The sequence below is a fragment of the Arvicanthis niloticus genome, chromosome 3, assembly GCF_011762505.2.
Source record: "Arvicanthis niloticus isolate mArvNil1 chromosome 3, mArvNil1.pat.X, whole genome shotgun sequence".
Taxonomy (NCBI): Eukaryota; Metazoa; Chordata; class Mammalia; order Rodentia; family Muridae; genus Arvicanthis; species Arvicanthis niloticus.
The window spans coordinates 56241961-56313475 of record NC_047660.1 but is presented as its reverse complement, the minus strand read 5'-3'; the positions used below and the strand labels follow the sequence as shown (position 1 = coordinate 56313475).

Here is a 71515-nt window from a genome sequence, read left to right as displayed (position 1 = left end):
AGTGATATTCATTGTATATAATATTCCATCAATACTCAGATATTTAATTAATATATTCATATTCAATGACTGCGGATAAGTATTCATCTGTCAGTATATTCATTTCAGAAGTTCTGCTCCTTTAGAGACCCCTGACTACTGGAGGAAGCTTTTACAGCAGTAGGCTTCCATATGGCTTTTCTTTTTTTAAAGGATTATTTATTTATTTTATGTATGTGAGTACACTGTAGCTGTCTTCAGAGACACCAGAAGAGGGCATCAGATCTTTTTACTAAAGACAAAAGCAGATTTACATACTAAAGAGATGGGCAGGCTTGGTCATTTTTAAATGAAGAATTAAATCTTGGCTAAACGTTGGATATTGTAGGACACACACTACCTTTTGTAAACTACATGCTGTCTCAGGAGTTCTCTCAGAGCTGTTGTCTCCAGGGAGGTTATATGTGTGTGCTATGAATGAATGATCACATGTCCCAGAGTCTCCTCTACTCCAGGGTAGTCACCCAGCACGTCACGTTGACTTCTGCCTTCCACAAGCACAAGCAGAAAGATGCACATGAGTTTCTCAGCTTGAATGTCAGGCACGCATCCTGCCTGCCAGGAAGCAAGCATTGGGGACCGGCCTCTGAGGGTAGCACCCTGGCCCATGAGATGATACCTGGAGGCTCCTGGAGATCTCAGTATCTCCTCTGCCTGGGCACCTCAGGTACCTTTGACCCCTTCCTGTTCATCCCCCTGGATATCAAGGTGGCTTAGAGTGTGAACGAAGCCTTGGAGGATATTAGTGAAGGGGAAGGAGCTTGGGAGGGTAAGGGAGACCACACTACACAGACCTACCATTGTGGCAGTTGTCAGGTGAACATGCAGGCTCCCAAGAGCCTGACTGTGCAAATTACTTTGAAGGTTCTCCTGATGGTGTTGAATCGCCTCTCAGACTTCACAGGTGACAAAGTGGCCAGGGAAGTGAGCTACCTTAAGTCCCTTGACCATGTCTCAGCCTAAAAGAGGATCATTTGTGTATGCCCTCTATGTTGTGATGGTCCATGTCAGTGTGACTTGTCCCAAAGAACTTTACCTCTGTTATGTCAAAGCTGGCAGTGGCCAGTGGTATAAGCTGGCTGATTCAAAGGTCACTAGGTGTGATGCGACTTCTGTCCTAAGGGATCCTGCCCATGTGCTCTTATACATCCAGCAGACTGATCTCAAAAAAGACAGTCTCCATGCCCAGTAGGCAAAGCAGGGGCTCTTGCCAAGTTTGGGAAGGCTGGCAGAGAACACGCAACAGGATCCTGCATGGAAGCTGCAGATGCCCAAGAAAATACAGCAACCAAAAGAAATACCCTAACCAGTGAAAAGTGCTTCAGGGGCTCAGCTGCCCACAGCCTGCGCTGAACCTCAGGATAACTGAACACACTCTACCAGCCGGCACAGTTGTGATTCACCAGTTCAGACACAGTTTATGGTTCAGAGGGACTAGGGGAAGAACTGTTCTGACAAGAAGAATTACCCCTTATTGCAGTCTGCTCTGGGCAGGAAACAAAGAGCTAAGAGGAAGGAGAGTGAGCAAGGGCAGAGGCTTCTAACTGTCAGTCTACCCCGGATACTGCGGACACACGGTGAAATCCAAGGATGCCCTGGGAGCATGCCCACCCTTCAGGAGGTCTCCATTCCTCTGCTGTGTCCTTGTCTGCCATCCCTCCCCGGCCCCCTCCCACCCCTCCCCCACACCCTTCCCACCCACCCCCTCCGGCCCCCAGTTGAGTCCCTGAGAACGACCATTTGGATGTGGAAGAAACTGCCTAATAAAAGTTAAACCCCAGAAAGTTCCTGGATTCTTGGGAGAAGTCTGCAGCGCCCTCTGCTGGAACTCATTGGCTTTGAGCAGGGTAGACAGTAGCTCACTGCCCACAAGCAAAAGCACTTTTATAGATATTTCCTGTAAAAAATTTTCTCTTGGGTTTTCCGTATAACACATATTGTAGGGACTTTTTGATTCATTGCACCTGAGATGCAATTCTTTTGACCAAATAAATTCTGTTACTTGACACTTTATCAGTCTTTCATTTTGTCGCTAATGCAAATTGACATCCAAGTTGTAGTAACACTGGCCTCGTAGATTTTATTTAAGTAGGTATGTTTCTGAGACTTGAATTTCAGTGAGTGAAAATCTTACCTGTTATTAATAATGTATAAGGAGAATACGAGAATCCGAGTTTTACTTTAGAGAATGTCAGCCTTGGAATAGCAGGATGCAGGTGTGACGCTGTGAAACAGAAGAGAGAGAAATGTGCGTGTAAGAGAGGGAAGGAGAAGAGGGGCCGTTAAAGACGCTGTGGAGGGCAGCCCAGAGCCTAAGAGCACGGCTGATCTTCCAAAGGACCCAAGCTTGATTTTTCGGCACCCACACTGTACTTCCCAACCTTCTGTATGTAACTCCAGTTCCGGAGGAATTCCCTCTTCTGGCCTCTGCAAACACTGCATACACATAATGTACACACATAAGAGCAAGCAATGCCCACATACAAATAAGCAAGCAAACAAACACATAAATAAATGATAGCAGGGGCTTGGAGAGACTGCTCAGCAGTTAAGCTCTCTGGTTGTCTTATGGCAGTCCCAGGCTCAGTTTCTAGCAGATTCATGCCTAGTATTCTAGCTCTAGCTGACTACCCACGGTTAGATGAAGTGACATATGTAGTCCTTTACAAACACCCTTCTGATGAACTGGAGAGATGGCTCAGTGGTTAAGAGCACTGGCTGCTCTTCCAGAGGTCCTGAGTTCAATTCCCAGCAACAAATTCCCTTCTGAGCTGAGGCTCTGAGCTAGAACTCAGGTCTTGTTACATTCAGCTAAAGTAAATGAGACCTTGTGGTGGATGGAGCAAGAGGATCAGGAAAGGTACTACTGACAGCCTGTGCTGACAGTGAGACAGGGTTTCTCTGTGTAACAGAACCCTGGCTGGCCTGGACTCAATTTGTAGACCAGGCTGGCCTTGAACTCACAGAGATCCATTTTCCCTGCTTCCCGGGTGCTGTGATTAAAAGTGGGCACCACCACAACTGGCCCAAAATGGTTAGTTCTTGTGTGGGGAAATTGTTCCGCTGGGTAAGTGCAAACAGACAATCTGTAAATGATTGTGCCGTTTGTTCATAGGAGCAAGACAACAAACTGTTAGTTGATGTGCTACCTAGTCATATGTCAACTTGACACAAACTAGAGTTATCTAAAAGGAGGGTGGTGGCTCCTTAAAGCCTGCAGGTCCAGGTGAGAGGAGAGAGAGGTCCTGGTCCCACCGGATCTCTCCTGAGCTGAGCGGGATGGTGAGTTGTTTGTGGCCCAAAGAAACACACCAGGCTCGAGGCAGGAACTCAACTTTAATGTAACAACCTCTTGTTTATATAAACTTGGATCATAAGGAGGAGGAGTTTTGGTGGGGTGAAAGGTGACAGGGCCAATGACAAAGCTGTACAGCTGAGCAGAGGCAGGCCCAAACAGACCCTGTTGAGTCACCCCAGTAGGAAGACAGGTCTCAAACTCAAGCCAGGCTTGGATTTGTCCTTAAGGCCTAAACAGGGGCTAAAATGGGGCCCAACTGCGTGCACACACTGGACGGGAAGGGAATGCACCACACCAGACCAGCCACCCTCTCCGGCTCTGGGGAAAAGGGTTGAGTGGAACACGTAAACAGAGTGACCGGCAGTGAGGACTGACGTGTCCGCGAGGACACCACAGCCACAGCGGGAGGTGCGCCCTATCGGTGTTCAGGTGGGCACTGCGCCCCTGCCGTCCAAACACTGTTACCGCCATATGGATCAGGAGAAGAGACTAGGGGCCCAACAGGAGAGAACCTCAACTGAGAAGATGCCTCTGTAAGATTGACTGTAGGGCATTTTCTTTTTCTTTTTTTTTTTTTTTTTTTTTTTTTTTTTTTTTTCCCACAAGACGCGGGAAACGGGACAAGGCGACAGCGGGACTCTTAATCAATGGGGGAGGGTCCAGCCCATTGTGGATGGTGCCATCCCTAGGCTGTGGTCCTGCGTTCTTTAAGAAAGCAGGCTGAGCAAGCTTCGGGATCAAGCCAGTAAGCAGCAGCCCTCCATGGCCTCTGCATCAGTTCCTGCCTCCTGTTCCCTGCCCTGTGTGGGTTCCTGTCTTGACTTCCTTCAGTGATGAACTGATATGGAAATGTAAGCCGAATAAACCCTTTCCTCCACAACTTGCTTTTGGGTTTTGCTGGTTTTGTTTGTTTCCATTGATTAATGAAGCCGCACTGGGCAGTGGTGGTACACACTTTCAATTCCAGCACTCGGGAGGCAAAAGCAAGTGGATCTCTGTGAGTTTGAGGCTAGCCTGGTCCACAGACTGATTTTCAGACAGCCAAAGATACACAGACAAACCTGTCACAATGCGCCCACCCCACCCTCCAAGAGCATACAACGGAAGCTCTAAGAGTTTCAGTCTCTGCTATTAGCTTTCAGAGGCTCCCCCTCCTGTCGCCCCCCACACACACTGCTTGCTTTCTTTGCTTTCATATGTTTCTGATTAATTCTCATGAACTTAAAGTATTGTTCCAAATGATTTTCTTCTAACCTTGCTCCGGTTCTCCCCTCTGCCCCCTCCCAGCAACACTCTCTCCACTCTGACATGATCTGCAAACTCTGTGTCCTGTCTTTTAATTCAATTTATTGGCTCTGTCTGAGGGTATTTGTCTGTTTTATATTTTTTTCTTCATTGTTGCCAGTTGTTAATCTGTTGAGTTTTTATTACAGTTTTTAATTTGTATTGTTTTTTTTTTTTTTTTTTTTTTTTTTTTTTTTTTTTTTTTTTTTTTTGAGACAGGGTTTCTCTGTATGACCCTGGCTGTCCTGGAACTCACTCTGCAGACTAGAATGGCCCTAAATTCAGAAATCCACCTTCTTCTGTCACCCAAGCACTGAAATTAAAGACATGTACCACAACTACTAGGCCTGGAAACAACATTTTAAAAATGATTTTTTTTTATTTTATAGGTAATTGTATTTAACCTCATGCACATATGTGTACCTCTGGTGCTGTGGAGTCAGAGAGAGTGTTGGGTCCCCTGGAAGTGGATGGAGTTAGAGATGGCTGTACAACAACACGGGTGTGCTGGGAACTGAACTCAGGTCCTCTGGAAGGGAGGGCAGCATTTTTTCTAGCTCAAAGAAAATTTCTTGTATTTAAATCTTTTATTTAAAATTTTAAATGTCATAAAGAAATGGTATCTGGGCATATTTGAAATCAGTATTTATGTTTATTGGCAAGCTGAATAGAACCTTATTAAAGAGCTGCAAGTGTTCGGTGTGAAGGTTCTGCTACGTTAGCCGGCCATGTGAGCTGTTTTATAATTCTTTCTTCATTGTTGCCAGTTGTTAATCTGTTGAATTTTTCTTACAGTTTTTAATTTGTATTGGTTTTTTTGAGACAGGGATTCTCCATGTGGCCCTGTGTTTGCTGTGGTCTCATTTTATCTTACTCTTGAGGGGTTCTTGGTAGTCTGAGAAGATGACTGGAGTTGGAATAGGTATGAGAACCCACCACAACCTGCAACATTTCCATCTTCTCCGGCAAGCACCGATTTCGTCTTCTATCAGTTTGCAAATGTCTCTTCTGCAAACGCCCTGCAGATTGCTACAGTGCATCTCGGACGCACCTAAACCACTTCTAACTGCAGAAAGGAAACCAGAGAAGTGATAGGTCAGGGTGTGAGTGTCAAATCGTGGGCATCCTTACACACAAGGACAGAACGATTCTGGGTGGAGTGCCTCTCTGTGAGGAAAAGGAGCCAGACCAAAGATCCCCCTAGCAGCTCCTGCACAATGACAGTCACACTGACAGTGACTCACAGTCACCCCTCTCCCCTTCTCCCAACAGCTTATTCTCACTTATTCACAGCTTGCTTTTTAGTTTTCTTATAAACACATGAAAAGTCTAGATAAAGCTTCAGAAGTTACTGTGTTAAATATCAGACTAAAACAAGACAAAATAGATGCCCTAAATATTCTGATTTCTTCATTGCCTCGCTCCTTTATACAAAATGTCAAACTTTCCGCGGTTGACTCTCAAAAATTTCCTCTTCATAATACTAGAACAGTCCAGATGCCTTATTTACATGGAGGTTACATTCGATAGAGGGATCTAACAGTACCTAAACCAACCAAACAACAGCAAAAAACCAGCTTAAGCAGTGAAGTGATTCAAAAAGTAGCAAATGTTTTGAACAAAATCATACAGTGATGAATCAGATACACCCTGGAAGATGGAATCAAGAAGGCTGGCAAAGATTGCTTTCTGGGGTCATGAAAACAATAAGAAAATATCCAAGGAAGAGTACTGTGGACACACTCCTGTTGACACTGAGGGCTAATTTTCAGAAAAGACTTGGATGGATGGATGGATGGATGGATGGATGGATGGATGAATGGAACATGTCAGAAAAAGTCATGTAATATTAAAAGTAGGATCCATCTCATACCAGGCTTACAGGCCATGGTAAGGGTGAAGAGTCAGATCTCTGATGTTGTGGTTGCCTTTCTTCATTTCCCCTCATGATGCATACAGCAGCTGTCTTGATATTTACTGTTACCATTTTTACTTACCTTCTTTTCCTCTCTCCCTTTTGATTGGGGCAGAATCAAATTTCCATGGGAAAACATTGTAGGGGTAGTCTGTTGCAGTGGTAGTCTATGCTAAGCTAATAATTCTATTTTATTATTTTTAATTGATTATATATATAATGTTATACAACATGAATTTGTTGTATATGATTATACATATATGTATATGATTAGTTCATATTGTGGCATCACAGTGTTTCCATTGGGTGAGCCTGTCTATGTGACTGAGCAGGTGCCGGCAGTGACTCTAGATTTTGACTTTGATGCAGACTTTGACCACTGGTGCACATGATCACAGTGACTTACTAGGAACTAGTGCATGAGTGACTTCATTATAGTGATGGATTTGGTCATTGGTACATAGGGATGCACAGAGAGGTATTAGTGCATGGCTGCCTGTGAACTTGCTCAATATGCAAATCGTTCAGAATTCTAGGAGTGAGTGGGTTGTAAGAAAGAGAGTGGGTCTTGATACTGGGTCCACTTGGGTATTTGCAACATTGGTGCCCAAAGACACGATCCTGGCTAGGAGAGTTGGTAACTCCAGTCCTGGTGTGAAACAACAGTGTCTACTTCTATGTAGAGATGGCTAAGGTGAGCCTCATCTCTCTGTTTCCATCACCCTGGGAGGAGGGGTTATTGGTTACCCAAATGGCAAAACATTTGAGTGTCCTCTGCAGAGCATGCTGTTTGAGAACCATGAGTATGGTCAATATGGTAACTTCTGTTTTTGTTCATAGGCATCTCTGGTGGTTTTGAATGCTAATCTCACAGACACCCTTTTTGTGTGGATAATTAGATTTTCTTTTCCATTTGCTCCACTGTACTCCTAGACACCCTTAGAGGGCCTTTGAGCCCTCACAGGAGACTTTGGTTAAGCAATCATGTGTGAGTGGGAAGGAAGCCAGTATCTCACTCTCTATTTTGATTGAGTCACTCCTCCAAACTTAGAAAGAAGTAGAAGTTGTGTTTTCTTTCCCTGCATAGTCCTGCACTATCTATTTCAGTGGTTAAGTGTATCTTAGTCATAGACTACTAGTTTTCTGTGTGTGTGCAGTGTGTTGGGGGTGGTATAAGAAAACAATAGGAAGACACCATAAACGATAGAAAGAATGGGCCAGTGTGAAGAATATAAACTACAGATGAAAATGTTGACAAGATAAAATGTTAATGACAAATTATATATTGGTTACAGGAGAATTTGTGAAGAAAGAGGAATATTTAAATTATTTACCCAGAAGGCAGCAGTACTAAACCAAAAGACTGATGTAACTATAACAAATCACAAAAGGAAAGCATAAGGGGACCAATGTTTACAGAGATTTCATAGTAAGTCATGTAGAAGAATAAGCCCAGTAAATTAAGAAGAGTTCTTTAGAAGATACTTTACAAAATGTCAATTAATTATAAACATTAAAAGTCAATATAAGATAGCAATTCTGAAACATAATTGTTTTGTTTTTTGTTTTTCAAGTGGCTTTGTCTCCGTAGCCCTGGGTTTCTTGGAACTCATTATTTAGACCAGGCTGGCCTCAAATTCACAGAGATCCACCTACCTCTGCCTCCTGAGTGTTGGGATTAAAGATGTGCACCACCAGGCTAGGCTGTGAGACATAATGTATAATGAAGTAATTTGTATCACTGTCACAGCAAAGAATTAAGGTATTAAGTGTGTTTGTAAAAAAAAAAAAGTTAATAAAATATCTATTATGATAGAATTGGGTTCTCAGTAATTCCACCTTCCAAGAAAAGAATTAAGTAGGATCTGGAAAGATGGCTCTGCATTCAGAGCACTGGCTACTCTTCCTGACGACCTGGATTAGGTTCCCAGCACCTACACAGTGGCTCACAACCATCTGTAACTCCAGTTCCAAAGGATTCAATGCCCTATTTTGGCCTCCGTGGATACTGCGCCCACATGGTGTTCACACATACATTCAGGCAAAACATCCAGAGGTATAAAATAAAAACAATTAAACTTTTAATAAAATTGAAACATTTTCCCAAGACATCTTCAAGAAAGAAAACCCTAAAGAATATTTATGGAGGAAACAATGTGGCAGAGATGGACTTCAGAGCTAAGTTAAAATTCTGTGTTAATACCACTAAACTGGTTATATTATTGACTGTTCTCCCATATTTGTAGCTCTAGAAAAAGCAGAAATAAATGTGACTCCACTTGGGATATGTGATGGTTTGTATATGCTTGGGCCAGGGAGTGGCACTATTGGAGGTGTGGCCTTGTTGGAGTAGGTGTGTCACTGTGGGTATGGGCTTTAAGACCCTAGCCCTAGCTGCTTGCAATTGAGTATTCTGCTAGCAGTCTTTAGATGAAGATGTAAAACTCTCAGCTCTACAGCACCATGCCTGCCTGGACTCTGCCATTTTCCCTTCTTAATGAAAATGGACTGAATCTCTGACCTGTAAGCCAGCCATAAGTAAATGTTGTACTTATACGACTTGCATTGGTCAGGGTGTCTGTTCACAGCAGTAAAACCCTAACTAAGACAGGATATAAAACATTACAAAAGCAATTGTTCTTTCCCCAAGAAAGAGCACAAGTTGGATAGTGCTTTTAAAATAGATCCTTGGTTTTAAAGCTCACTGTAGAAGCTGGGATCTCAGTGAAAGCTAACTGAGCTTTGCCCAGCTACAGGGGAGAGACTGGTAGATTGTTCGTGTGTAGTTGAGTGAGGAGGTTGTGAGAAGGAAGAAGCAGCTGCCATTGGCAGATATGAGATGAGTGTCCTAAACTTCAAACAAACATCTGAAGGTGGAGTGATGCCTTTTTTTTTTAAGCATCCCCAAGATCTCAATCACATTCTGACTTCCTCCCTCTCTTTCATGACCTTCTGGTGAGTAAGATATGTATGGTAAGCAAGAAAACTACATGTAGCAGGCATGCAGGGGATATTCCAATTTGAGGTCTGAATTGAAAACTATTAAGAACTTAACTGGAGGGACTGGAGAGATGGCTCAGCGGTTAAGAGCACTGACTGTTCTTCCAGAGGTCCTGAGTTCAATTCCCAGCAACCACATGGTGGCTCACAACTGTTTGGAAAGGGATCGAATGCCCTCTTCTGGTGTGTCTGAAGACAACGACAGTGTACTCACATATATAAAATAAATAAATTAAAAAAAAACTTACTTGGAGTCTTAAATCATATCATTCACCCCTGTAAAAGGAACACAGGATCTGGGAAAACAAATCTCTTTCTTTAGTTACAAATATACAAGTAGAGACTAGTAAGGTCTAATAACAGGGAAGAAGCCAAGACACACTTGGGGTATGAGCCACCCAATACCCAAAATGGAATGAGAGAGACAGAAACCTGAACAGAGCTCCTTTGTGGTACAGCAGTGGAAAATCCCTAAAGATAAGTGGAGATCCAAGTAATCCCCCTGGCAGGACAGTCACAGCACTAAGGTGCAGAAACTCCTCATAGAGGAACCTGAGAGACAATCATTAGTTCTATTTTAGACATACTAGTTTTGAAATCAAACATCTAAATGGAATCAGGTATACCATTGGATCCTATACTCCAGTCTAGAGTGCTAATGAAAAAGCCCAACAGAGAATTTAAAGAAATGAGACTCACTAAATCCCTTAAAGTGAATGGGAGTAGAGAAGGGCCAGGAACTGAACCCTGGGGCTCCCCTCCAAGAAGAATCACCAGAAAGGATGAAGAAGAAGTGGCAGACACTGAGGAGGGGTCATTGGTGAGCTAGGCTGAGAAACAAGTGATGCTTCTACCCCAGAACAGAATGGCTGAATATGGGAGATTATGAAGAGGGGAGGGGCTGACATTGGAAAATCAGCCAACAGATAGTTAACAATGAGGAATGGATGGCAGTTGGGCCAACAGCATGGTGATTGTTTATGAGTGTGTGGAGAAAGAGAAAGCTTTTCTGTGAATGACTAAAGGCAAAAGCAATTTCAGTGACAGAGTGGGAGGGTAGGGAGAATGATTGACTGGGATAGATTTAAGAGAGAATAAAAGGGGGTGATTTCAAGACCAAGACTCCAAGTTATGATTTTAAGGTGTTTTTCACAAAATGAAACAGGAAAAGCAAGGAAACGTTCTTTTCTTAAGGTCAGATAAACAATAACATATCTGTATCTTGGTGATGATAACTTAGGAATCTGATTAATGTAAAATCACTGATACAATGAGCTGCAGTAGGAAGATCCCTAAATATACAAGAGGTGGAATACATCACACAGTTGTAATAAATCTTCTAATTTTTGAATCTTAGGAATACCTACTATGGTATCAACTCCATCATTTGTGAAGTAGCTATTTTAAGTGTGATCTAATGTTTCCTTGATCATTAGTACCAAATTACTGTGAAGTGTACAATGTTTTTGTTTTGATACTCTTTTGGTCTTTGTTTCTTGTGTTTATTGGCTCTTTCCCCTTTATTCTCTGGATTTATTATGATTTTTTTCTAAACTCACGTAATCCATGCTCAGTCTACTAATTTTGTACTCATTCACCATTCTTTACACTCATCCTTGTGTTTTCAATTACTGTACATAAACTTGTTATGTATCAAGACATTACAACTTGGTGTCTTTGCTTATTATTTGTCCACAGTTCCTTTTCTCTTCTCATTCTACAGGTTCACTTTGCGATGCATTTTTTCATGTATAACAACTTTCACAAGGTGTGATACCTTGGGTTTTGTTGGTTTATATTTTGACCCATCTCACAAAACCAGTGAGCTAATTTTCTAATTAGAAGATCTATTATAAATGTGTATAATATATTCCATCTCCACTTGTATATTTAGGGATCTTCCTGCTGCAGTTCATTCCCATGCTAACCTCCCCTTGTTTAACAAGGATTCTGACTTGTGTTGGAATATTTGTCTCTTCTCATAAGATATCCAGGTCTTTATGACCCTCATTGAATCACCTCTCCTTGAGGAGTTTCCATCCTCTCTTTTGAGAAAGTAGATGTCCTCATAAATGCTGCTTAAATACTGCTGCAAAATATCCTAGAAGAACTAAGTATGCCCCCCAAGGAATCCAAAGAAAGAATGTAGTATAACGTGACCCCATTTGACATTTGGGTTAAGGGCAATGTATGTCTGGTTTATCCTGATATAACCTTCGTGGAGCTGTAGATATTGGGTTTCTGAAACTGTAAAATTAATCTCTGACCTTCCAGAGAGACTTTTAAACTGAATATGCCCCCCCCCCATAATTATCCACCAACTTACCTCGGGGTAAGAGGCCCAAGAGGAAGAATAGAGTAGAGAGGACCACATACAGTCTCATGATGGAAGGGTCCGTGAAGTGAAGATATAGAGACCTTTGGAGTCTGGACTCTTGGAGGATGGTAGATCCAGAGCTTTTTATAATGGTCCTGAGTCTGTGGTTTGTTCTTGGCTAGTAGAGCCTAACCAATAGAGAATAACTTATTCTCCCACAGGAAATCTTCAGACACACAAGTGGACATCAATGTGGCAATAACGCAACAGAGGAAAGAGCAATAGACCCAAAAAAGCCAATACAATTGATAAGAAAAAGACAAAAGTAAAACAAACAAACAAAACCAAAAAAAAAAAAAAAAAAACCTTAACTTCAAATACCTACTGTAATATAAACCACAGTAATTAAGATGTATCACAAAAGAGTAAATCAATGGATCACAAGAAAAGTCCCAGAATTAGACTTATACAAAAATTGACTAAAACCAAAGGTAACTCAATGGAAAAAAGATAACTTTTGCAACAAATAGTACTATAGCACAACTTGAAACCCATATTTAGAGCTATATATCTAAGGACATATAACTATCACAAAAATTAAGTTAAGATGGATGATATTGCTCAAAGTCTTGAGATTTGGCATTGGCATTTTAAAAGATAAAACTTCAAAAACATGACCTATAAAAAACAGAATTGACAACTTAGATTTCATTAAAATTAAGAACTTTTTTATGTGCAAGGCACACTTAAGATATAAAGAGAAATTGTAAAGTTAGAGTGATGGTAGCCTTTATAAAGTATCTAATTAAGTTCTGGTATCCAAAATATACAAACAGTGCCCACAAATCAATAAGAAAGCAAGAAACACAATTACATCAAAAGAATGAGCAAGCATTTTGCCACAGGTGAGCAGTAAGTAAATGTGCTAAAAAGAAAAGAAAACCCACATTAAAGTAAAATACCATTACAGACAAAATGGCCCAGAACTGTAACACTAACCCTGTTGAATATCCAAAATGGCGTGAAGAAGCAGGAATGTTCACTCATTACTGATAGGACACAAACACAACTTAACCATTGAGCTAAAAAAGATTAGGAAAATTGACCTTTACCATGTTAACCCTTGGAATTTATCTAAACATTTTATACCCATACAAAGCCTGCCCAGGAACTATACTCAATAGCAACTTTTTATAATTCTTCAAAAATTTAAAAGCTAACAAAGTATTTTCTAATAGACAACCCGATACTGGAAGCATTTAGTGTCTAACTAGACATAACTAATAAAAAGAACCACACAATACATTATAGTTAAAATACAGAAAAAATTGTGACAAAGGAGTAAATTTAAAGTTGCAAAGAGGAAAATCCAATTCAGAGATAAAGATAAAATAATCATTTAAAAACCCCCTGATTTCTCGCCAAAAGTTATAAAACTCAAGAGGGCATGGGTTGCTGTGCTTCAGAGACTGCTAGAAAATGACTGCCAAAGTAAACTACTATATCCTGCAAAGCTATCCTTCAAAGCTGAAAAAGAAGTAAAGACTTTCTAAAATAAACATAAAAACTGAGAAATTTATAACCACTAAACTAGCACCACATATAATACTGGAAGAAGTCTAGATGCAAAAGAAAAATAATACAAACACCACCATAAGCACACAAAAAAGAATAATTATCACTAGAAGAATACCCAAGCAATGAGAATTGGGAAGAAGCCACAAATGACTGTAGTAATTTGTAGGAAAACACCAAACCTCCAAGAAGAATGAAGGAAAAAGAACATAACTAAGAAAAAAGAAGAAAAATTGAAAAAAGCAGAAATTAGTACATACCTTTAAACAATAACCTTGAACATAAATGGTCTTGATTCTCTAATTGAAAGATGTAAAGTGGCTGATTTATTTTTCTTCATAAATAAAGTTTCAACAATTTGCTGCCAGCAAGAAACTCTCCTGAGTGATCAAGATATTCTGAGACTGAATATGGAAAGAATGGAACACTGTATCAGATAAACAGATGACAAAAGCAAAAAAAGGGGGAATCATATTCATACAGCAGAATTCAGGGTAAAGTCAGTCTGAAGAGACAAAGGCAGTCATTACATATTGGTAGAACAACTGGCCAAGAAGGTGTGAAGTATGTGTGTCCGCTTATATATCTATAACATCATATGCACAAACGATGTCAGACTACACAACTTCATAAAAGTATAATACTGGGCATAAATCATAAAATGGGCTCAATACAATACTAGTGAGTGATTTTAATGCCCCTCTTTTATTAGTAGATAGATATCAAAACAAAAAATTAGCAACAAAATCCTAAAGTTAAACACTATATTAAAAAGACTTAACAGATACCCACAGAATATTTCATTCAATAGTCTCAAAAAACAAATTCTTTTCAGCAACTCATGAAACCATTTTTTAAAAACAGATCATGTGTTCAACTATGAATCAGATTTGAACAAATACCAAAAAGGACATAATTTCTTGCATTTTATTGGATCATAACTGAGTTAAACCAAAAATAAACAGCAAGAGAAATTTACAGAATGTTCTTAACACATGAGGATTACCATTACACCCTTGAACAGTGTCACTGGAAAAAAATGAGAGAAATTAAGTTTTCGGAGTCTTAGAAAAATGGAAATGTTATATACCACAAACCTGTGAGGTGCAATGAATACAGTCCTCAAAGGAAAGCTTATATGTGTGAATGTTTGAATTTATAAGAAATAAAGAGATCAAATGAGTAACCTATGGTTTTCTTCAGAAAAGAGCCAATAAAAGGGTTCAGCAGATGAAGGTACCTGATGCCAAGCCTGACGATCCAAGTTGAATCTCTGGGTCATGAACAGCGGAAAAAGAGAACAGACAACTTCCAGTTACCCTCTGACTGCCAGACATCACCGTAGCACACTAGAACTTACACACATGTGGGTACATGCACACATGTGTGCATATGCACACACATGCATGCAGGCATACACACACAAAACAAACAAACAAGCAAACATAATAGAAATAATTAATTCAGCAAATATCAGGATACAAATCTAATAGTTTTCACTGCATGTGAATTTGCTGGAAAAGAATCAAGACAACTATCCCATTAGCAATAAGGGCAACACTTTTACCATACCTTGCAAAAAAAACAAAAAAAAAAAAAAACAAAACAAAACCTAACCAAGGAGACAAAATATCAATACAAAGAAAATTATAAAACACTGAACAAAGCAGAAATGTAGACAAATAAAAGAATTGTTAAAATAGAAGACCCATTTCTAAAAAATCACACATAACTTCCTGGGAAGATGGGATCCCCATATGCTGAAGAGTGACACCAAATGCCAGCCTCTCATGTACCAAGGCAACTCTAAGTGGCTCAAAGACCTCAATGTAGCATGTGACACTTCTAAAATAAAAGAAATTATGAATCGATAATCATGATATTGTTACAGGAAAAGACATACTACTGAATAGGACTATGGACTTGCATCACATTCAGAACCTTCGGCATATTAGAGGAATCAATTCCTGAAGTGAAGAAAAAACTTTGAGGCTGTCAAGATGGCTCAGCAAGTAAACGTGCTTGCCACCCAATCCTGACAACCTCAGTTCAATCTCCAGGACCCAGATAGTGGAAGAAAAAAACCCAACTCCTGCAAACAAGTTTTTAATAATAATAATAATAATAATAATAATAATAATAATAATAATAATAGTTTGTCGAGACAGGGTTTCTCTGGGTAGACCTGGCTATCCTGGAACTCACTCTGTCGACCAAGCTGATCTTGAACTCAGAGATTCACCTGCCTTTGTCTCCTGAGTACTGGGATTAAAGACATGCTCCATCACCATATAAGAAATAATATGCAGGATGGACAAAAAAAATGGGCAAAAATCATCCATCAGAGGTTTAATAACAATAACATATCAAAAATGCAAAAAGTAACACAAGAAGAAACAATCCAATCACTAAAAATTAACACAAGAATTGAGCAGACAGTTGTCAAAATAGTTGAATACACCCAATAATTACATGAAGACATGTCCAACATCTTTAGCCATCAGGAAAATGCAAATTGAAACTATGCTGGATTTTCCTTTTACCCCAACCAGAATGGTATCAACAACAAAACCAACAATAAAAAGTCAAAGCAAGGCTGAAGAATGTTCAAAGGTGGGGCAGGGATGAATATTTATAACTATTATTATGAATTTAAATTGGTATAACTGTGATGGCTATCAACATAGGCAGTCCTCAAAAAGCCAAAAATAGAATTACCTTATGATCTTTGGATATATGTCAAGAGGAATCAAAACCAGAACATGCTGTTGATACCCACAGGCACATGTCTATCATACACTCTTTATGCTAGCCAAGGAACTAGCCTAGGTATTTATGATGGTTTGAAATGAAATGCCCCCCAGCTTCTGTCCCACACTTTGTCTCCATATTTGCTCCCATGAGTATTTTGTCACTCCTTCTAAGAAGGACTGAAGCACCCACACTTTGGTAGACATTGATGTGGATGTCAGGTAGTGCATGCTGACAGGAGCCTGATATAGCTGTCTCCTTAGAGGTCTGCCAGAGCCTGACATATAGAGAGGCGGATGCTCACAGCTAATCATTGAACTGATCATGGAGTTCCCAATAGAGAAGTTAGAGAGAAAACTGAAGGAGCTGAAAGGGTTTGTGGCCCCATGAGGAGAGCAACAATACTAACCAGAGAGAGCTCTCAGGGTCTAAACAACCAGCCTGGGAGCACATAGGGAGGGACCCATGGCTCCAGCTGTATATGTAAGGGAGGATGGCCTTGTTGGGCATAGGTGGGAGAGGAGATCCTTGGTCCTGTGAAGCCTGAACGCTCCAGTGTGGGGTAATTCGAAGGTGGGGAGGTGGGAGTGAATGGGTGGGTGAGGGCACATCCTCATAGAAGCAGAAAGGGGGATGGGATGGGGGTTCCTGGGTTGGGGGGAATGGGGAAAGAGGATACCATCTTAAATGTAGATAAAATATCCAATTAAAAAATAGAACTCAAAAAAAAAAAAAGAAAGAAAAGAAAAGAAAAGAAAAGAAAAGTCCCTCCTAGAACTAAGTGTTTAAACACCGTGTCCCCAGATGGTGGCACTGGTTTTGAGGGTTTAGGAAGTACAGTCCTACTTGAATAAGTATTTAACTGGTTGGGCAGTTGGGGAAGACTTTGAGAGTTTTAAAGCCTTGGGATACTTCCCAGCTCACTCTTCCTGCTTCCTGCTTCCTGCTTCCTGCTTCCTGCTTCCTGCTTCCTGCTTCCTGCTTGCAGCTGAAGATGTAAGCACTCGGCTTCTTGCTCTTGCTCTTACTATGGGACTTGTTGCGAGGCCTATCTGCAGTGACATATTTTTATTTCTCTGACTCTTCTTTCTGTAAATTGCTTCTGCTTACTGTGTATTGTCTCACCAATGGAAAAGTAACCAGTACAATGTCTATCAAGGGATGAATGTATAAAGAACATGTAGAAACAGTGGCCATAAAGAAGAAGGAAATCATGTCCCTTAAAGAGGAACGATGGAACTTGAGATGTTTGTGTAGGATGAGATAAGCCAGCCTCAGGAAGATGACCATCCATGTATTCCTTCACATGCCTTCCAAAGAACAAGCTGGAAACTAGAGAGATGGCTCAACTGTTAAGAATACTTGCTACTCTTGCAAAGGACCCTAGGTTGGCTGCCAGAGCTTTTATCAGATGACTCACAATCATCTGTAACTCCAGCTTCCTTCAGGTGATCTGACATCCTTGGACACCCACACGCACATAAGCAGACACACGTACAAAATAATTCATCATCATCATCACCAAGTCATTTAAAGAACAAATACATTTAAATAAGTTTAAGGTAAGACTTAGAGATATAAAAAGGCCTGTTATGACAAAGGAAGGTGTCTGGAGTAATGGGAAAGACGAGCAGGGCAGTGAGGGTGGAGGACGTAACTGCACGGGTTTCTCACTATTATTTTGTACAGCTGAAATGTACCTTGAGAACAAAAGAACAGCAAATAAATAAACAAACAACTAAACTTTACCCAAAGAGAGGTATGGCTTTGCCCTACCTTACTGAAGGGATCCTGGATTTTTTTTTTTTTTTTTTGAGAGAAGTAGCTTTCCTTTTCTGAGGCCTTGATACAAGATAGTCTGTCTTCAGGATAATATTTTGTAACATTCTGTTTGGTTCTCACATCTGGAAGAACCAGAGACTAAGCCTCAAGCGTTTGTTGGAGACTACAGGTCATAAGTGTAGGCAGGGTTGGCTGGAGACCACCAAAATTCAGAATCAGACACCTGAGCTTCCAGCCCACAAGAACACAGCAGCTTCTTGTCCATGATGCTAGACTGGTCATGCATCTCTAAAGATGCTGTTAGGTCTGATGTCCAGATGTTTCCTTAAACAATGTTCCTTCTCTTCATCCTAGTGTTTAAAAATATTATATATATATGTGTGTGTGTGTGTGTGTGTGTGTGTGTGTGTGTGTCTTTACAAGCTCCAAATGTGCTTCAAAAATATTATTATTATTACTTTTTACCCTATTTCATAGGTCTACTCATATATTCTATTATTTGCATCATAGGAATGTGTCGATTTCTTCTAAGTAATGTCTAGGTGGGCCACAGTGGTTTTTCATAAGCATACTTGGTTTTATCCATTGTTTGGTCTTTTGAAAGAGTCAACTGGTTTCACTGGTTTTCTACTTTCTATCCCATAGACTCACATCTTTTCCTTTATTGTCTCCTCTATTTCTCTGCCTCAAGCATGGTTTACTCTTTTCCTCAGTGTTCTTGACGATAACTCAGACCAGAAGGCTGTGCTTCCTTGTTGTCTCACTGGCGTTTGAGGCTATACACACCCTGTTTCACATGGACTCTGCATGTTCTGCTTTGGTTTCATTTATAGTCCATTTGAGAAATTAATTTCCACTATAAATTTCTTTTTTGTTATATTATTTAGAAACATTTTGTTCGGTTTTCAAATATTTGTTACACTCCTTCATTTCCACACCCCCTGTTTCTTTCTAGTTTAATTCCATGCAGACTGAAGGACATCCTGTTGGAAAAGGCCGTCTCATGGAGTTTTCGCCCTCTGATTGACCACATAAGAATGGGTCAGGGACACTTTGTCACTGAGATATGAAGAAACCACACATCCTGTTGTGGGATTATTGCTCTGTGTGGGGGTATCTTTCCGGGTTTCAGAGTCAGCCTGTACTGATTTTGAGGTTAAGAATTGCTAAGATTGCAAAATAGCTCTAATGTCTTCATATGTCATGCTACATCCCTTGACAGATCAGAAGACTCCTCTGCGTGTTCATACTAAGCCATCTCATTGGCCTCCAGAATTTCTAATCAGTCTTAAACATAATAAACTTCTTAGCATAGAGCTAAGTACCTTTTAAACTAACTCTCTCAGTTAACTGTGTGCACAGCTGTGACTAAGAAGCCCCTGATGCTTAGAATCAAGAGATGGAGGTAGTGTTGGTGTTTAAAGAAGGCATTTCTCCCTGCCTATGCCCATACCTCAAGACACTACCTGATCTAGAGACTTAGAATTCAAATCCAGGCCTCCTGTTCTCCGTCTCACACAGTGGCATTTCAGTATTTCCATGGATGACAGACGTCTCCAGAATAAATAACCATGCCTCTCAACACCTTCCTGAAAGCAAAAAGTTCCCAGTTTAGTGTCCGAAGCAAATCTACACACCATATAGTAAGCTGTCCAGGGTGAGCAAAGCACTATGGAAGTTCAAACCAAGAACTGGGTGCACAATTAATCATGTTCAAGTCTAATAATTCTAGGAAATGGTTCCTAGCCAAATATCCAGTCACTTAGTAAGCCAGCAGGCTCCCAGCAGAACCTAACCCACCGTAACTGAATATAGATGGCTGTATGATCACAAACTTTCATCTGTAGCCAAAATGTTTGAAGACCATGTTCCTATTTAACAAGGTTTCCTGGTCAAAACTGTGCATGCAACCGCATCCTTGGTGAATCCAGTGACCAAGAGAACAGACACTTTAGTCTTCCCATGCAGATCAGTCTACAGAACACTGCCATGGACATCCCTAATGAGGTACAGAGGGACACTCGTTGATCAGACAAAGGCATCCCACTGATGACAGCAAGCCACAGGGCAGTCTTCACTGCCTCCTGGATGCAAGGTCTATCCTCAGCTTTGCCACTTTCTTCTTTATGAGTCAAGTTCTATCAGGTACCGATAAACTCTGCAAGTGCTTAGGTAAGAGGAGGATGTCAGACAGGTTGTGGGGAAACAATCCTTAAAGGCTAGCCACTATCACCTATGGCCCCAAAAGGCATTTTCACAAGGATTCACAAGACCTGTGGCCAGCTGTCTTATCCATTTTCCACTACAATTGTAGCTTAGAGAAAATGAAGTCAGGGGTGTTTCAAGTGTTTGCAACTCCTTTTACCCCATCACAAGTGTGAATTTAATTGGATAAAGTTACTAGATATTCCTAGATCTGGATAATTTAAAAACTGGGATAATTCTAGTAAATCTTTATCATCAGAACTCTGTTTACTCAGGAGAGAAGTTACTTATCTTGACCACTGGCCTAAGAGCTCTGTAGGTCCAGGCAGACAGACTGGTGGGACTTGTGGCCTCAGGACCACATGTGGGACAGCAGCCTACAATATCCCTAACCCATCACTGTAAAGTGCCTGCTTCCTTGGCCTCAACCCTGTGCCTGAAGGCTTTATCCCAGGCCCTGGCTTCCCTCTTTTTTTTTTCAGCACCAGGCTGTTAAGGTAAAACGGAGATGTGGGAACAAGAGCATGTATTGAGCATTCAGTATGAACCATTTGCTTGGAGTAAGCTATACAGGCTCCTGGCTTTAGCCTGGCAAAGAAAACAAATCAGGAAACCTCCTAGAATTCCTAACTACATAGAGCCAAGAGATGGTAAGCAGCGCTGTGCTTTAGAGCAGAAGGAATCCATTCTCACCCACTTTGGTGCCTGCAGGACCTTTGGATTGGGAAGAGTCAGAAAGTGGCCTATCATCTCAGTTACCTTGGCTCTGTGCTTTATATGCACAGAGAGACATTGATGAAGAACGTACAGCAGAAAATGCCATGGGAGGTATCATGATCTTGACAAATTGAGTTTCCTTTCTAAATATGTGCAACGAAGGACCGCTTACTGCTAACCAGTTCATAGTGCTTCATGCTGGGGGGAGGGTAGATGGCTCTTAGCACAATCCCAACTCTGCTTCAGTAAATATGATATGGGGAAGAGAAAGGGAAAGACAAAAGTGGGAAGAAAATGGAGATTAAAAAACAAACCAGTTTAGCATTGTAGATACTTATAGTGTGCTGACTCCTTGTTGGACAGCAAATACACAAAGAAAATCACATGCTGGCCTTTGATCCCATAAAGTCATATGCTACTCAACTTTGGTTGTCACATGAGACCCTATCTCAAAATTTTTTTAACTAAAAACAAACAAACTTGAATTTGGAAAAGCTGTTCTGTTTTTTGTGTGTTTGTTTGTGGGTTTATCATTTTGGTTTGGTTGAGTTTGGTTTGGTCTGGTCTGGTTTTGCTTGCTTGCTTGTTTGTTTTGTTTTTGTTCTGAATATGACAGGATTTCTTGTAGCCCTTGAGCTGGCTACTTAGCCAGGGATTGAGCTTCTGATCTGCCTGCCTCCAATTCCCGAGTGCTGGGGTTCCAGCGTGTACTACTGGACGCCTGTGGTGCTGGGGCTCCAACCCTCATGCATGTTCTCTGTGCAAGCACGCTAACAACTGAGCTGCATCCCCACCACTGCCACCCTGATTCATTTTCTCATTGCCATTCGAACAAAACACTGTTTTGTGAAGCCAAGCACAGGAGACAAACACCACATCATGCCACTCTGTGTGCTCCTCTCCGTGATGTAGCCACTCTTCTAAGCTGGCAACTTATTCCAGTGAGTTCTCTCATGAAGCCTTTGAAAGGTGTCTGAACATTGTTTTCATCTGTGACAACATGGGCAGAATCAGGAAACATATGAAGCAAAATCAACCAGGCAGAGAAATGCAAATCCAGTGTGCCCTCACTCACTGGGGAATCGAAAGAGATCTGATAATGGAGAGAGGAGAGTGGACTAGCCATCAGCTGGAGCAGGGATGGGTGATGTGTGAACGTGGAGAAAGGTGCCAATATACACTACTGGTGAGAGGAAGAAGCATGGAAGAGAAACGTCAGCGTGCAATACTTCTATATGGTTTTCTGATTTTTGAGAATGCCATACACATATTAAAATACAATGTATTTTAATCATATTCACCACTACTCCCCCCTTTAACTCCTCCCGGATCCACTTCTCCCTGCCCCTCCCCTTCCTACCAACTCCCAACTTTGTGTATCTTTTTTTGTTATTGCAAGACAGGCCCATAGGTGCAATAGTGTTAAGAACATTATAGGGCTGTCAATAGTTTTGTGCTCTGATTTAAAGCCCACTCCTAAGAAGGAAACTCATGCAGTGCTGTAAATCTGGCTAGAGTCTCATAGTTGGGGAGCGCATATGTTCCAGTAGTAAATCGACTGCAACGATTTGACGAAACTTCCAAGGTATTGATCATATCATCCTCTAAATAAATATGCATCTCTCTACCCATAGATTAGAGAAGCTTTCAAACCTAAACTCACAACTGGTCAACGTGTGGAGAATAACTGACTACAAATAAGACATCTGTCACACACACACACACACACACACACACACACACACACACACACACACACAAAACCACACGCTCAGGAAACATTGAAGAAAAGAAGGAAAGATTCTAAGAGACAGAGGTCAGGGTGAGAGCAGGGCAAAACAATCTCTTTTGGGCATGACAGTAACTGTTCTCATGAATTCACAACATCTGTGATCTGCCTGCATAAGACCTACACCAGATCAAGCCAGTTAGTATTTGAGCACAAAGGGCTCACAAGTCCCCCACACCTGAGAAGCTATGGACAATTTCTGGAGAAGGAAGTGTTGTTGTTTTTTTTTTTTTTTTCAAAGGCATGGCCCTGGTAGGTGGACCATGCTCTAGTGGACAACCTCACACCACCAGCATACAAGGCAGCACAGAGGGAACTCAATGGGTTATGAGAAAAAGATACATAACGTTTAATTATACAGTTCAAAACACTAGGGGAGAAGTGCTTGATCATGTTTGCGGGAAGAAGGTTGCCGGTTATCCTAATTTGACCATTACATGCTGTGTACGTGAGCTGGTTATAACACTGATCTCCACAAGCAGGCATAGCTGTTATATGCCATGTAAAAAAATTTAATCATGAATTGTGTTTTTTTAAAAAAAAAAAAAAAAAGAATTGGCTGACAGCACTGACCACTGGTGGAACTGAGAACACATAGGAAGGAAAAGGAAACCATTAACCATCTGGTTCTCTATTATTAGGTTAATTTGTCACCAAATTTAGAAACACTAAGGTTTGGAAATACTCCCACAGAAGCAGTTTTCTTTCTTTGCGTGTCAGGCTTCGCTAATCAGCAGGGACCACGGGCCCCCAGAAGTGAATAAAAGCCCCGTGCTGACCAGCGCTGACCACCGTCCACATTGCTGGCCACTCAGCCATGAGATTCCATTCCTTCCTATCTGTCCTCTTCCTCTTTGTGATGATGGTGCCAAGAGGTAAGCTGGGAAATGACTTCAGGAGCAGGACTTCTTAGGAGGTCCACTGGGGTGCACACCTGTGCTTTGTCCCCCATAACTCAGCTGTCAGGACACAGACTTGAGTGTCCCAGAGTCCAACACCTTCAAAACTGATGAGGTCCAAATTCAGAAAGGAGTCGAGGACACCCATCAACACAAGATGGGGACCAGGAACACCACTATGGAGAGGAGAGGCCCAATTACAGAGCTAGAGGAAGAGAGGTTCTCGACAGAAGACTCAAGTCAATATACTTGAAAAGAAATTAGCTCCACCAGCCAAAGGAGTGTGAAGATTAATTCATATTGCTGGGGGAATGGAGGAGGTATACAGAGTCTATTGGTGAGAAGTGTACGTAAGTACTAGAAACAAATTTTTAAAATCTCAGGAGCAGAGGATCTATGGAGAAAATAAAGACAGTGGGAAGCTTCAGTGACGGGTCCATGTACAAATCTGGACTGCATCCCTGAGAGCCACGATTCATATGTTTTTTTGTTTGTTTGTTTGTTTGTTTGTTTTTTTGGTTTTTCGAGACAGGGTTTCTCTGTGTAGCCCTGGCTGTCCTGGAACTCACTCTGTAGACCAGGCTGGCCTCGAACTCAGAAATCCGCCTGCCTCTGCCTCCCAAGTGCTGGGATTAAAGGCGTGTGCCACCACCGCCCGGTGATTCATATGTTTGAATGCTAGAATCTAGAATCAAGTGCAAACCACACCATCCCTCTTCTGACTGTTCCATGCAGATCCTGGTGAGAGTTTATAAAATCCTTTCTCCACCACCTTTTGGAAGAAAGGGGGCTTGCTGGGTATAGCTCAGGGAGCAGAGGACTGGACAATAGTAAAAGCACTGCCTACCATCCGCCGGGTGCTCACATTTCGCAAACTACTGTCTGTCCTCACTGAGAGAGTCCTTCTTGGTTCATCTCTGAGATTCTCTTAAGCCAAAGGCTCCCACTTGTGAATTGGAGTCTAATTTATGAGCATCCTCCTTGTCTACCTGGTACCTAGCTGTGCTCTCACAAAGGAGAAGATGCAATCATCCATTCATTTCTCAGTGGTAGTTAGAAAGCTTGGCTGCAGTGGACAGACTGGCAGGAACCTGTGATGTAAAGTATGACACTAATTATTTGAAGTTACACTAGTGGCCATGCCTTTCACATTAGATAACAGAAGCTATGTTACGTGAAGACTATGATTGTGCTAAGATCATCCAGCCATGTGGTTGCAACACTAAACCACGTTTCTCTTCTTCTGGATCCTTGTTAGTTCCACCATCCACACAGACATAAAAATGGCAACTGATTTCTGCCAGACTTTTGCCTCAAGACCTCTTAACTGGATGGGTATTGAGGAAACTATGGAGATCTCTCTCTCTCTCTCTCTCTCTCTCTCTCTCTCTCTCTCTCTCTCCTTTGCCATGTATGACAGCATTGAAGGACCAGGGGTGCTACTAAGGATGTGAAATAAAAAGGTATGTTATTTCACCTACACAAGGACCCAAAATAATCAAACTCAGAATAGATAACCACAATGGTGGTTATCAGATCCTGGAGGTGAGGGGAAGAAGGACCAGAGAGTTCGATATAAAAATTCAGTTAAACCATTTGATGAATAAATTTTATAGATGAATTCTAAAGTTTCAAGTCTATATCTCTTAAAAAATGTTAAGAGGTTGGGCTTTATGGTAAGGCTTCTTATGATAAAGAGAGTAATGAGAGGCTATTTAGGATGAGGAGAGAGCTAGCCTCCTGCAGAGTTCACAGGGAACTCAGAGAGAGGCTTGCATTGCAAGTCAGGATCCTGATCCTTCCAGAACAAGCAAGTTCAGCCTTCCTTTGCTCCTCCCAAATGGGTTACACTGTGAGGATGGAGTAAATCAAAGTCCTGCAGGTCCTCAGTGGAAGGAAGCACTTCACATGGCTGGGCCTCTTGTGAGCCCAGAATGTCAAGACAGAAAGATATCAAAGAATCTTACATATATTGCATCTTTTTATTGTCTGAGAATTTAATGTACATATATAATGTGTTTTGGTCAAACCCACCCCCAATCCCTCTTTCCAATCTTCTATTCCCACACTTTTTTTTCTCTACTAACTTCATGAGCTTTGTTTTAAAATCACTGAGTCCACTTCTACTGAGGACCATAAGCAGAAGCCTGTTGTTTCTGTAACACCCGTTGTCATCACCAGTGGAAGTAATGAACCTTCCTGGTGTTGGAAAGGCACTGACATGTGGCCTTACCTATGCTCTCCTCAACAGCCAAACGAACTAAGAAAACATGTGGACATACTTGAAAACTTGCAGCTCTGAGAAGTCTCTCCAAGGATATAGACGCAAAAGGCATGGAGTAGCTCAATAAGCATGTTTCTTACACAGCTCAGGGGTGGGGTGGGGTGGAGATGACTTGGAAGCAGAAGAATGGACTGATTTTCTTCCAAGTTGGAGATGAGAGCATCTGCATCTGATGAGGATGCTGTGTGAGCATGGGATAAGTCCTGCTGTTGAAACTCCTTCTGGGTAGATATATTGATGCTTCAGTCCAAGGTGACTCACTAGAAGGGAGACTGGACAAGACATTGCTTGTCCACTGAAGTTCCAGACACCTTCTCCATCATGGTAACAGTAAACACTTCCACACCCTCAAAGTGTGCTGCCAGAATGAGGACCACATCTCTGAAACCCCATAAGTTAGCATGCTCACTCCAAGGTGTATCTAATCCCAAATGCTTAACCCCTCTCCCTGTTGGAAGAGAGAGAGAGAGAGAGAGAGAGAGAGAGAGAGAGAGAGAGAGAGAGACTATTTCTGTGTAAGCACTTGATCTCTCTGTGTAGATAATATTGTGTGTCCCATTCCAGAGCCATTTTCTAGGATTGTGGCTTTGTGCACATTTACAGTACTTTGAAAGTGAATTAACAGTGTTGTTTAATTTCTTCTCATGCAGAAAAGGCAGGCGTTGTCCCGGGCGAAAAGCAGTGCCTTGTGTTGAAAGGGATATGCAAAGACATAGCGTGCACAGCCATAGATGATACTATTGGTGTATGTAACGACGAGAAGAAATGTTGTAGGAGATGGTGGGTGTTTGAACCCTACCCAACACCCGTTCCCAAAGGGAAGTCTCCTTAGACAGAGGAACATGCTAAGCTTTCAAACTCCAGAAAACATGGACAAGCTTTGCAGACTTCTGCTCACCTACACTTACCTTCTCCCTTGTCTGGAAATAAATATCCTGAGTTCGTACTTCCTGGTCGCTGCAAGCCTTTTAAAAATCTACCAGAAGTTAGTAAAAAGAACTGAGAGGGGGACCCCTGACTGCTTCAGAATGTACTGGAACACCTCTCTTCAAGGTCCTCCTTTACTGTTTTTAAAACGGGGTTTGAGAAATTATTTAAGATTTATTATAGCAATACTTTCATCTCTAAATTTAATAATAGTAATAGTAATAATAACAATAACAATTAGAAGAAAATATATCCTGAAAATATTTAAGCAAAATGAGCGTCCAATAAAAAGATCAAAGTAAAACTTTAAACATGTAAAATAGTGAATATGAAGTACATAACATTTGCTTGTCCACACTGGAATATAAACACTTTCTTTCATTTGCTTCTGAAAGCATAGCATTTTCATGAGCTGAGAATGAAGCTCAGAAACAGAGCACTTGACTAACCCTGGCTCAAAACACTAAAAATAAATATAATTTTTACTAAGCTCTACTTGGAGCATATGGGTAAAAGTCTATCAGTTGTGAGAACTTACTGACAGTGCACCTGATAGTTAGGCTATGATCTCTACTCTCACTCCCAAACACAACTTCAAATGGCATAATCTAAATTCTTAAAATCTAAAACAATTACATTTCTTTAATGTCTATCTCAAAAGATAAAAAAAAAAATCCTGAAGTATAATTCTGGAAGAAAATAACTTTAAATTTTTCTTACACCTCTTAACATAAAAGAGTAATTTATCTGTGCAATTTTAAAACATGACAGAACATCTTTTAGACTAGAATATACAATAACACACATGGTTTTGCATAATAATAATGGTTGCACAGGTATAACAATTATGAACAAACCAGATATATCATAAATATGCCAAAGTGAGATATATAAATTCATACCACTCGATTAGTGAGTGTGTGCTCCTCTCTTTATGACAATTAAAAAAAAATCAAAACAGACACATGAAATTTATTAACAAAATCAGCCAAAAGATACAATGAATCTTCACCAAGAGCCAAACCCTTTTAGTCTTCCACAAGTGAAGATGTACAAAAAAATGGCGTGTCTTCATTCACTGACAAAGTCTCAACATTTCTGTGCATATGCACAACACTGAAACATAAGGACACTCTTGGACACCCTTTTATAGTCTGTACACTCACTGCTTTGGGTACATGAAAATCTGGGCTGGTTGGTTTTTGTCAACCTGACACAAATCTAGTCACATCTGGGAAGAATCTGGTTGAGAAAATACCTTTGTAAAACTGGCCTGTAGGCAAGCCTGTGGGGCATTTTCTTAATGATTGGGGTAGGAGGGTCCAGATCACTGTGGATGGTGCCACCCCTGAAATGGGGTCCTGGGTTAAATAAGAAAGCAGGCTGAGTAAGCCTGTAAGTAGTGTTCCTCCATTGCTTCTGCTCCAGTTCCTGGACTGAGTGCCTACCCTAGCTTCCCTCAGACTACAAGCTGTAAGCTGAAATAAAGCCTTTCTTCCCCAGGCTGCTCTTGGACTAAGTTAACTAAGGCAAAATCCATTCCTCTTGTTTCCAGATATGGACCCAAATTTGACAAAAAAATCATCCTATTGACCCAATAGCATCTTTTAGCTGTGTCTTCTTACCTTATGGATCACGTGATTATTTCTAAGTAGACAACTTTCTGGTTTCTTCAGGCAAAAAGAACTTTGCTTCACTGAAATCTCTTATAGTCTCATCAGCTGGAGGGATGCCAATACAGGCAGAGAGGGTTGTTGTAGGTGTGTGTGTGTGTGTGTGTGTGTGTGTGTGTATGTATGTGTGTGTGCTGTGTACTCTAGTGGGTGGGTGCCTGCAGAGGCAAAAAGAGGGCATCAGATTCCCTAAAGCCAAAGTTAAAATCAGTTGTGAGCTGCCTGACCTGGGTCTTGGGAACCAAACTTGAGTTCTTGGTAGAGGAACAGCAAGAGGTCTGAGCCACTGAGCTGCTCTCCAGCTCCTCCTTACCAAATGTCTAGAGAGAAATGAAAATCTGAAACCAACACTCAAAGAACAAATCTCTCTAAAGACAATCTAAAGCCCAAAGACATCAAAACCCAAACAAATTAATGCCTGGAGTGAAATGATCTTTCCCACACTGGAATCCAAAGTTTTCTGATTAAATAACTGAGAGCTTGAGCATTAGTTTTTGATTCTTCATCACAGGGATCCTTCCGTGAGTTGGGAAGCTTTAGTTCATTCAGTGTGGAGTCTCCTGTGGGCTTCACATTCCATCAGAGCACAGGGAATGGAAACTGAGAAACCGACAAAGCCCAGGAGATGACTTAGTGGTTAAAGTGTCCACCACACTAACACAAAGACCTTAGGTTAGATCCCCAAAGCCCTGTCTAAAAGCCTAGCATGGAGCCATGTGAATGTAAACCCAGTCTTGGGATAGGAGGCAAACAGGAGTATCCTTGAAGCTCATTGGCTACAGCCTAGTCAAACTGATATGCTTCAGTCTCAGTGAGAGATGGTCTCAAAACATGTGAAGGGAGGGCCAACAAGGCAAGACCTCCACTCACGCATACACACACACAACAACAACCCACCACACACACACACACACACAATAATATTAACTAAATTTTTTAATAAAAAGAAACAGCAAGATCAAAAGAAGGCAAAATAGAAGCTACAGTGCTGTCTTCTCTACAAAGAAGCAGCAAAGGAGTGAGCAATGACATTGTGGTATGAGTGGCCATGAAACTCAACAAGGAGAGGATATTAACCCCTTAAGACATGTGTGGCCCTTTGAAAGAAAATGGCCCCCATAGGTCCAAAGGGAGGTGTGTCCTTGGAGTAGTTGTGGCTTCGTTTGAGAAGGTGCATGAGTAGGTGATGGGCTTCAAGGTCTCAAAAGCTCAAGGCAGTTCACTTCCTGCTGCCTGCAGATCTGGATGTAGAACTCTCAGCTCCTTCTCCAGCACCATGTCTGCCTGGACACTGCCATGCTTCCCACCGTGATGATAACGGACTGCTGGGAGCCAACTTTTAGCAGAAAGTGGCTAGATTATCTTTGCAGCCATCTGGAACCATATACCCTGATAAGAGATTTGGTTTTCAATAGCCTACAACAGCTGAAGCACACTCTGATATCCCACATATTTTGTTTTGCTGTTTATTGCCCCCAGCTGCAAGGCGCACGTGGTAGCCAAGCCTGCAAGGCATGCAGTTCACGTGCTGTCCACGTGCTATCTACGCCATACATGCCTATAAGGTGCACGTGGTATCCAAGCCTGCAAGGTGCACGGTGCACGTGCTATCCACGCTATAAACACCTGTAAGGCTTACATCATATCAACACCTGCAAGGCACGTGGTAGCCACGCTCCTACAAGGCATGTGGCAAAAGCGTATAAATACCTCAGAATTCCCTTCAATAAACGAGACTTGAGACTTGAGACTTGATCAGAACCTCTGTCTTGTCTCCATTCTTCGCGTCTCTTCCCCTGCAGCCCCACTCTCTCTCTTGACCAGAGCACTTATCCCCAAAGCGTTGAAGCAGAGTACAGGTCTCAACAATGGACTGAACCTCTGAAGCTGTAAGCCAGCCCCAATTAAATCTTTGCCTTTATAAGAGTTGCCATGGTCATGGTGTCTCTTCACAGCAACAGACCACTGCCTAAGACAACATGGAGACCTGGAATGCTTGCCATAGAGTCCTGACCAGGGGACTTCCCACAGCAGAAGAAAAGAGAAACAGCATATCCAGGGTGTAGTGAGAATTGGTTTCTTTAAATACACAGAAATGTTAGGTGAATGTGTTTTCGTTTCAATTCCAGATGTGCAGTATGGGGCTGCTAACTATGATTTGTCTCGTGCTCTAGAAGGGGCATGATTTTGCCAGCTGAAGACAGTTTACATTTGGAATTCTGAGGACTCTTGAGAGGGTTTAAACATGAGAGCCCTAAGAGGGCCTGCAGCAGTGGATGCTCCCCATGTTGCTGCTGCAGTTTGTTTGTTTGTTTCTGTTTGCTGATTGCTGCATGGAGATATGCTGACAAAGAAGATAAAATTTGCCCCAAGGAGCTCCTTGCCCCTAATCAGCAGGAAGTGGTCTGATGAGATTATGACCCTTTCCCCTCTAACCTTCTTTCTCTCCTACCTAGTATTGGGGATTGAAAGGGGTATGGATGGTGTAGGAAGGTAGGAAAAAGAACCCAGTAAAGTAGCCAAAAGTCTGGCTACCTGGAAGAGACTCCATTCTTTTGAAAATAATGAATCCTAGCTCCAGGATTTCGCCACACTCTTCATAGGCTAAATTAGAAGGCCTAGAATCCTCACAGTAGCTCTGCCTCAGGAAAAGAGCTTCCTGCTGCCTGCAGATCTGGATGTAGAACTCTCAGCTCCTTCTCCAGCACCATGTCTGCTGCACGCTGCCATACTTCTCACCATAATGACAATGGACTGAACCTCTGAAACTGTAAATAAGCCCCCATTAAATGTTTGCCTTTGTAAGAGTTGCCTTGCCCTACCCCTGCTTGGCTGAGACACCACAACATTGCCTACAGCAGTCACTGTGAGGACCCGTTTCAGTGTGTGAGCATCTTTGGAATTCCACCACACTTGCCCCCAAGTCTGTAGCCTCATAAACCTGTATACACCCACAAAGCAGAACCCAAGACAACGTAGTGCCCGACAATACAGTGGCAGGTGTTCAGCACAGTGGGATGTTGTGTTCCCCCCAAACCTGAGGAACCAAGAGGTTTGACCCCCGTGATGGGAAACTGAGCTCCTTCCCCTCCTGTTTCCCACTGCTGCCTTCCAGTGCCAACGACTTTTGAGAGTGTGCCTTCCTTACCGCACCAGTAAAAAGCATAGAAATACTAAAGGGAAGGGCTGCAAAGAGATATCCCATGAAAGTAGAAAAAAGATGTAATCATGTGTGCTACACTCCAAAACTGAGAGGGGGAGGATAGGAGATGAAGGGATATCACCAATGATTATAAGAAATAAGCAAACCTTCACTCGTGCTGTTGTGAGTAACCCCCAATAAATTCATTGGTTCACCAAGCAAAAATTGAGGGAAACCATCTTGTTGGTTTAATGTCCATGCCCCGAGCCCAGTGCACACCAAGAGTCTCCTTTCATCCCTCCATATAAGTGAAGTGTATCTGCAACATTAGGATCCATATGATAAGAAAATACTGACCAGAAATTGATGGATATATGTAGCAATGAGTATTATAAATCCTGGTGTGGGGTTTCTACCCGCCTTAGACCATTTATGTTCCCAGTTGAAAGAAACACAGCCTTTATATTTTTAAATATGCCTTAGGCAGCACAATAGCTGAGCAACTGCCACGTTTTTTGGAATCTACCTTCCTACTGATAACGCCATTATTACTTACTGTGTTTCATTTAGGTTGCTTTTACCTCCCATTATGCAGCCCTCTGGGCCACATGGTCTTGGCCCTTAGCCCATGGCTGCTCTCCTTTCTTCTATTCTGTACATACTTCTTCTATTCCATGGCTTCTCTCTCCTTTTTCCTTCTCCCTTATGTCCCAGAAACTTCCACCCACCTGTCTCTTCTGCCCAACTATTGGCTGTTGGCATCTTTATTCACCAATCAGAATTATCTTGGGTCCCAGGGGCTAAGTGCTGGACTCCAAGACCCAAGACCTGGATCCGGCACTTAGCATTACAATAGACAGTAAAAGACAAACCCTCAACAGATATATAACAAAAACCCCTTAAGTAACTTTATAACATTTAAATAGTGAAAGTATAAACACAAAATAAGAACAAATAAAGATACTACAGAATACCCACGAAGTCCATTCTGTAGCAGTGTGTTTATACCACTCTGAAAGGAGAATAGGCATGATCCAAATATGATGTATGCACGTTGGAATGGTTACACTGAAGCATAAGTTGTATAACTGATATGCATTGTTTGCTTTGGCAGCACATATACTAAAATTGGACTTGTGCAGAGATTATCATGAATAAAAAACTAGAAATAGATCTGTCTTAGTTACCATTCCATCACTATGGTGAAACATCATGACCAAGGCAACTTGTAAAAGGAAGCTTTCAATCAGAGGCTTGCAAATGGTTTCAGAGTGTTCATAGAGACAGGTAGGCAGGCATGGTGCAGAAACAGTAGCTGAGGGTTCACTTCTGATCCACAGAAGGCAGAGTGGAGGAAGGAAGAGAGAGAAGGGGGAGGGTGAGGGGGAGGGGGAGGGGGAGGGGGGAGGGGGGAGGGGGAGGGGGAGGGGGAGGGGGAGGGGGAGGGGGAGGGAGAGAGGGAGGAGAGGGAGAGGGAGAGGGAGAGGGAGAGGGAGAGGGAGAGGGAGAGGGAGAGGGAGAGGGAGAGGGAGAGGGAGAGGGAGAGGGAGAGGGAGAGGGAGAGGGAGAGGGAGAGGGAGAGGGAGAGGGAGAGGGAGAGGGAGAGGGAGAGGGAGAGGGAGGTGAGCAAGACTAGGCCAGTGGGCCAGCCTGGTGTGTGTCACCCCCCAGTGACATATCTCCTCCAGCAAGACCACACCTCCTAATCCTATCTAAACAGTTCCACTAACTGGAACCAGGCATTTAAACATATGGACCTATGGAGGCCATTCTCACTCAAACTACTACAAGATCCTGAGAGACCAAAATATAAATAATCCAAAAGTAGTAAGGATTTTTAAATTATAGAGTGACATAATATACATATTATTTTGTTATAAATCTTATTGGTTTCCTGGTTTTCAAATAAAAAACATACTATTTAAAGGAAGTGAGGAAAGGAACAGGGATGGGGATTGGGTGTGGGGAGAGGGGTTTGGGAGAGGGCTGGTAGAGAGAGTGGAATTGGTGGGGGACATCTCTGGGACTAGTCGGAGACCTGGATTGGGGGAGGCTCCCTGGCGTCTATGGTGGTGACCCTAGCTGAGACTCCTAGCAGTGGGGGATATGGAGACTGAAGTGGCCACTTCCTGTAGCTAGGCAGGACTTCCAGTGAAGTGAGGGGACATCAATCCACCCACCAAACTTTCCACTCAAAATTTGTCCTACCTACAAGATACATAGGTAGAGGGAATGGCTCAACTTGAGACCCATCCCATGAGAGAGAACCAACCCCTGACACTATTAATGATACTCTGCTCTGCTTGCAGACAGGAACCTAGCATAACTGACTCCTGAGAGGCTTCATCCATGCTTAGATGTGTTGCCTCTTGCTATTCCAGGGTGGGCAGGGGCTTCCCCTTCTCTGAGGAGGAGAAGGGGAGGGGGTGAAGGGTGAGGGATTTGTGAGGGTGGGACTGGCAATAGAGGAAGGAGGGCTGCAACCCAGTTGTAAAGTGAATAAGTAAATTAATTAATGGAAAAAATAGAGTGCAAAAGAAACTCCGGAGTAGGCTAGATTTGCTGATACACACCTTTAATGCCAGCTCTGAGGGGGTAGAAAGCAGGCGAATCCCTGTGAGTTCCAAGCCAATCAGGGCTATGTAGTGAGACAGTGTCTCAGAAATAAAATAAACAGTGTATAGGCACAAGTTCACATATGTATGTCAGGTTATACAGATAAGAATTACTAGTATTTTTTTTAATTACTAGGACTTTAACAGTACTCAATGTGAGGGCAAGGTAAGCTATGAAAGCCTTTGGGGTAAGAAGTGAAAACAGTAACCCAGAGCACAGAGACATTTATTTTCCTAAAGCAAAGTGGAGACAGGGGGACTTAGGGTCAGGGAATGGGTAGGAATAAATAATTTTATGTTTTCTTTTTAAATATGAGGTTTTGAGGGTGTCATAACTAAAAGAAACTGATGTGAATTTTTCATACTGTTGAGTAGAAGGGGGTGTTAATTATGTATTGCCTAACTAGTGCCTTTCTGGCAAGCTACAATCAATAAAACCTATGATTCCTGGGCCAAATGTACTATCTGATAGTAAATTATCTTCTTCCCCCTTCTGCTATTAACAATGTGTGCCCGATGGCTGATGTCTCTTTGACCTTTGAGGAAAGGCTCTAGCAATCCTATCTGCCCTCACAGAGGCCCCAGGCGATCTGGCAATACCCAGGTGTTCACCAGCCTATAGCCTGAGTAGAACAGAGCTAGTCCTTTGATGTTCGTGACGGCAGTTGGCAGCAGGGCTTCACACAGTGTACCTACGCATCCAGGCAGCACCACCTGGGTCCAGATCTACCACGCAGGAAAACACGTGTCAGTTGAAAATGTTTCAAAGTCACTAAAATCCCTGCTTTCAGTGTTTCATAAAGGACTTCGATTTCTCCTCATAAATTGTATATTGTTATACAATACATATAAATATGTTATTGCCAGGTAAAAACAAAGCAAAACAAAACAAAACAAAACAAAACCCCAACAGATTACAGAGGCGAAACAACAATCAATGAATTCTTGACTCCTGATCAAAGATGGTAAAAACCCAAGCCAGACTGCCCTGAGTAGATGCAAGAGTTATCAACAAGTAGCACCCCCAAGGGCCATCACAGAGGTTACCCTTGAGTTTCCAGAATGTTGGAAAAGTGGGGGCCCAGGTACCTCTGTTTCAGTAACTTAGAGGAGGGCAGACCTGAACCTGGGCTTAAAGACAGACACAGCACATCCTAGAGCATCCTTCCCCTCACTTGTCCTCTTCTTCTAGAATATGTGCATCCTCTTTCAGGACCTCCAGTCATATCCCTAGGTCTCTGTTCATCCATCATCCTGACAATGACGTTTTCAAAGTCTCAACCATTGGATGAACCTGCAGAGATAATGTAACTACATGTTCCATCCACTGAAACCCCCAAACAGGAGGAGCACCCTAGGAAGTGTTGGCAGAAAAAGAATTCCCATTTTAGTGACAGAAAGTTCACAACTTGTAATGAGTCCATCTGGAAAGCTATGGAGATCACTGGGCTGGAGAGACACGTAACAGTAGAGCATTTGAGTTCATTCCCCAGCATCCACCTCAAACTGTTCACAATCCCATGTAACTCCAATTCCAGGGGAACTATCGCCCTCTTCTGGCATCTTCAGGCACCTACACTCATGTGCACATTCCCGTACAGAGGCACATACACTTTAAAAAACATTAAAGTTAATAGAGATTACTATCAAGGATATAGACATACCTCATAGTTTCTAAAGTTGGGGCACCTTTGCCTTCTGAAAATTGTCCCTAGGCCCCTCAGACTACTCTGGTAGCCACTATGTTTGTCTCATCAGAACCCAGTAGGTAAGACATTTACTCAGTCAGAAACTTGCTCGTGTTGCTTCTGTGCCGTGTGACTCTCTGTGCTTTATAACATCTTAATTCTTCCTATGTAACTTTACAGCTGGGAAGTGTGAACAACTGGTGTTCACTAAGAGTTAGTTGACCTCGTTCGGTTATTCAAATGATAGTTGAAGCTCTCCCCCCACCACACATACACACATACATCTCACTAGCCTATGTATAGTTTTGAACCCGAATGTCTATTCTCCAAAACACTGACAGATCAGCATGATGTCACAAGGATTCCTCTTCCCATTACCAGAGAATGAGGGGAATGCTTTCCCTCTGTAAGTGAGGCCTTAACTGGCATAGCTCCAGAAACCATGAGACGACACAGGTTGCTAGTTGCATGTCTCCTCACCTCCTCAGTATTGCTGCTTCCCTCCCTGCTCTGTGTTTACCATCTGAGCATACCCCCAGCCAGCATTTCATAAATGTGCTTAAAGCGAATGACGGTCATGTCCATTGCATGCCGCCTCCTGGTTCAAAGCCTCATTGGAACACAGAAATGTTCTTGCTATTGAAAGGTTCAATAACCATGAGGCAACTTACCACTCCTGGGCCAAAATCACAGAGAGGCTCTCCTCATTCCACCCTCTGGTTTTCATTAGCCTCTCTCCTCTGCTATGAGGGTCCTGCTCTCAATCCTGGGGGTCCTCACCTTGTTATCCACAGTTCCTCTTGGTAAGACAAAAGCTTTTCATTCCAGGGGTATGAAAATAGAGGTGGAGGAGATACAAGGTATGTAAGAAATTTGAGCAGTTGAGAAAAGGAAGCTGGGGGAGAAGGTGGAGAGGGGAGATGAGGCACATCCTCCGCCATTGTCCCGGGGTCACAGGATGCCACCAGCAGGAGGCAAAGGCTTGTCTTATGTTTCTTTAAAGTTGGTTGAAATTCTCATGGTTTTACTTAATCTGTGTGGGAATTATATAAGGTAGGAATGAAGGCTCCACCTGAGTTCATTTTTAATGTTTAGTAGCACTTATTAATTACACATAATAATGGGATTCATTGTGACACTTTCATACATGTACTTGACGTATTTTGGTTATATTCAATCCTTCGTCTTGTCCCCATCTCAAAGCCCTTTTCCTCTTGCCAGCCAGCCTCCTCCTACCTCTGCTTGCATGGGTTGTTTTGTTTGGGGGGATTGTTTTGGTTTGTTAGTTTGTTAGTTTGATATGGTGGATTCCCTTGGGTTTGGGGTTTTTGTTTTCCATAACAATATAATTACATCATTTCCCCCTTCCCTTTTCTCCCTCAAGCCCTCCCAAATACTTCTCCTTGCTCTCTTTCAAATTCATAGCTTTTTTAAAAAAATTAATTGTTGTTGCATGTGTATTAGATTAGGAATGTATAAATATATATACATATATATTGGTAAGTATAACCTGTTCAGTCAGTATAATGTTACCCGTACGTCTCCTCTCAGGGCTGACCATTTGGTATTGGATAACCAGCCGTGTGCTCTTCCCCAGGGAAGACTGTTTTTCCCACTCAGCACTCCTTGGTTGCCAGTAGTTCTGTGTATACAGATCTCTCCTGGGCCTTCTCCCCTACACAGTAGCATGCCTGTTATTGTTGTCCTTGCTCAACTCATGTTTAGGAAGTCATGTTAGTGAGACTTTGTAGGGGTAGTGTCTGACATTACTAAGAGACACAATTTCATAGCGAAATCCCTGCTCTTCTGACTTTAGAATCTTTCCATCCTGTCTTCCATTATGTTTCCTGAGCCTTAGGTGCAGGAGTGTTTTCTAGATTTATTCCTTGGAACTAGGCTCCACAACTGTGTCCTGATTGGTTGTGGGTTTCTATAGTGGTCTCTGTTTATGTCCTTTTTTTTGGTTTTTGGCCTTTCTTTCTTCCTTCCTTGTGTGTGTGTGTGTGTGTGTGTGTGTGTGTGGGTGTGTGTGTGTGTTTCAATGAGTCCCATTAGAGTTGTTTACAGAAGCATGTGAAGCATGTGCCAGAGTTCATTTGTAGGAACATGGGGAAATTACCAGTGGTTATACTAATGAAGAAAATGTTTCTCCCTTCCCCATCAACTATTAGCTGAGTATAAATACTCAGGAAGGGGTGTGGCCCAGTAGCCCCACTCTCCCATGACGGAATGTTGATGGGCCCCCATAGGAATCTTGCAGGTCATCGTGTCAGACCCAGAATTCAGTGTCTCTCTCTCTCTCTCTCTCTCTCTCTCTCTCTCTCTCTCTCTCTCTCTCTCTCACACACACACACACACACACACACACACACACACACACACACAATCCTTGCACCCTTCCACAATGATTCCTGGGCCCTGGGCAGAAGGGGGTCTACTGATACAGCTGTCCCTTTTACAGATGGGTATTCCTCTGTCATTTACCCCCTGCAAAGTGACCATCTCTGCAGTCACTGATGTCAGCCCAGTGCAGAGAGAGAAGCTTCTCTGCTAGGCTCTGACAGCAGTGCTGATCTATGGGCCTAAGCAGCTACTTAGAGGGTATTGATGAGTCTGTCATGTCCATTAGCAAAAAAGCAGCAGCCTTCTACTAAGGCCAACAACCTCCCCAGCCGCTGGCTTTTGACCAGGTTTGCAGCACCACACGTGTTCACTGGACCAATCTTCCTGTGAATGAGGATCAAATTCCATTTGAAAGCGGTTGTTTATTTGTGTGGCAGACGTGCTGCCATTGCTCCAGGGGGCTTTGTCTGTACTGTTGTACACAGAGCCTATGGCTGAGTGAGACTGTTGGTGACAACCCTCCCTGGAAGCCTGCACTGTGAGGGCGAGCCAGCAGGAGGAAGCGTCATCACTGTTCCAGTCTGGTGTTCTACTTACTGTGATGAAGGCACATGGCATCGTCAGGGTCTTACCATTGAGTTCTGGTGGACAATTACCAACAGCTTCACCTTAGTTATTAGTCAAATGCTAAACAATCAATTTAACCTTCCAAATTTAAGTTTAAAAACCTACTAGTATTATATAACAAATACCTATACCTGGAATTTCACTATTGTCTGTTGATTTGCCTTTTTGAATGCACACTAGCTACAATTAAAGATTTCCCTGACCACTGGTGCAGCTTTATATTTTTATTGAGTGATTATTTACTCTTTTCAAGTTTGCCCTTAAGTAGTTTCAGTGTGTTTGTAAGTTATGCAGCCATTGCCCCCTCTACATTCCACAGACATTCACTTCCTTCTCCCTCTCCTGATGCCCTGGAAGTCTTTCCCACTCTGAACCTTATATAGACACAGCAATACAACCTACAACCCTCTGGTCTGGCTTCTTCCACTCGGAACAATGTTTCCAAGTTCGTCTCTGCCTCAGTTCATCATTCTTTCTGTTACTGAAAAATGTTGCACTGAACTGAAGAACTCAGTGGTTGAGAGCACTGGTTTGACTCCCGGCATCTACATGGTGACTCACAACCCTCTGTCACTTCTGTATAACATGTAGCACATTCTAAGTGATGGCAGATAGAGAGAAAGGTATTTGTCTCTGTGTCAGCAAGGAAGGTTCCCAAACTAATCCCTGGGGAGTTAGGGACAGTGCTGCTGGCTTAGCCTGGTCATATTTACATGTAGGGCATCTTGAAGAACAGACAGACAAAGCAGGGCTGTAGCAGCAAGAATAAATGAATGCACGCTCCCTGTGCATGTGTCACCTACTTTGGTCATTTTGCTCCAGACTTCATGTAAATGAAACTGTGTTTATGTGGTTTTTTTTTTTTTTTTTTTTTTTTTTGAGTTTTCAAAATCTTACTTCACATTACATTCATGAAATGCATCTGTGTAGTCTCTATGAAGCTGTGGACAGCTGGGCTACAGTGATAAGTACCTGGCTGTTGGGAGCCAACTTTTAGCAGAAAGCGGCTATCAGCTTTGCAGCCATCTTGAGCCATATACCCTGACAAGAGACTTGTTTTACATCAGCCTACAACAGCTTGAGCACACTCTGATAAACATCTTGGTTTAGATACCTTGGGTATGTGAGATTAAAGGTGTGTGATTTAAGAGTGTGACTTAGAGATCAGATTTAGAGACAAGACCTACGGGCATGACTTAAAGGCGTGACCTAAAGGCATAGCTTAGAAGTGAGACATATAAAAGGCAGAGACAGACAGAAGAAATGAGGAGTACAACTAGGAACTAGGAACTAGGAACTCAAGACTTGGGACTTGGACTAGGAAGAGAGACTGAAGAGTAAACGGGACTGAATCACACTCTGTCTGGTCTCCATTCTTCGAGTCCGTCCTCACTCTCTCTCACTAGACCCTGACCCGAAGACCGGAGTGGCAGCTTGAGCCACCAAGCATAGAGTGGAGAGGGCCGCAACATTTTTGGCCGCCTAAAGTGGGGCAGCTCGGGCCTCAACACCTGGCCATTCAAGCCTACATAGTGAGATTCTGTTTCAAACTCCAAAGAAGGAAGCATTCAATGCTTTCTTTCTGGTCTGCATGGTTTTGTTTAACATGATGATCTCTTCATTTACTTTCCTGCAAACGACATCTTCCCAGCCTTCTTCATACCTTGATCCACTTTTTTTAACCGCTCATCTGTGGGTGAGCACATAGACTGATCCCATGACGTAGCAGCTATGAGTGCACTTGAAATAATTTTGCTTCAAGAATTAATCTGGTTTTTTTTTCCACCATAGGTAGAAATGTATAATAAATAATGCTGTTCCTTCTCAGTGGCTGCGCCATTTACCTACCCTTTCCAGAGGAAATCGTCGTTTGTCTGTGTTCATCTTTGTGTTTTCTCTCACATTCATTTCTAATGTTGTCTTTCTTACATTCTGAGAATGTTTCCTATCCTTTTATTAAATCATGAACACTTTTAAACAACAAAATGATAAGTAAAGGGGGCCAGGGAGATAGCTCAAAGGTTAGGTGCCCTAGCTGCTCTTGCACAGAACCTGACTTCAATTCTCAGAACCTACATGTCAGATCACAATCATCTGTAACTGCAGTTCCAGGGTACCTGACACCTTCTTCTGGCCTCTGTGGGCATCAGGCATGCACATGGTGAACAAACATGCATGCAGGCAAAACATTCATACACATCAAGTAAAGCTTTTAAAATTAAATTAGAACTAAAAATAAAAAAAAAAAACAAAAGAGCTGGAGAGGTGACTCAGCACTTAAGACACTGTTTTTGCAAAGATTCTGAGTCTGAGCCACAGCACCCATGTCAGGTGGCTCACAACCATCTGTAACTCCAGCTCCAGGGGATCCAATATCCTCTTCTGGACTTCATGGGCATCCACACAAATGTGGCAGACAAACAGACACACACACACATACACAATTTTTTTCATTAATTTATTCACTTTATATCCTGAGGGCAGCCCCCCTCTCTCCTCTTCTCCTAGTCCCATCCTCACAAGCTCCTTCCCCCACTACCTCCTCCTCTTCTCCTCAGAAAAAGGGAGGCCTCCCATGGGTACCAGCCTGCCCTAAGACGTCAAGTCACAGCAGGCTCCAAAGGCAGGCAACAGAGGCAGAGACAGCTTTTGCTCCAGATGTTAGAGGACTCACATGAAGACCAAGCTGCCATATACAAATTTTTAAAGTAGTAAAAAGTAATCCCTTAAAAAATAATAACCAACCCCTATCCCCGAAAACAAACAAACAAACAAGAAATGATGGCAATACAGTGAAATGTATTTGTCTTCTCTTTTCAAAGCCAGAAGCTTCCTTGAGAATCAGGACTGTTTCTCAGAGTTCCGCCACTGCAGGATGAAGTGCAATGCCGATGAATACGCCATCAGATACTGTGAGGACTGGACCATCTGCTGTCGGGTGAAGAAGAAGGAAGCCAAGAAGAGGAGGATGTGGTGACACGACTCCAGGGAAAGGCCCCAAAAGTATATACAAATTCCTCGTCTACCTACTAATAAATGTTATGATAAATAAAAGGGATTTCATGACAATTTCATGCTTACATGGTCACATGCACATAAATACATGTCTTATCACACCGTGAGTCTGTTTTCATGTATATAACTTTCAGCAGATTGTGTTTTCAACTAAAAGCTCCATATATACAAGTTTGGCCTTGGCAATGCTAAATCAAATCAGAGGGTTATTAAGAGGAGGAGAAATAAACGAATATTGGGAGGAAGAAGGGCTCAGCAGGAGGGGGTGAGAAGATAAAGGAGCAGCATGACTCTGACCAACACCAGCGTGTATGATCCACATGCATGAAATTGTCAACGAATACATTTTAAATTCTTGGGTAAATTATTCACCATTTAGATGTTCTTATCTGTCAGATGAGATAAGAACACGCCTGTAATGAGATATCATGATGATTACATAAATTAGAATGTGTTACCTGATCTTTCTATACTCGAATAGGACCTTCTTGCTCTAAAGGCTTCTGTTAAGGAGTTCCATGTTATCTAATACCTTAGTAAGAGTAGGAACCTCTCTCTCCTTCAGTTTTCAATGTGTTAACTATAATGTATCATAGAGAATTTCTTTTCTAGTCTTGTCTACTTGGTGTTCTATAGGCCTCTACCTGAATAAGCATCTCAGTATGGATTTGGGAAATTTTTTTCTATGATGTCACTGAGGATATTTTCTGTGCCTTTATTGTGGTATTCGTCTTCTCCTATGCCCACAATTTGGAAGCTAGGTCTTTTCATGATGTCCCAGAATTTTCTCCCTGTCTTCTCTCTTGTACTGACCAAGTGAGTGATCTCACACCTCCGCTTTGTCTTAAAGCCTCAACTCTCTGAATCTGACACAATCAATTCCACTGCTGGGGTTTTCCACTGAGGTTTTTTTTTTTTTTTTTATTGGTTTGTTGTTTTCCAGTTCCAGCATCAATTCCATTTAGGGTTTTTTTTTGTTTGTTTGTTTTGTTTTGTTTTTTTTTCATTTCATCCATCTCCTTGGTTTTTATCTTCTTTTAATTGTAATTTTTAAAAATCTTTTGCCTGGATGTTCTTCTGGGTCATTTTCATTAGGGCACATCACTATGGGATTTGTGTTTTTCTGGAGGTAATAAATTCTGTGTGTAGTGTGTATGTGTGGTGTGTATGTATGTGGTGTGTGTGTGTGTCTGTGTGTGTCTGTTTGTGTCTGTGTCTCTATGTGTGTGGTGGTGTTTTTATTTCTGCATTGGGATTTGTGCATCTAGAATTAGTTTGTTGGTTCAGTTTTTCTTTATTTTGTTCCAATCACCTTTCTTCTTTCAGCAGAAGTGTTTGTAATGTTCAGGGTTAAGATGATGACTTCTGTGCTTATCTGGTATTAGAGATACAGCTTCTCTCCCAGCTCTTGTTTCTCTGTCACCACTGGGTGACTTTAGCCACTCAATTAAGGAGCCTGGAACACGTTTCCCCTGACAGTGTGAACTGGTCCTGGGTCTCAACACTAGATAGGCCAACTGTGGTGTCACAGTTAGGTAGCTGTCAGGGCTCTGGGACTCTGAGCTATGTGTGGTGGCTACTGAGTCTCTGGCAGCAAACAGACTGGGATCAGTCATAACAGAACTTGATCCATTAAAGAATACAAGTATCATCCAGAAGTGGTGAATTATGCTTCTAATCCCAGCACTCAGGAAGTAGAGCTAGATGGATTTCTGTTAATTTGAGGCAAGTTCCAGGCCAGCCAAGGCTAGACAGTGAAAGGAAGAGAAGAAAGAGGAGGAGGGGGGAAGGAAGAAGAGGGGGAAGGAGAAAAAGGAGAAGGAGGAAGAAGAGAAGGAGGAGGAGAAGAAGGAAGGGGGAGAGAAAGGAGAGGAGGAAGGGAAAAGGAGGAGAAGGAAGAGGGAGGAAGAAGAGAAGGAAGAGAAAGAGGACGAGGAACAATGACCTATTTGGATCTATAGAACACTTTGGTAATATGAACCTTCTAACAATATTAATTCTGTGGCTCCTTCCTTTCTTCTGATGTGCCCTTAAATTTATTTTTCAATTCTCACAGCTTCATTGTGTAGGTCTCTAACATCTCTGTGCTAGGCTGGTACGTATAGGGAGAGGGAGTTAAACTTGTGTCTTTCCTGTGGTTGCTTAGTCTGTACTAAATGAGAAAAGCTGATGCCCACCAGAGATGTTCTTTATGGCAGTAGTATTTCTTTGCATATCAGGGGCATCTGTTGGCCACACTTGGATTTTCATCCTGTAGGTTGGGCAGGTTCTCTCGCCTTCTGAAGATTTTCCAGACTCATCTGTAGGGGTGGCTGTGTTAGCTAAGGGATGTCCAAGCTTATCGGCTGTGTGGAAAACAGCCACAGCACTGAGACCTATACAGAAAGAACTTCTGTCTTCACACTTTCAAGAACTCTTGCATAATAATCACCCTGGAGGAAGGATGCTGCTCAGGGCGTCATGTACCCCAAGACAAGCTCAGAGCCCTCGGGCTTCGCAGCAGTGAACAGCAGATAGGTTGGTTCAGAATTTTAACTACATAGTGACCTCAGGCTGCAACTCCATGGTAACTCTCAGTTGATGAGACCTTTTCTTGGCCACTATGGGCAGAGCTATCTCTCCTAGACTAAGCGAGGTGCCTGCCTCTTGCAGCCCTCTTGCTCACCACAGCTGCCTCACTGAACTGCCCTTCTCCCAGAAATATGCCCCACTGAATCAAGTCTCCTGAGTCCCCCATCAAGTCCTGTGGTTACTGTACAATTATCTCATAAGGCAGACACCCCTTAGCTTTTCTGTCCACTGCGGACCCATCTACCAGATGAGTTGTTGTTTCACCAAAACCCCCAATTGGCTCCAAGGCTTTTCGAGGCTGTGGCTGAGGACAGAACTACATGACTTTCAATTGGCTCTACCCTTCGGAAGTGGTCTCTGTTTCCCCTCCTTCTGCTAGAAAACTACCTGGATGAAGCTGTTTGGCTTGCATCTCTGTGTCCTGCATAGTTTTCTCTGTTCATTTCCAGGACCTGCCATCCCTTTCCTGGCTGTCAGAAGCACTTCCTCCATCTCTGTCTTAGTAATGCAGGCTTTTGTCTTGTTCTGTCCCTCCCTTTCTCCAGCTCACACAGAGACAGCCTCTAGGTCACCATCTTATCCAAAAGTTCATTTTCATTAATGGCTCTCCACAGTTGCCTCGTGGATGTAGACTGCCTTTATCCATTCCTCATTGGTGAACGTCGAGGGAGGTCTGTGGGTCAGTGTTGTGGCTTTAGTGGATGGTTCTGCAAGAAGACAAGGATGTGTGGCTATCTATGTGTGCTGCTGACTTAGATTCCTTCAGGCACAGACCCAGGAGGGAGCCAGCGGAATCCCATGGTCATTCCACATATAGCATTTTTCCCAACCTCTGGCCCGATTTCCATAGCAGTTGCATGAGTTTACTCTCACTAGCAGTGTATAAAAGTTTCTTTCTTTTTCAACTTTGCCAGCAGTTGTTGTTTGATTTCCTTCTTTCTCCTTTAAAAAGAATCTTTTTTCCCTATTGAACTGACATAGTATCATGCATTTTTTTTTATAAAAAAATGTTTAAAAAATTGTGGAAGGATTGTCATCAAAATGTTATTAAGATCTCTTGATTTCTATTTTCCTGAATCCTCTAGTTTTCACAAATATTATTAATTTTTATAATAAATGTTTTTAAGTCTCAAGAAAATTCTTTTCACATTCTCCTTTTCCATAGCTTTTATCAGCTCACAGCTTTCAGTTAGAATCGTGGCCAACTGCTAACACATGCCCTGGGTTTTCCCTCAAACCAGCATAGAGTCATCTTTGTTAAAGGTATTTCCAATTAACCAGAGTTAAAGGGTGACGTCTGGTAAGTGCCGGTTTCAGACAAAAATTCTGCATAGAAAACTGTCTACAACTAAGTCTTACATTAGAAAGTGGACACTGGTAAATGGATCGAACTAGAAAATATCATCCTGAGTGAGGTGACCCAGTCACAAAAGAGCACACATGGTATTCACTCACTGATAAGTGGACATTAGCCCAAAAGCTTGAAATAGCCAAGATTCAACTCACAGACCACATGAAGCTCATGAAGAAGGAAGACCAAGTGTGGGTGCTTCAGTCCTTCTTAGAAGGAGTCACAAAATACTCAAGGGAGCAAATATGGAGACAAAGTGTGGGACAGAAACTGAAGGAGGGGTTGTCTGAAGACCATTCCACCTGTATATCCATCCCATGTGCAGTCACCAAAGGTAAACACTGATGTGGGGTGGGTATCAGGAAGTGCATGCTGACAAGAGCCTGATATAGCTGTCTCCTTAGAGGTCTGCCAGAGTCTGACATATTCAGAGGCGGATGCTCACAGCTAACCATTGATCTGATTAAGGGGTTCCCAATGGAGGAGTTAGAGAGAAGACTGAAGGAGCTGAAAGGGTTTGTGGCCCCATGAGGAGAGCAACAATACCAACCAACCAGAGCTCCCCAAGGTCTAAACCACCAGCCTGGGAGCACATAGGGAGGGATTCATGACTCCAGCTGTATATGTAGGGGAGGATGGCCTTGTCAGCATAGGTGGGAGAGGAGATCCTTGGTCCCATGAAGGCTGGACACCAAGTGTGGGGGAATTCGAGAGTGGGGAGGTGGGAGTGGGGGGTAGGTGGGGGTGCATCCTCATAGAAGCAGGAGGAGAGAGGAGGGGATGGGGGTTCCTGGGTGGTGGTGGTGGGAATGGGGTAAGGGGATAAAATCTGAAATGTAAATATAACATCCAATAAAAAATAGAAAAAAAAGAAGGTGGACACTGTGTACTTAGACAAGCCACACTTTTTACCTTCCAATTCCTGGGTTATAAGAATTATCCAAGTCATTCTTTAATTACTTAAAATGTTGTCACTATTTCTATATCCAGTGAAAATTCAGCTTTTAGTTTTAACATTTAACTGGGTGAAAATAAGAATACGCTCCAGTTGCTGGGCAGTGGTGGTGCACACCTTTAATCCTAGCACTTCGGAGGCAGAGGCAGGCGGATTTCTGAGTTCAAGGTCAGCCTGGTCTACAGAGTGAGTTCCAGGACAGCCAAGGCTATACAGAGAAACCCTGTCTCAAAAAACAAAAACAAAAACAAACAAAAAAACAAAACAAAAAAAGAATAAGCTTCAGTTTAGAATGTGCTATCTAAAAAATCCAGTTTCTGTCTCATAAATAAATAAATAAATAAATAAATAAATAATAGTTCTTCTGCAGTCTCTGTTTAAAATAAATATAATGTTCATATAGCCATGACAGCCCATGAAGAGAGTGTATTCTTTTATTGATTTTTCACTCATTTGTGTTTCAACTTTTATTAGTAAAATTGAAAACATTTTATTCCTTAATCATAAAAACCTGCTCTGTACATTGTTTCCATGTTCTCCAAATCTCCACTCATACCAAGCATCACACAAACAAACATCACTGATTCTAAGACTGGAACCATCACAGGTAGCGGGGAGCTAATTAGCATAATTCAACAAGTGAATCATAGATATACACGATTTACTTGACACTTTTCATAAACATTGTAGCATTTTCTTTTCAGAAACAATCATGTAGGGCACAGTCACAATATACCAGAATTTGCTATTCACAGTTTAATCAGCTTTCAAACTCTAAGTGATGACCAGTCAGTCTGAAGAAGCATTCCATAACCTGTTTCAGAATGGAGTCCAAACCCTCTGACTCTTTACATGCTCCAACACACCATCTGTAATTAGGTTCAATTTGGCGAGTATTCAATTGTGGAGAATGCCAAGAAGAAACAATTTAAGTAAAATCCACCTTACTGGGCGGGAAGAAAAGCAGCTCTGTGGAAGCTAGGAGGGGTTCTGGTGATGCATAGTTTGTGATGACCCTGACAAGAATTACAGAATAAGCAGTAAGCTTCAGGTTGTCCAGATTGCGTTAGCAGTCATGTGAGAAAGTTCTGAAATGTTTACCTTTAAGTCTAAAACCCTAGGTACTTGCTCAAACAATTCTTCCTAAAACTACAACAGACCTATGTCATGAACTCGTGTGTGTGTGTGTGTGTGTGTGTGTGTGTGTGTGTGTAAGTGTTAACTAATGGAAATAAAGTATAAAAACTCAACCCTTTAGGATTCTGGCTGTATTCCAAAGACTTAAATCTTTTTACTTCAATTACCCTTTTAATTCACCAAAGTTGTACAAACCCCAAAAGGTCTATTAAGAACATATATATCATGTTAATGAGAAGCATTACATTTTCTTAAATTAACTCCTGGGGGGGGTAGATAAAAACCAATGGTACAGGACACAGCATGGGACACCAGAAATGGGGACTCTGTAAGATGTTTACAAACGCTGTAGCTTCACACAGAATTGTGGCAGTAATTAAGACTTTAAAATATATATATACAAAAAAAAAAACCCTTAAACACAAAGTAGCATCATGGGACCAAAATTCATTTTAATAATTTTTATTATAAGTATATTTTAAAATCATAAATGGTGTTTGTAATCCCAAGCCAAACACATAATCTTCCCCTCATAATCTGACAAGCCATTCTAGAGCATACTTTTCAAACACTGTCTTCTTCGCTGCTTTTCAGGTTTCTGGGGCCCCAAACTAAATGTGTTTGACTCTTACTGGTAAGCACTTTCTGAACACTGTCCATCGAACACAAAGAATGGTTTACATTTAGACATGAGCTGTGTGGGAAAACCATTAAATCCCTGTTAAAAATTCACTTGTTTTTAAAATACTAGGCCCAGCACTGTTCTCTATGACACAATAATGTTCATGAGACACAGGACATAAATGATCAAGTTAAATTATTTTCACATATTTGGGTGACACGGGCCTGCACCCTACTTCATCTTATCTATGCAAAGTTGTTATTAAAATTTACTGGCGGGGGAGGGGGATCCCAGGTGTTACTTGAAAGAGAACCAGGCTACGTTAGAGGGAAGAGCTGCCATGGTAACGTCTCTCAAATGTTCATTTTAAATAAAAAGTAGTGGAAATATTTTGGAGTACTATGGAGTATTTTACTCTTTGTGCCAACAAAGGCATCAAACATCGTTTTAGAAAATTTCCATCTTTGAGATGATCATTGTTTAGTTTGTGACTGCTTAATTCAACATTTAAAAGTTTTATTTTATCTTTATGTACTTCGGTATTTTGCAATTTCTTTTTCAAATGATCTTCACAACCCAGAGCATAGACACCAAAGCGGTACTAGCAAGTCATGTTGCTTACTATAACAAAGCAATGAAAATGGCCAGAAATCTGATGAGAGAAGTTCTGAACGTAAGCAAGCTTTCAACATGTGAGTACAGAATTCCACTCTGCTGAATCTCCCTCAAAATGAGAATAATCCCATTTAAATCATTTGAAAAAGAAATTGCACAGAAGATCATTTGTGCACACCTAGTTTTGTATGATATTACAAAAATTAAGCCCCCCTACTCTGAAAGGATCCATTTATATATGGGTAGATGAGTTATTCAGTCTTCAAAAAGAAATCTAAATGACCAGTACAGTTCTGAAAAGTGTTCAGTCTTTTCATCTGTTAGGAAAATAGAAAATCAAAACTACATTCCAGGGACCGGAGAGATGGTTCATCCACTGCCTGCAGTTCTCTTGCAGAGGACCTGAGTTAGGTTCTCAGCATTCTCAGTGTCTCATAGTGGTAATTCTGGTTCTATAGGGTCCACCTCCCTCTTCTGGCTTCCACAGGCTCCTTTATGTGCGTGGTGCATATAAACACACGCAAGCACATAACAAACACACACACACACACACACACACACACACACACACGTTCCTTAAAATTATAAAAAAGCATCTCTAGATCCCATTTCACTTGTGGCTATCATTCATCAGTCGCACAGCAGTGTGGGTGGGGCCGCGGGGACAGGTCACATCTGTGTGCGTGGGCCCTGGGAGAAAGCAGCACCCGATTCGTAGGATGATTGCCCTGCAGCAGGCGCTGGCCACTACACGCACTGCTCTGCCTGCTCTGAGTGGCCGGCTCGGGGTTGCGCGTGTGCTCTGGCACCTGGAGCTGGAGCTGGTGGTTCCCCTTGCATCTGGCCAACCGTGGAAACCCTCGACCCTGTCCGCACCCTCATCCGCATCCGCACTGACACCAGTATCTGGACAGGGGCCCCACGCCAGCAGCGGTGCGCACACCGGGTTGCACTGGCGCGTGGACTGCGGGACACTGCACAAGCTGCGGGTGCTCACGGGCAGGGGCTTGCTGATCACCGAGCTGGAGCACAGCTTCCCTGAAGTTGCGAGCATCGTGGTGTGGTGCATGGCCTTGGGGATCTTCTATGTTAGCTTCTATGATCACGAAGCATAGAAGGTGTTTTCAAGAGAAATAATTTCAGATTGATGGAGGAAATTTCAAAACGACAACAGGAACTTTGGGGCTTAGATTGTTCCAGATACTCAGCAGAGTTGGCAGAGAGCAACGACAAAGAGGATCTAGTTTTTAACTGCGGGATGGTAGTGCAGGTGCTGTGTCCAGAAGACTGTAAAGGAATTTTATGAGAGCTTCCCAGGACGTTTGCCACTTGGTGGCGCAGCAACAACGGAGATCTATGGATCTGAATGTGTGAGCTTGCTTCGTTCCCACAGCATCCCTCATCCAGATTTAGTACCGGAAGTTTGGTTCTGTGGACAGCACATTAGGCTCTCTCCCGTGGCAAATCAGACTGGCTGAGAACATCTTCTTACCTTCTCACCTGAGCTGAGCATCCATTAAGAGGACTTCGTTCTTTGGCGGTATGCAGCGAGTGAGCCGCGTCTGGAAAAGTAATGGTCCCTGTTGATTCGATTTGATTCAGGCTTTAGGATCCATGTGACACGGATGTTTACAAAGTACCTACAAAACTCTGTGCACACCTAATTCATATTTCTTATAATTTATCAGCGGAGACAAAAAGTGTCTTACTCGGGAGTGTACATTTGTGTTTGGAAAGAAACAGGAGGAAGGCAGTAGAGAATGGAGCAGGAAAAGGAACTGAACCTTCAGATTTAAAAGGCTCAGCCTCTATCATTTTCCTGATTTCGTGGGAGTGATTGAAGCTGGCTTGTTTGAAGAGGATTGGGGGTAATTTTTGTTCAGGTTATCCTAGTGACCAAACTTTAATTTTTAAGAATAACATACTGACTTACTTCTTGAAAGAGGACCAGGCTACTTTAGAGGGAAGAGCTGCCATGGTAACGTCTCTCAAATGTACTTTACCTCCTGGGACAATTCCATTCCTCCTTTAGAGTAGATTTCTATCTGACCGTTAGCAGTTTCTTTCCTTTGCCTAGTGTTGACAAATGCCTCTCCCTTAGTGAGCTTTTCCGAATAGTTTGTAAAGTTTGTAGCCCAAGGGCAGATGGTTCTAGACCCTTTATAGTAAGCCACTAGAAAGACGCTGGCGGGTGGACAAGGGTGTGGTGTGTTCCTAAGGATGCTCTTTCAGTTACTGCTGTCCAACGTTCTTATTGTTTAACCAAGGCAACGTTCTAATCTCTGACCATTTTACCCCTAGGCTTCCAAGTAAAACTTTAGTATTTAAAGTAATTGGGCTGAAAGTCACTTGAACCACATAAAAGGCCTGACTTTGTGTTGGGTCAGTAGTCTTTCATAGAAGCTTACCAGCTCTACGTGCTGACTCTAAAACTGGTTCACTCTTACTTAATACACCTTCATTTTTAGTCCTGAATCCTCATTTAGAGTTCTAGCAAGGAAAGATTTGGTGCAAACTCATTGGTATTTTTTTTCTTTCCAGCTTTAAATGTCTTCCTAGTCTACTTTTAGAAGCTGGGTCTCAGACATAGTTAAACATAGAAGATACTCACATTAACTTATTAGTTTTCATTGCTGTGGCAAAATCCCTGAGGAGGAGGCCCCTTAACAGAGGAAATGCTTATCTTGGCTCACACTTAAGAGATGTCAGTCCTCAGTCACGTATATCCTTGCTCCTGGGGTAGGATGACCAGGCAGAACACTGGCGCAGGGAGCATGTAACAGCAAACTTGCCAACCTTGGAGTAAGGAGATGTTTGCAAGGAGGAAGTCTGGGGCAGCATGAAGTCCTTGGTGCATGCTCAGTCAGAAGTAGCTCCCTTCAACTGGGGCCCAGCTCCAAAGTTTCCTTCACTTGCCCAAACCTTATCAACTCAGGAGCGTGTGTCGAACTGATTCACTGATGATGTCAAAGTCCCCACCATCTAATTACTCCTCTAAAACTGTTGTATTGAAGACCAAGCTGGCAACAGATGAGCCTTTTGGAGAACATTTCAGATTTTAGCCCTGCCCACTCCCCACAAAAGTACTGAAAAACAGAAAACAAAAAAGCAAAAGCAAAAAGAACCCATGGGGGCATGATTTCCAAAGGTAGAGAAATCACAGGGGCAACAATTAAACATTAGTAACTGTCACTACACGTTATGAAAGATGTGAGTGGCATAAATAGAGCCAGGAAGACGGCTCAGTGGATAAGGAGCTTGTGCCAAACATGACAACATGGCTTCTGTTTCTTCACATGGTGAACAGAGAGAACCAGGGGCTGGAGAGGCAGCTCGCTCCATTGCTAAGAGCTCTTGCTGTTCTTTTAAAGGACCTGAGCTCAATTCCCAGCACCCACACCAGATGATTTACAACTGCCTGGAACTGTAGCTTTAGGAGATCCTGTGCTGCCCTGCGTGTGCATGCATGCACACACACACATACACACATATAACACATACACACACACACACACATATATATATACATGCACATACATAAACCCACAAGTACACATACACAAATAAAAAAACAAAATAAAATAAATCCTTTAAAAAAGAAAGAAAGGAAGAAAGGAGAGAGCCAGCTCTCACAAGTTGTCCTATGACCTCCACATGTGTACAACGGTGCATATGTGCACTCATGTGAGTAATATAAATGTAATAAAATAAATGCTGTTATTATAATAAATAATGTAATAAATACTGTTGAGTTTTGTATGTTGACTTATTATTTGGTAACCTTGCTGAGATTACTTCTTTTCTATTCGGTTTTTCGAGACAGGGGTTCTCTGTGTATATTTAATTTCATACATGTAAAATTAGAAGGTAATAAAAATTTGAAAGTGATGTAAGTGATAGATATGAGGAAATGTCTTTCTTACTGTCTAATCCTTTGTGGAAATACTGTATTTATCAGCAAATTATTTACATATCAAAGAACTAAACAACAAATGTCATCTCTCCAGTTTACTCTGATGTCTATCCTTCCTGGTTCTTTTCAACATCAATTACAGATGGGCACGTGATAGATGACATGTAGGTGACGCTCCATATCGGTCAGTGTATAGTGCATGTGCCACTCGTAAGCGACATACAAACTTTGTTTAACAGAAATAAGTATATAAATGACTCAGGATAAGAAATCTTAGAAGCTAGGTGAAGAAGGCAGCTTCCTCAATGAAATTAAAACAAAACAAAACAAAACAAACAAACCAAAAAAAAAAAAAAAACCCTGACAGCTAACATTAGACTTAATGGCGAAACACTGGCTGTGTTGCCATAGACTCAAACAGAAGGCAAAGAGGGGAATCTCTCCAGAGATGGCTCAGAGCTTCAGCGTACTGACTGCTTTTCCAGAGCCCAGAACCCACATGGCGACTCACAGCTATCTAAAACTTGAGTTCCAGGAAATCTCATGGCCTCTTTTAGCATCACAGACATACATGTAGACAAAATAAACTCACACACATACAGATAATAAAAAGGAAAAAAATTAAAGCAAGAAAAAAAATACCTATTTTCAAAACTCTTACTCAGTGTCCTGCCAGGAGTAGGGGCAGGGAGGGGGCATTTCTAATCAGTGTGGTGAGGAGGAAACATCAAATCGTGTTGTAGTTTTCAACTAATCTCTACTCAAGTCTTCCCAGAGGTGGCAGCATGTTCCTCATTCTGGGTTTCCAAATGACACACACACACACACACACACACACACACACACACACACACACCCTTATATTTTAATATGCCTTAAACAGCTCAATGGCTGGGCCACTTCCAAACCTCTACATGGTTGATGTACTTTTCAATAATCCCAACTTATCACTTACTAAAATCTATACTCCATCTTTACTGCCCCAGACCCAGACCAGTAGTCCTCATGGTCCACGGGCCCTGATTCTTACCTGATTACTATGTTCTCTCTTTTGTACCTCTAAGGCTGGTCTTTACTCCTTTTTTTTTTAATGGTGGCTCTATCTTCCCTCCTGCTCCTTCTTCAGTCCCTTGTCCAGGAATCCGAAAGTCTCGGCTCTGTCTCCCTGCCCACCCATTGACTGCTGGCAACCAATCAAAATCAACCAGGGGCAGGGTCCCTCAGTGTCTTATATGTAGACATGTGCATTTTTGTGTAATTTGGGGGACCAAAGTAACATAATATAAGTAGTATTAAACTAAATCTACAATAAAATCCCACAAATTAAATACAAAAAAGCATCTCTTGTCTAAGGGTGTGATTAGCTACATAAACTATCTCAAGGCATCTATTAAAAACTACTATGGGAACTAAAAAGTGAGTTCATGCCTGGCAGTGGTGGGGCACACCTTTATTCACTTGGGAGGCATCACATCACTTGGGAGGCAGAGGTAGATGGATCTCTGAGTTTGAGGCCAGCCTGGTCTACAGAGCTAGATCCAAGATTGCCAGTGCTACATAGAGAAACCCTGTGTTGAAAAAACCAACGGTATTTCTAGGAAACATCTATTGATAGTAGCACTAGCTATTTTAACATAGACAGAGAGATCATAAGGCTTACAAGCTTAGAAAATTATGGGACTCACAAAGCCGTCACAAAGTCCATCTCAAAGGTTATATACACAGTGAAGATTCCAGGAGATGCTTCAGTGTCCCTCCCTACGGGTTTGCAGGAAGTTACAGGGATGCAGCTTTCTTGAGTCATCACCCATATTGGAATGAGCTTCTTGGTGATGCACCTGCCTAAGGGCCTGCCCCTAACCCTGTAAGAAACTCCAATAAACTCATTGGCTCGTCAGTCTTGGACAGAATCATCTCTTGGTTGTGCCATTGGTGCTCTGTCTGGGGCAAACAGACATCGACTTTCATATCCCTAAAAAAATGTCTCACAGCACAGGTGGAGCCTGAACACAGACAGACAAAACCAGAGATGGAGGAAGGAGGAGCACTTGCATGGTCCCTGCCAGGGTTGATAAGGCTGTGTCTCAGGCTGGTCTGTTTGGAGGTGAAGCAATCATGAGGGCAAGCTCAATTTGGCTGCCGGCACTGAAGGTTGTGACTTGTTGCCAAAGCAGCGGTTGTATGATCTCTGTTATGAGACATGCAACCAATGTCAAGTCGTCTGCACAGGAAGCATCTCAGGGTGCCATGGAGACACATAACTTATTATGGTGCAGAGAAAGAGGAGTCTGACATTCTCCCTGTTCCACCTTTTGCTTTATTGGAACACTCAGCAGAACAGAGAATGCTCTCTATATGCAGAGTGGCTGGATATATTAAGAGTCTCTGTATACAGACTCTTAATCAATAGAGTCCACCACACAGATACATAGATGTGAAATCTATGGGTCAGTAAGTACACAGGGGCCTTGATACTGGCCAAAGATGGGGAACTGATACTCTGCATCTGAGTTATTTGGATGGAAGAAGGCTTTTAAACAGAAGAGAGAGCTCCTCACCAGCCTGGCCTGTGAAATCACAGGGCATGGCGGCAGGTGGAATCAGTCTGAGGATTGCAGAAATATAGAAATGGAGTGATATAGCTACTTTCCCTTCCTTATGACAAAAGCTGGGTAGTGTGAGCTGATGTGAAAGCACGCCTCCCACCAGCCATTCGGGACACTTGGTTAGTGCTGGCCGTGAACAGGACAAATGGACATGGCTGAGAAGGCTGGGCAGGAGAAGGCAGCGTTCAAGTTCCAAGGTTACTTGACCTGGCAGAAAATGAAGTGCAAGTTAACTCATGGCAGCCTTGGGAGTGATGCAGGACTTTAGTAACTTCGCTAAGGCTCACGATGGGATATGACTACCATGAGACATGACAGACTGTGAAACATTAAACTGATTTGGACTGGCACAGAAATTGGGTTTTAAGGTGCTGAAGAATTTAAGATGAAATGGGGGCAGGGTTTTAAGGTGCTGAAGAATTTAAGATGATGGAGCCTGCATGGGTTTCAAAAGCAAATGTGACAAGATTTGTATTGAGTCCGAGTTCCCAAGGAAAACTTTTGAAAGAAAAACCAAGTGCCAAGCTAGTGAGTCTCTGAAAGGCTTTAAAGCCTGGGCAATGATTTACCAGGAGGAATAAAAGAGAGAGTGAATGACATGGTAGAACAAGTTTTTTTTTTTTTTTAAATTAAGCTTAACCTAGATTTAAAGAGTTGTTTTCCACAGAGAATATGTGATATAAAATTTTCCTCTGCCAAAAACATGTATACTTGGGGGCCCTGTTGTTTACACACAGTCCTGGACCCTTATGCAGCTGGGCAGAGCTAGAGAGTCAACAGTCCTGCAACCAGCCTGTCAGAATCTAGAGGTGACCCCAGTAACAGACAGGGCTATTGAGAGCACAGCCATGAGGATTCTTAGGGGAAGTTACTGCATGTTGTTCCTCCAGTGTGCACCAACCAACAGGAATTTGGTCTCAGGTTTACGCCATTGGCTCCTTGGTCTCAGACCTTTGGACTTAGGCTGAGTTAGAGTTCCCAGCTTGTGAGTGGAAGGTGCCTGAACGTCTCAGCTTCTAGAATCACATGACTTAAGTTTGCCAAATAAACACACAAGCAGATTATCAGAATGCTTAATTGTTAGGGAACCACGAAGGTCACAATGAATTAACACTGCATATACTAGTAAGGCTATTTTTTTTTTTTTTTAATGAAAATACCAAGTATTGGTAAGAATGAGAACCGATGAACACTCTTCTGTCTGCTGGTGAAAATGCAAAATAGTGTAGTTTGGGAAATAAGATTAAATATATAGTCTTTTTTTTTTAATCTTAATAACCTTACTCCTAGTCTGTAGCATGTAATTATTAAAAAACAATCCACGCTAAAGCCAGCTACTTGCCAGCAGCAATGGTCTCTCTGCCCTCATGGCTATCCCCAAGCAGCAGTCTGCCCAGTTTCCCCAGGTTCGCTGCTGCCAAACCACTCCTATCTTCCCTGTTGGCCCCAGAGGCCAGCCTGCCAAGACTTGTAGCTGCTGGCTCTAAACCCCTTAGCCCCATTAAATGAAAACTCCAGAGGTTTGTAATTTATCAACCAGATTTATAACAGTAGATCCTCAACCCCCCAAATGCCCACACAAAGAACTCAAAACTCAACTGATATAAATACAAGCTGCACACCTAGACGGGGCAAATGTACCCTATATTACTCTATTGTCCTATGATATTCATAGCTACTTGTGGCTCTTTCAGGCCACGTGGATCAGGTTCATCTTCTTTCCATCCTTCTACCTTCTCTCTGTCCCCTCTCTAAAACTTTTAGCCCCGCTTTCTTTATCCATTGCCCAATCACAGGCTCCAGCCTTCTATTTCACTTGACCTCACCTACGTACAGACAGCAATCTACATTTTCCTCTTTTTGTCCGATTAAAAGGCTCTTTTCTCTCAGATATAAATTGAGCACAACTATTACCGTTCTGTAATTTATAAAGTATAAGATACACCTAACACCCAGTCCATCATTTTTGTCAAATAAAGCACTCTGTCATCTATCCTAACTTTAAAAGGCTTATAATTTTACATCTGACTTATGTCCTAGTTTTAGATTGTATATCATCTGAAAAACATCCATTCAAGTCTATATCATCTTTCTCAGTGCTAAACAGCTTGGGTTGGCTATGAGACTGCAACCAGTCTTCAACACCGCCAGAAAATCGAGACTGACTAATATTACCTGAAAATATAAGGAGCACAAAACATAGCTTCTAATACTTAGCCAATTTATTGAGACTGCTGATCACTTGGACAGTCCCACATTCCTCAAAACATTGGAGCATCAGTCTTCAGCCTTCTGGCCCAGGATCATCTGACAGACCTTTGTAATGTAGAATTTTGAAGGGCTAATTACGCTGTCTTGGCAAAGATTATCAGTCTACTATTCTGCATAGTGTGTCCTTTTTTCTGGACAGTATTTTGTCTGCAGATGAATTGAGGCAATTCTTGCCTAGTGGCTGTCTTACCACAACTGGAGCAACTCCACTGATGCTCAGTTTCTTCTTTGAATCCAAGAAAAGGGGGTGCTGTCAGGAGCAGATAGGTCTCTAGTCAAATGACCTTTAATAATGAAATGGCCATAAACATCATATTCTGTAGACTTCTAATGCCTTTGAAGACTATCTATCTACACAAAGCATCTCTGAACTGTTAGGCCTTGACTATTCTCAGTCATTTTTAATTGAAATATCTTGAAAACACCCTAACATTTAACTCAGAGTCATGAATTTGCTATCTGGCCCTTAACTCATATGCTTACTCATCTAAGATCAGTTTGTAATGGCAGTTAGAGAAGGACTGGGTCTAAGCTTTGAATACCTAAATGTGTTATATAGGCACAATGCCTATATGAGAGCAACAATATTAATCTCAATTTTTATATCAATAAAGAAATTTATACCAATGAAAACTTTAAATTTGTATCAGTTAAATTCTGTACCAATGTAAGAGATTATAACTTCAACTTTGTATCAATGATAAAGATTTCTACTAATGAAGGATATACTTATGCAATGTTTTAATGTATATTGTCTCCAACCTGGAGATAGAAAAATATAGATATAGATAGATGCTCAGAAACATCTTTATATCTGCCCCAAATTCACAAGTCACATGATTTTTATCTGTTAAACAGATGAACATTTTAAGTTGGTTTTCTTTGTTACAAAGAAGTAGTCCCCATGGGTCTAGTCTGGTATGCAAACAGATTGGAGGTGGCCACTCACCCCACCAGCTAAGTGACAAAAGTCTACTGTTCCTCTTAGAAGCACAGAGACTGAGACCATGAGAAATGAGCACAATTTTATTTTTTTAATTTTTTATTGGATATTTTATTTATTTGCATTTCAAATGTCATAACCTTTCCCCATTTCCCCTCCCAAGAGCCCCCTATCCCATCCCCCCTCCTCCTTTTTGCTTTTATACCATTTTAATTAAATGCAAGTATTAAGGTCTGTTCTAGGTTGAGGGACTAGCAATACAATAGATGCAAATAGTCAAGGAACAAGCAAGACAAACACAAATGGCAAAGAACAAGCAAGGCAATAAACAAAAGTCTGTGAACACTCCCATGATCACTGTTTCTAAGGGCTTATCAGGATGACCAAAATATCTGAGCCTAATATCCTAGCCCAAAGTCACTTTCATGTCTGAAGCCTACTTCCTTGTTCTAGCCTAAAATTTAGATTCCTGTCTGAAATTACTTCTTTAGTCTAGCCTAATGTCAGATTTCTACCTGAAGCCTACTTCCTTATCCTTGGTCAATGTCATATTCCTGCCAAGCAGCCCATTTCCTTGTCCTTGGCCCATGTCAGATTCTTGCCAAGCAGCCCCAAGGGCTTTCTGCCTCTTTCCCTTTTTTATTTTATTAACAAGACAGAGCCTGTCTGTCTTAGGTCATTCTGACAAGAATGTCTTCCTTACCCATTATAGAATATGCATTATCAAAAGCAGTGTACTTCTGTCTTAGGTTGGTAAGGCTCTGTGCAGAATCTTACCTGTCCTTGGCTTGCCAGGCTGTTAATTTAATAGCTTTAAAAATGGGTGTCCATTTTCAGATTCAAGCTATGTACTTTGGTTGCCATCATGTTGATGTTATTAAAGACATGCTTTAACACAATAGGCAGGAATAAAAATATTCCCAGGACAAAAAGGGTTAGCATGATCAAGCTATATATGCCATTCTTGAAGCTTGGCCAAAATAGAAATACTGACCTCAGGCCATGAGCAATTTTATCAGCAGTATCTGCCACATCAACACTCATCAAAGCAGCATTCTTGAAATTCATAAGCTCACTATATAAAGTTAAAACATCCAGAGATGTGTTAGAATTATGTCAAATATACTGCAAGTATCTTTAAACTTTTTCCTAATTATAATGACTACCACTGTAAATTTTAGAACTAACATGAATCCAATGATATTTGGTATGACACTCAAGATGGCTCCTTACTCTTAAATTCTGAACCTCCTTCCAACAATTTGAATAGGATAAAGAACATCAATCCGTTCTTCCAAATGCCTATCTAAATCCTCTTGTATATTCAACACATTAGTAACATTTTTTGCTAAATGATTAACAAAAGTAGCTGTCTTAACTTCTTGTGTTAAAGCAACTGCAGAAGCAGTGGTATTAGCAATTAATGTAATTAAAGCTGTTATATTAAAAAAAAAAAAACCCTGTTATACCAGCAATAATCAAGCCACTACCCTCTTGCTTCTGCTTAAAGCCTGACTCATTTCTTCCAGTACTTGCAAGCTATTTTTAGATGACCAAGGTTCTGTGATACTCAGGGCAATAAAACAAAAGCTCCATAACTGACATGCTGGATTTCAAAACACTAACACACTTAGAAGGTGTACAATCAATGCAACTTACATTAAATACTGTAGAAGAAACAAAAGTAATTTTAACTTGACAGTTAAAAGAGCCTTAACAAGTGTTGATCACAATTTTTTTAAAGATGCAAATGAGCACTTCCTGTGGCTCTTCCCCAAGCTCAGCACAGGAAGAATGGACATGATACCAAAGTCCCACCTTCTACCTGGAAGTGGTTTGTCTGCTCATTCCCAGACAATGCCTACAGATCAGAGTTCTAACTGGCCTGGATGAGATTGACAGCAAAACACCTATCTCAAAAAACCCCCTCAGACAGAACTCCAATGAAGGGATTAAAAAAATACCACAAAGCACCAAAACAGAAACTTCATAATGGAATAATACAGTAACTGAGTTGAAATCTTCAATGAGGAAGTATTGTATTGTGAATTGTTGTCTGTTTTTCTGCCCTCTCAAAAGGGGCTCCTGTACTCAGGTGAGGTAAGGTGAAATCTTAATTAGTCAGTTAAGACTAGAGCCTGTGATTGGCCAATGGAAGGGAAGGCAGAGCTGAAAGTTTTAGAGAGGGGACAGAGAGACAGAGAGATGGAGACAGAGACAGGAGAGACAAGATGGAACCTGTAGGAGAGGTTGATGAACTGGAACCATGTGGTACAAGGTGCCATAAATAACTGGGGATTTCACAGGTAGACAATTGAATAATGTAGGGCACAATTGTCCAATCCAGGTGTGCAGCTTGTATCTATATCAATTCAGTTTTGAGTTTTATATGGCCATTTTGAGGGTTGAAGATTTTCTGTTATAAATCTGACTGGTAAATTACAAGCCTCTGGAGTTTTTGTTTTATGGGGGTAGGGGATTAGAGCCAGTGGGCAGATGGCTTGGGATAATTGGGGTGGTTCAGCAGCCGACTAGCTGAGGGAAGATGGGAGCAGGTGAAACCACTGTTGCCAACGCATAGCTGGACTTAGCATGGGTTTATTTTTTATAATTACACGCTACAAGGAAGTATAACATCAGACAAGGTCAAGAAAAAGAAAAGATCAGCTTGGAGACATATCCCCGGCAATCAGCCAAACTGAAAATAGAAAAAGAAAGTGAATAAAAAAAGGTAAAAATGAATTATTATAAGATGTACATACAGTACAGTCAGGCAGATATTGTGTTGAGAATACAAGAAGAACCAGGAAGAGTCAGAAAGCTTATACCAAAAAAAAAAAAAAAAAGTGCAAGTTCTTCCTAATAAGAACTTTATTTTAAAAGTATATTTATTTTATTTTAAAAATATTTATTTTAAAAGTATATATATGATCCTTGCATCTAAGAATTCAAGTATACAAAACAAAAAAATGGGTAATCTGAAAGGAGAAGTTGATGGCAGGGCAATATTAGTAGAACGATTTCAATGTCCACTTTTCACAATGGATAGAAAATCCAGAAGCCAGGTGTGGTGATGCATGCCAGTGATCACTGGGGAGATGGACCCAAGGCTTTATACGTGCTAGGCAAGCGCTCTACAAACTGAGCTGCATCCCCAGCCCAATAAAAACAGTTAAGTGATGTAGTCACACTCACCAGTAGAAAAGCCCCTGTGTCTTATAAACTGCAACATACACACTACTTCAATTTAAGTATTTTTCAAATGAATTTTATTTTTACTATTTTCTCCATCAAATCGTGAACAAGCACATCATGAATAAAGATACATAGGCAAGTGTTCTAACCTCCAGCTGTGCCCCAGTCACAAGCAAAGATATATGACCATTTGGTAAACATCTATTAATCAGAAGTGAAATACAAATTCAGTTACCATGTATCATTAGTATACATACCCCAGAGGGGGTAAGGGATAGAAAACACTAGCCAGGATCCAGAATATTTAGTAACAACATAGAGAATGGAAATTGGTGCAAGCAATCTGAAAGACAGAGGTGAGATTTCTGGGTCCGCAAAGACATGTGGATCTACTAAAACCAAATGTGACCTAAAAAAAAAAAAAAAAGAAAGAAAAAAGAAAAAAGAAATATTTGTCACAACACTATAAAAGCCCCAAACTGGAAACTATAGACACAATCATTTAACTACACGAGAATAGTCACAGTCATGTCCGCTGACATAATGCTGCACACTGCAGTGCAGGTACATGGTACAGTGGAATGCATTTCAGAGTAGAAGTCTGACCTGGAGAAATACCAGCCTGGGCTGGTACGGCCTGAGCTCTGTCTACAGCCCCATAAAAGCCTCTCTCTCTCTCTCTCTCTCTCTCTCTCTCTCTCTCTCTCTCTCTCTCTCTCTCTCTGTGTGTGTGTGTGTATGTGTGTCGCAGGAGATTTAGTCTTTATTTTTTAACTTTTTTATTGATTATTTTATTTATTTACATTTCAAATGTTATCCCCATTCCCGGTTTCCCCTCTAAAACCTTCTATCTCACCCCCTCCCCCCTGATTCTATGAGGGTGCTCCCCCACCCACCCACTCACTTCTGCCTTACTGCCCTGGCATTCCCCTATGCTGGGGTATCAAGCCTTCACAGGACCAAGGGCCTCCCCTGCCATTGATGCCAGATAAGTCCATCCTCTGCTACATTTGCAGCTGGAGCCATGGGTCTCTCCATGTGTATTCTTTAGTTGGTAGTTTAGTCCCTGGGTGCAGATGCTTGCAGCCAATCATCGGACTGAGCACGGGGACCCCAATGGAGGAGTTAGGAGAAGGACTGAAGGAGCTGAAGGGATTTGCAACTCCATAGGAAGAACAACAATGTCAACCAACCAGACCCCCCAGAGCTCCCAGGGACAAGAGCACATCTTAAAGAAGTAGCTGCTAGATGACCTCATCGGTATAAGGTTGAAAATGGGTTCTGGGACTTTGCCTGTAGATGCATCTTAGGAAATGTCCCTTATGGGGTAAAGAGAAAAATACTGATGACAAGGTATTTAAAGTATTTCCTAAAGGAAGGAAAGCAAGAAGCACACTATACAGGAACACTGGCAGAAGTCATCATTTTAATAGGACAGATGGCACAACGGCAGCAAATTTGCTTGCTGTGTGTTCACCAGCGCCGTAGCACCACTCTGGGGCAAAGGAGTCAAGAGGATGCAAGGTGCAGTGTCCATTGAGTGTCTCAGAATCCCTGAGGAACCAGCAGGAGGCCCCTGGATACTCACAGCTACTTCACAAAGAGAATGGGCATCTCCTTTTTTTGTAAGCAGCACAGAAATTCAGTACCACAAAAAATGTGATAAATTTCATTTTCTTTACACTCGGTCCTGCAAAAGCCCTTTAGCTTCCAGCACAGATCGTAAATCCGTCTGATGTACATATTCATTCCACTTCTAACTGCAGACAGAGGAAAAGAACGTTAATATACAGTTATTGTCCTTCAGTGTGACATGGCCAAGGATAAGTTAGACTCCCAGCACTTCATACATTTTGATAAGAAACTCTACATAAACAAGTACATTCATCCTATTTTATGGCTACATGTTCTTTCTAGTTGCTTTGGCCTCATTTTCCAGGGACTATATTAGGAGCCATTAGCTCCCATGATCCAAACTTACATGCGCCACCGATCATTTTTATGCACATGACAACATAGTTTATTCAGCTTACAGCCATTTTCAACATGGAAAGGTCAGACAGTGAAGAAGTCCCAGTGGTCTACAGGCTCTATACCAGGAAACACGAGCATCTCCCAAAGTAGCTTTTGATTGTCAAAACTTGAGTCCAAAGAAAGGAAGACCAATAGCCTAGAATTCAGAAGCCCTTGGTTCCAGCCCTATATTTCCAATAACCTTCAGGATGACTTTTTGTTATGTGCCCCATTGCCTGTCCTAGCTTAATTACAAGGGACTCAGAGGTGTCCTGTGGGACAATGGGTAAGAAACAATTGGAAGTATCAGAAACTCATGCCTAAAACTAGCGACATTGACACCTAAGTGCCTCTGGAAGCCAAGAAAAAATAGGCAGGTGGTATGGGGGACAGTTTATGGGAAAGGGTATAGCCCTGGGTCATCTTACTCTCCTGTGGTAAGCCTTGGTGTCTCACCTAGCTGCCAGCATAGAAGCATGGGTTGAGCTTTGATCTGCAGAATCAATGCGTGCAAATAATCAATATTGTAAGATCAAATTCTACTAGCAAGCAAACTTGCCTGTTGTGTGCTCACTAGCCCTGTAGCACCTCTCTGGGGACAAAAAAATCAAGAGGAGACACTGTGGAATATCCAGAGATCCTACCACACACAAGAGCAGCAACTATCTCAATGTGTTTCCCGATGTCTGTCTTTTAAATGTTTTACACTTGGTCCTTAAGTGGCAGCTTGTGAATTAGGTTTGAGGTAGGAAGAAGGCACTTTCTGAACATCTGCAGAAACTTACAAGCCAAACTGTTTTGTTCTGAAAGCCCCCACTTCAGTTGTTAAATGGAGTCCTCTCCATATTCATACGTTGTTTGCTTCTATCCAGAGCATAGAAAGTCTGGCTATTCATTCTGAGGCCCCTACAAGATCTCACTGTTACAAAGTCATTTAAAACAGGCTGATAGCTAGCTCAGTTTTTAGATTCTTCTCACCCTAACATTTGCCTTGACTTCTAAATAAATGAAAAGGGTGTGTGGACAGCTAGGCATGAGGGGTAAGCTCCTAGAGCTTTCAGCAAACAGCTTTCCTTCCACCCCACCTCCTATCTGTGCTCTAAGAGTCCTGTCATTCCACCCTGCCCTGTTTCTGCCAACATCAGTCCAGCTTACTCACAGGCTTCATGGATGCTCAAGAGTCAAATTTAGAACCAGTTTCTTCTCAGAAGAAAGCCATCTCATGTTAGTGTCCCCAGCATCTTCTTCATTCCCTACAGCCCACACTTTCCATCTCTGCCATGTCCCTCCCTGTGTCTGCTTCTCTTCTCTCAGCACCACCTTGGTCTGCGTCTTACAGAACCTCATAACCTAATTCCATAAGGAAAAGAATTCATTTTACCTGGTGGAACATAGGAGAGCAAGATAAAGAACACAAGGATAAACTGTAGGCTCCCCATAGTCAAACCAGTGAGCAAAGAGTCATCTGAGATGCAAAGAAGAGCCTCTCTCTGTGTAGCTTTTTAGATATAAGGACTTACGTGGGTAGTGAACCTTTGGGGACAAGAACATCTGCTTGCTTCACTGAGCAGCCCAACAAATGCAAGATCTAACTTTGAAAGCAATATCTCATCCCTAACACCTGCTTGCTGCCAGCTGCTTGTGAACTAGCAACCCAGTTCACACCATCCATAGTCTTGTTCTAAGCCCTCCTGGAATTCAGTATCAATGTTGTTGTATCTTCAGAGTGCACCCATGGAACAGATGCCTAGTGTGTTTAAAAGCTGTATGTTTAGCACATGTCATTGGTAGTGTTGGTGGTGGTTATTTTCACTCTTATGCATTCAAAACTTGGACAGGAATTCTCTGCATTTGAAAAACAAGTCCTCTGCATCGTAACTGGAGTAAATATCGTTCCCAAGTTCCTGCAAATCACCAACACCAACAGTACAATATGTGCACATGGGTCTTTCTGACTCCTCACATGTGAAAGTTGAAGACTGGCCTAACATGATTCTGATTTGGCTGAAAGCTTTTTAGGAAATGAGAGCTCCCCAAAGAGTGCAGGATAACCCCCATAATACCACCAGCACCCAACACAATTCCAGAGAACACCCTGAGCTATGGTCTTCTACAAACCATGGCATGTGCTTAGGCATGTGCTGGGTGGGCAGTGGGGGGAGGGTCTGCACAGGAAGCTTGCTAAACCTCTTCACTGATGCACTCATATCTTCATAGTCATATTCCCACCAGCATCGTTTAAACCATCCATCAAAAGTGTTAATAGTCCTGACACAATTCTACTTTATGAAATGTTTGAGACATAAGAGTCGGTATCCTTAATTACTTAGCAGCTTACTTAAATTTTTATCAGAGGAAAATAGATCAATGTGATAGTAGCTGCCTACTGTGACATGGTGGTAACACATAGTAGGACCATACAATTATGGCTGTTAGTGTATGGAGTTAAACACTGGATTAGAACTTGTCAAACTCCTGAAATTTGGCATTTGCACTTAGGTTCCTTCTTTCTTCCTTCCTTCCTTCCTTCCTTCCTTTCTTTCTTTCTTTCTTTCTTTCTCTTTCTTTTTAAAATTGCCTTTTTTTTTCCCCAAGATGGTCTTTCTCCATGTAGCTCTAGCTGTCCTGAAACTTTCAAGATAGACCAGGATTGGAATTAAAGGCTTATGCCATTACTCCGAGCTTTGGGCTTAAATTCTTGATCTTTAAAATCAGTGGTTGAATTTGTCTTTTGTTAAGTAATCCTGAGCTCTGGTGGAAGGCTGTGGGCTGGCCAGTATCAAGCCAGTCCCTGCAACCCACCCTTCAGGTCCTCTGTACACCCAAGGATCCAAAATGACCCCCATGGATTTATTTCAGAAGTCTATTATTACAGACCTGGGCTCTAGATACAATCTGTAGATCTGGACACCAAGGCTGCATACCTGCTGACCCAAATAGCAGATGTGCCTGTGTGAGAGAACCAGGGGCAGGGACACTTACATGCCATGCCAGTTTGTGTGGTGAAGCCCGCTCAGACAAAACTAGTGTTCAAAGATAAGAACAAGATGTGCTTCACATCTGCAGATGCCAACGGCACACAAGCCAACAAGCGTGATAAGCCAAGGAACCACAACACCACAGGAACTCAAGCACCAGCAGACAGTTAATCTTCTGAGACAAACAGAAAACATAAGGAGAAGGCAATCAAGATGTACCACCACCACAAATAAATAAACAGATAAATGACAGACAGACAAACAGACAGACAGACAGACCACAAAGGAAGACTTTAAAGATTCAGGAAATAATTACCAAAATGTAGTGGTTTTCTCCCAAGTTTGATAAGGTTCTTGTGTCAGATTTCTCTTCTTTCTCTTCTCTTCTCTTCTCTTCTCTTCTCTTCTCTTCTCTTCTCTTCTCTTCTTTTCTTTTCCCGATATTCACTTAGCTTCACTAGCTTACTGCTGTACATAATTTGCTTAGGGTAATTGTTCAGATCTCATATGGAGCAATTCATGGAAAGGCTCTGAACGAGAGTGATACAAATCAGAGAAGTCTTATCTCTGTCTCTCTCATGAAGGAGACCTAGAAGGAAGTTGAAACTCCTGCCATATTAACTGAGAAAACATCCTGGACTGAACAATCTGCATTCCACTGCACTTTGTGATCAGAAGCTACTGGACCTGGAGAGGAGAGCTCCTGTCTCTAAGACGATACACAATGTGGAAATGTACTCTGGCCACCAGATAAACCTCAGGATTAACTGGAACAGTGCAAAGATCAGAATTCAGGACTCTATCAGTTTGGGGAACCATTACCAGAGTAGAGGGTTGAGAAGCCACAGAGAGGGGGACAGCAGCATACAAGTGATCTGATCAGGGCCATTGGAAAATGGGGGCTCTTTAGGGAGGAGGGGGGTAAATAAAGACTATGTTGGGGTTTTTTGTTTGGTTGGTTGGTTGGTTGGTTGGTTTGGTTTTTGTGAGACACAATTTCACGGCGTAGCCCTGGCTGACCGGAACTCACTCTCTAGACCAAGCTGGCTTCAAATGCAGAGATCCTAAGACTCTGCCTCCCAAGTGCTAGGATTAAAGGCATGGGCTGCCACCACCCAGCTGGGGTTTTTGTTTGTTTGTTTTGTTGGGTTTTTTTTAAGCACACTCTCTTCATGCCTTTCCCAGTAAAGTTATGAGCATAAAAATATCCCGTGTTTCTATCTCCCCTACCCCTCTTCCTGCAACCAGAAACAGAAAACCGTTTAAATCCTTTAATGCCTGGTTCTCATCAGAAGTTTGTGTTGTGCCTTTATAAACCAATCCTATAGATCTGGATTATATCAATCTACTCCTGGATGTGCTTTAGGGAAGAGATAGAGTGTGGATTAGGGCAAATAATGTAATTCATCCTCTGGAACCCAGTCACTCGCTCCAAATATTGGCGTTACCAGCGATCCCGGCACACCGTAACTCAAATATTATTGTTCTTAATAACAGTTCCATAGGGAACACGACCTCCTGGAGCCCTGCTTCCATGTAAGGCAAGCCAGCAGTGGTGTTGCCCTAAGAGCTGATGTAATGCTGGGGAAGAAAGCAAAAGACTCTAGCTTCATGAACTGCAGCCTTCTCCCTAAACCCATCCAACACGGAAGTGCTCTGGAGACATGCGCAGACAGGAAACCGACCTCACCACTTCCCCCATCGTATACTCCGTCTTCATCAAGGGAAATTTCACAGTAGCCTTCTATACTTGGCTGTAACAACCCCAAACACAGAAAGTGATCTATCTATCTATCTATCTATCTATCTATCTATCTATCTATCTATCTATCTACCTATCTGCCTTGTGTCTGAATAATGTTCTATATAGCCAGCTTGATTCTTTTGGTCTGAAGTCACCTCTCATTGATCATAGATTCTCAAGCATCCTGAAACTGTACTTTTAACTGTAACACCAAGTCTAATTTTAAATATATTTTTACTTGTTCTTTGAGGATTTCATACCTGTTTAGTTCATTTAGTGCTGTCGGCATGTGCATGGATAAAGGACCATTCACCAGAGGGTAGGCAACCTACCAAGGTCACCTCCCAGAAGAAAACTGACTCCTCCCTCCCCCAGCATTAATAGCTAATAGTTCTGCTAATAGGGTGGAGCTTTGTGAGCCCCTCTACCCTCCATGCTAGACTTTTCACTGGCTTAATCTTGTGCAGATCTTGTGCCTGCAACCTTAGCTGCTATGCAATCCCAAGGCTTCTCCTGATATACAGATCTACAGGAGCACAGCTAGAGGGTGGAGTGTTCTGGATAAGGCCTCAAGAAGCAAGACATCTGTTTAGTTACATCAAGGCCAGAGGAAGGGCTATGCTAAGTCCCTCAGTTCCTATGAGTTAAAGAATCACATTTTGATGAAGCAAGAAACAATAGTGGAAGTCCTTTCTCCTCTTATTCACAGACATAACCCATGAGGTTCTCTGTGGGACTGAATGGAGCTGATATAGCAGCCTTCCACTATCCAGCTCAGTGAGAAAGGTACCTCTACCTCTCTTCTGATAGTTTAGGGTCTGGAATCTCCATCAGATTTGAGAAAGTACATGACTAATCTACCTTCTGACATGTGTGTGCCTTCTACTAATAGGTATGGGTACAAGTCAAATGGAGACATGGGAGTACCTGTCAGAGTCCCTCATATCCCCCAAGATTCTCAAAGGACTGTCAACAAAGATCCTCTAGAGGAGTGGTTCTCCACCTTCCTAATACTGTGACCCTTAAAACAGTTTCTCATATTGTCAAAGTGACTTTCAACCATGAAAGTGTTTTTGTAACTACTTTATAACTCTAATTTTGTTGCTGTTATGAATCTTAATGTAAATATCTGTGTTTTCCAATAGTCTTAGGTGACCCACTGGGTTGAGAAACACTGCTCTAAGAGGTGGCTGGGCTGGGCAGTTCATAGTATTTTTGTTAATTGATAAATCCATAAAAAAATTCCACATAAGGTAGTGAATACCTGTAATCCTAGAGTTAAAAAGGCTGAGGCAGAAGAATTGGAAGTTCAAGGCCAGTCTAGGCTACATCACAAAACCTAGTCCCCCCCCAAAAAATAAACTAAAATCTAACATACTAAAAGAAAACACACAGATAGTGTGCAAGGTTTAAGTCAGATTAATTATTCATATTAACAAACATTTATCATCTCATTTTGGTTAAAACCTTGTTTCATTTTGCTTGAACTCACTGAGGCTGGTCTTGAACTCCGGATTGTCCTTCCGCCACTGCCAGAATGCTGGACTTATGGACATGAGCCATCGTGCCCAGCTGGTGACAATTTTAAAACTCTTTCTCCTAGCTGTTTTAAATTACAGAGCATTATTGTTATCTATGGCCGACCTAGTGTGCAATAGCACACCAAAACTTCCTGCTTTCATCTAGCTGTAACCTGTATACAGTGAGGGAACTGTCCCACAGCCTCTCTGCCTGCCCTCCCTCCTCAAATAACCACGGTCCTGCTCTCAACTTGTGTGAGGTCGATGTTTTAGACTCAGACATTGTGTAAGATAGTGTGGCACTTCTCTTTCTTATCCCACTTTACAGGATTCCAGTTCTGTTCATGTCAGATGATTAATATTGAATACAGGCGCCCTTTCTTTTTTCCTTGCCTGGTCATCAGCTGACAGACATATGGTTTATGTCAATATACTGGTATTGTGAAGAGTTTTCATAATTGATATGGAAGTCCCTGGTGTCTTTTTGACATGCTAATTGCATTTCTTTTAAACAAATTTCCACTAGTACCATTTCTGATCCTTGAGGTAGTTCTCTTTTCATTTCTGGAAGATCCTTGGGATAGTTTGAATATGCTTGGCCTGTAGAACGTGGTACTGTTAAAAGGTGTGGTCTTGTTGGAGGAAGTGTGTCACTGTTGAGGTGAGCTTTGGAGGTCTCCTTCTATACTCAGCTCCTACCCATTGTGGAAGAGTGCTTCTTCATGCCTGCCCGAGGAGGCCAAGCTTTCCCTTGGATCAAGATGGAGAACTCTCAGCTCCTTCTCCAGCACCATGTCTGCTTGCACGCTGCCATGTTTCCTGTCATGAGGATAATGGACTGAACCTCTGAAATGGTAGGTCAGCTCCAATTAAATGTTGTCCTTTATAAGAGTTGCCTTGGCCATGGTGTCTGTTCACAGCAGTGAAACCTAATTAAGACAACCCTCCCTCCATGCTACTGCCCATAATGATTCCACTTACTTACATCTCAACCAACCGCCCACAAATGTTCCCTTTTTTCACACCCTCCCCAACACTTGTTATTTTCAGTCTTTCTATTGCAGCCGTTCTTACTGGAACCAAATATTTAATCCCAGATTTATTTGTGTCTCTCAGTAGTTAGTGATGTTGAGCACTATTTTTATAAAAGGTATCTTTTCTTCCTATTATACTGATAGCCATCATTCTTGGGAAAG

General features: G+C 42.0%; 4 protein-coding genes and 1 pseudogene across 6 annotated transcripts; 3 read left to right on the top strand and 2 right to left on the bottom strand.

Moving 5' to 3' along the window:
- Window positions 1-5481: 5481 nt before the first annotated feature.
- Window positions 5482-11920, bottom strand: LOC117704952 (beta-defensin 109). The gene is made up of 2 exons (XM_034497069.2): window positions 11863-11920; window positions 5482-5687 (listed from the first exon to the last, which is right to left on the bottom strand). The coding sequence occupies exons 1-2, from the start codon at window positions 11918-11920 to the stop codon at window positions 5482-5484; spliced, it is 264 nt and encodes an 87-aa protein (XP_034352960.1).
- Window positions 11921-23419: 11499 nt separating this feature from the next.
- Window positions 23420-26688, top strand: Defb130b (defensin beta 130B). Its single transcript, XM_034497233.2, has 2 exons — window positions 23420-23547; window positions 26506-26688. Exons 1-2 carry the CDS (start codon window positions 23490-23492, stop codon window positions 26685-26687), a joined length of 240 nt encoding a protein of 79 aa, XP_034353124.1. The 5' UTR covers window positions 23420-23489; the 3' UTR covers window position 26688.
- A 9957-nt stretch (window positions 26689-36645) lies between these two features.
- Window positions 36646-42014, top strand: LOC117706311 (beta-defensin 43). Its single transcript, XM_034499216.2, has 2 exons — window positions 36646-36703; window positions 41693-42014. Exons 1-2 carry the CDS (start codon window positions 36646-36648, stop codon window positions 41845-41847), a joined length of 213 nt encoding a protein of 70 aa, XP_034355107.1. The 3' UTR covers window positions 41848-42014.
- Window positions 42015-49855: 7841 nt separating this feature from the next.
- On the top strand, window positions 49856-50645 carry LOC143441848 (dehydrodolichyl diphosphate synthase complex subunit Nus1 pseudogene; annotated as a pseudogene).
- An 11490-nt stretch (window positions 50646-62135) lies between these two features.
- On the bottom strand, window positions 62136-65589 carry Defb135 (defensin beta 135). 3 transcript variants are annotated; one of them, XM_076930871.1, is made up of 3 exons: window positions 65459-65589; window positions 63653-63824; window positions 62136-62473 (listed from the first exon to the last, which is right to left on the bottom strand). In XM_076930871.1, exons 1-2 carry the CDS (start codon window positions 65514-65516, stop codon window positions 63655-63657), a joined length of 228 nt encoding a protein of 75 aa, XP_076786986.1. In that variant the 5' UTR covers window positions 65517-65589; the 3' UTR covers window positions 62136-62473; window positions 63653-63654. The 3 variants fall into 3 exon arrangements, 2 of the variants coding, with proteins under 2 accessions (XP_076786986.1, XP_034355074.1); XM_034499183.2 differs by lacking the exon at window positions 62136-62473 and having other exon boundaries at window positions 63469-63824; XR_013109323.1 differs by lacking the exon at window positions 62136-62473 and having other exon boundaries at window positions 63747-63824; window positions 65237-65559.
- Between the last annotated feature and the right edge of the window lie 5926 nt (window positions 65590-71515).

Coding starts and splice junctions, on each gene's coding strand:
- LOC117704952 (XM_034497069.2), bottom strand. CDS start 11,920: ATGAGACTGTATGTGGTCCTCTCTACTCTATTCTTCCTCTTGGGCCTC. Junction 5,688..11,862: donor CTTGGGCCTCTTACCCCGAG/GTAAGTTGGTGG, acceptor TCCTTTCTGCAG/TTAGAAGTGGTTTAGGTGCG.
- Defb130b (XM_034497233.2), top strand. CDS start 23,490: ATGAGATTCCATTCCTTCCTATCTGTCCTCTTCCTCTTTGTGATGATG. Junction 23,548..26,505: donor TGTGATGATGGTGCCAAGAG/GTAAGCTGGGAA, acceptor CTTCTCATGCAG/AAAAGGCAGGCGTTGTCCCG.
- Defb135 (XM_076930871.1), bottom strand. CDS start 65,516: ATGGGGAGCCTACAGTTTATCCTTGTGTTCTTTATCTTGCTCTCCTAT. Junction 63,825..65,458: donor GCTCTCCTATGTTCCACCAG/GTAAAATGAATT, acceptor CTCTGTCTGCAG/TTAGAAGTGGAATGAATATG.
- LOC117706311 (XM_034499216.2), top strand. CDS start 36,646: ATGAGGGTCCTGCTCTCAATCCTGGGGGTCCTCACCTTGTTATCCACA. Junction 36,704..41,692: donor GTTATCCACAGTTCCTCTTG/GTAAGACAAAAG, acceptor CTCTTTTCAAAG/CCAGAAGCTTCCTTGAGAAT.